Source organism: Erpetoichthys calabaricus, chromosome 1 (genome assembly GCF_900747795.2).
Source record: "Erpetoichthys calabaricus chromosome 1, fErpCal1.3, whole genome shotgun sequence".
Classification (NCBI taxonomy): Eukaryota; Metazoa; Chordata; class Cladistia; order Polypteriformes; family Polypteridae; genus Erpetoichthys; species Erpetoichthys calabaricus.
Genome location: NC_041394.2, coordinates 153,424,527 through 153,496,615, shown reverse-complemented (window position 1 = coordinate 153,496,615; position 72,089 = coordinate 153,424,527). Strand labels below are relative to the sequence as shown.

Genomic DNA, 72,089 nt, shown 5'->3' with positions numbered 1-72,089 from the left:
CGAGCAATTGTCCCCATTATATGAACTGTATTTTTAATAAGGCGCTAGTATACACGTTTCCGAAGTCATTATGAATAGAAGCGGAGCTCACGGTGTTTAAAAACAGATGTATGTGGGCTCCCTTTTTCGTCACGTTTAATTAGGAAAATAACCTTTTAATGGACATGGGCGGCACGGTGGCGCAGTGGGTAGCGCTGCTGCCTCGCAGTTGGGAGACCTGGGGACCCGGGTTCGCTTCCCGGGTCCTCCCTGCGTGGAGTTTGCATGTTCTCCCCGTGTGTGCGTGGGTTTCCTCCGGGCGCTCCGGTTTCCTCCCACAGTCCAAAGACATGCAGGTTAGGTGGATTGGCGATTCTAAATTGGCCCTAGTGTGTGCTTGGTGTGTGGGTGTGTTTGTGTGTGTCCTGCGGTGGGTTGGCACCCTGCCTGGGATTGGTTCCCTGCCTTGTGCCCTGTGTTGGCTGGGATTGGCTCCAGCAGACCCCCGTGACCCTGTGTTCGGATTCAGCGGGTTGGAACATGGATGGATGGATGATATGGACATTCAAAAACTTTCAAAATTGTATTTAACAAAATTGTTTACATTTCTAATTCTACAAACGTCTGTTATGCAGTCTCAAGGGCAAAATAGGTTATATAAGGGGAAAAACGTTTGTAATTATCAAATACAAATTAAAAGTTAATTTTTACTAAAACATGTGGCATTCATTTTTGTCATTAGAATGTTATACAAATCTCACCATTTGCTAGTCAAATTTTATTAGTGGTAAACCTCTTAAGGTGACCTTTATTAAAGGTCATGCAAAAACATTGTGAAAAAAATAGTATATTTCAAATAATCAGTCGGAATATGCATATTTAGAAGTAGGCAGGTGTCATCCTAAACGTAACTGTGCCAAGCCAACTGCCTACTCACATTCTTGAATGTCACTGTGTCCTGTCCATGTGAGAGTGCAGAAGGTCCCCTGACACTGCGAGGTGGAGATCTGCGCACAGGCAGTAAGCTGATTGGTGGAATATAGTTTACTAAACAAAAGAACACATTTCAGGACTGGTGTCATTCTATTCATTTTTTTTTTTTAATGATTAAATATATGAATGTTAGAAAGCATGCAACAGTGAGTCAGTTAAAGCTGTTGACAAATAAGTTGCTTTAGCAGACATTTAGAACTACAAAGGCACAGGTGGAAGACACTGAAAGCCGAAGAATAAAATGCCAAGAAACAAAACACAAATGATTCCGGTCTTATCAGTACCCGGTTATGAAGGTCATATCAATGAGTTTGGTGATTAGGAGTGTGCGATATGTATCAAGAATAACATTTATTTATATAGCACATTTTCATACAAATGTAGTGTAAAGTGCCTTACATGATTAAGAAAGAGAAAAGAAGACAAAATAAGAATTAAAATTAGGAGACACTTGGGTATCATCTGATAATATTTTAATTGTTGTTTTAACGATGTGTGAGCTGAAATTATCAAGTATGTCACTCGCTTTGCAAAAAAACGATGAAAAACACGCCTTGAGAGTCCACGCATTCACGGTCTCATGCAATCTAACAGGATTGACTATTGCGTGCGCACAAAGCGAGCGTATACAGTAGGTGTACACGGTCATTGCATCACAAGTGAAGCCAGCATAGCTGCCTAAAACTGAGTGAGCAAACCGCATCAGTGGATAAAACAACCTCACAATCTACGTTGTTATTTAATTGCAAGATGTACACTACTTGCGTGGAGCTGGTTTGGCTTTGAAAAGACTGATATTGCTTAAAAGACAGCAATCTGCAAACTGTCAGAAATCATTTGCCATTAAACAGAGATCAACAACTAACTTGTTTCACCATCTGCAAAGTAACCACCGTACAGTGTTTCAGAAGTCGGCTGTCCACAACAGATCTAAATCATCTAAGGTACAAGCACAAAAACATTCTCAGCAAACTTTAGCGGAATCATTATGCAAAAAAGTGCCGTACGACAACAAAAGCAGAAGACGGCATGACGTACTAACGCTATTACTAATTACATAGCAAATAATATGCTGCCAGTTCAAGGGATTGAGAGGGATGGTTTCAAACCACTTTTGAACATTTTAAACCCAAGTTACACACTGCTTGACCGCAAATATTTCGGTCAAACAGCTCTGCCTAAATGTGATTCATGTTGCCAAACTCTGACGCATAAACGGCAGAAGGTTTCACATTTTGCCACAACAACAGATTTATGGTCATACTTCTCCTTGACTGTGCATTTCATCGACAAAACTATACGATTGGTATTTTATTTCCTTTTGGATTTATATCTTGTTTATATTAAGGGTATCTGTTTAAAATGCTATCATTATAATTGTTTTGTTGATCATCGTGCAGTTTTTTGTGCATATCCTGTAGGCAGGGCCGGATTTTCCTATAGGCTAACTAGGCTTCAGCCTGGGGCCTACATTCAAATTGTTAGCAAAATTTTATTATCTCTCATGTAATTTACAAACTTAAAAATGGAAGGTGAAAGGGCCTCATAAGTGGAATAGCCTAGGGCCTCTTTTCATATAAATCCGGCCCTGCCTGTAGGGCTCTTTTAAATGGTTCAGTCATACTTGCACTGTTTGACTACTGATTTGAATGTTTTTGTTTCCAGTTTTAAGTGAATAAATAAGACTTGTTTTGATTAATGTCATTAGTAAGCTACAATTAATGCTTTATTAACAAGACCAAGCTAGATTAATAAGACTTTTACAAACATGTTTTACAGGATACAAAATATAATCATTATCTTCCAAGTCCCAGAAAATATCAAGATACATTTTTTTTGCCAATATATATATATTTTTCTCATTTTATCACCTTATTACACGTTTTACTCCATCGCTTAGAAACGAATGTACAGTAACACATACTGACATTTTTTTCCTTCATATTCAACATCCAGCAGTTCTTTTGGTGGGTCTTGTTACTGTGATCACCAGCTCCTATACCACCTGCCAAAGAATACTAAGCTAAGAAAACATCATCCTATATCTGTGGCATATATCGCTTGTAAATTTCTTTGCCGAGGATTTGTTAGCTCTCCTTCATACATTTTATGGGATTGAAAACTTGAAATAAGCAAGTCAAGTTACTTTTAACCAATAAGTAGAGCAAAATACATACAGAAAAGCTGCAACCGAAAAAAGTTAGGATACATAAAATTAAATATTTTACTTCAGGATTCTTCTTTTCACCTGCAGTTTTACTTGTGGTGCTCAAGTCACTGAACTCTTCACTGGTTGTCCTAGTAGGTGGTGAACTGCGGGATGAAAGCCACAAAGGTGATCCTAGAAACCCAGTGCCCACAATGGACGACAGTCTTTGGTATCCACATTGAAATGACAATCTCTAGTAAATCTAGAAAAATAACGACATTTTAAAATGACAGTAGTCAACAACTCTGTTGCACTGCAGTAACAAAAACGTGGTGAAGCTGTGCCTCATGCAACACCAGGTTATATTAATTACAATATGGGGATTACACTTTATTATTATACATTGTTCCACAGCAGCTATCCTGATACATTTCTACTTTCATTTGTTGTCAACACATCTCTTAATTTAGTTTGCCATATTACTTTTGTTCGTTTTAGAGACTGGAATACTTAAAGCCTGCAAACCCAACTGAACATACTGTAAGATAAAAAAGCAAAGTACACATGTCCAAATTCTGTATCTTTTAATGTTTGAATGAAATCTTTTTGAGATTCCAATTTCTTTGTTTCAGTCTGTGTATTTCCGATTGTTGGAGAACACTGGAAACATTCCAAACAGACTCTCCTCAGTACTGCAGCCACATCTCAGCCGATTTGTTTAGCATATGGCCTGAGGAAATTTGCCCGGGTACAGCCCAAGTGAATTTTACTGGCTGGCTAGACAGGCAAGGTCTGTTCTAATGTGGATTCAGCGTAGATGCGACATGCTGACTGAACCACTAACCGGTCTGCCAGTGTGCTTATATTAAGATTTGGCTCAAATGTGATATACAGAACTTGCGCTGAAAACTATGAACTGCCTATTCTGGAACAAACGTGGGCCGAATGCGACGTGCTATAACTGCACTAGAGTTGGCACACTGTGCTTATTTTGGACTCTGTACAGATGTAAGATGACGTGGTTGTGTTGCAAGTTAGCCAGCTATTTGTAACCGGGAAGCAGTTCAGCAGATGTGCACCGAGCTGGATCATTGCCAATAGTACCATAGCACAACCAGAACTGGGCCAAATGTAGTGTGATAACTGGTTTTGTACTCTAGGTTTAACCTTGAGCAGATGTGCAGAGTGGTTTTTATTTATTATTTTTGTATTGCTCAATAGCTTGTGTTCAGCGATTTGCAAAGTTTTGTTGTTCAGCATCTAAAGGTGTATTTTAAGTTTGAAGTTTTTTAAAACTTTATTGTCTCTTGTAAGAGTAAAAACTGGAAAAAGAACATTTATTCATTATATTAAATTTTGGATTAAATTCTTAATCGTGTATCAATAAAGAATATATCCTCTTTCAGTACCAATCAGATGTATTTCAAATATAATTTAAGTCCATAAAAGGTATGAAAAATGAAGAATTTTTGAAGTATGAATAAAAATTTTACTTAGTTACACAAATTTTTAGTTTGTTGCCCTGGATGTAAAGTTTTGTTAAATTCTCTACAAATAATAAATATAATTTTAAAGTATAAGCCATCAATATTTTCTGTTTAATTTTGTAATTTAACAACCAGTATTCTGTAGGCCAGCACTTCCACCAGGTCTAAACTTAGAAGAACAGATAGAGAAGAAACATAGAAGAGTAATTTATTATATCAGTTGCCCTAATTTTCAGAGGATTCTGTCCTACCCCAAAATTGACCTTTCTGGGGTCCGGTAAGCCTTACCAGTGCACCAGAGTCCAGCTTCCAAGACTCAGCTGATTTTTTTTTTTACAAGCCGACCCAGGAACTGGACATGACAGGCCCATTTGGAGATTCATGCATGAGAAGACCCAAAGTGAAACTCATCCAGCATAGCAGCCCACTCTCTCAGCACCAATGTAGGAGAAGGAGGAGGTTGGGAGCATGCACTGAAAAAGCGTATTGACACACCCACCGATCCCTCAAAAATGAGCAGCTTCAAACAATATTCAGCGTATGCACATATTGTCATGGAAATTGTTGACATTTTCAGCATATTTAAACTGGCAAATAGTAGATCATAGTTCAAACAGCGTCAAAAGGTAAAGGTGATATACTTCAATAAAAACACAACAAACATTAGCTTTTTCAATCATTTATTTGACAAAAAATATCAATAGAAGTAATAGTCTGCTGGAGAACAATTAAGTACACCCTAAGCCTCAGAAGCTGGTATTGCCCCCTTCAGCAGAAATGTCGTCTTGTAGACTGCCCACAAGTCTCTTGACATTATCTATCCATCCATCTATCCATCCATCCATCCATCCATCATCTTCCGCTTATCCGAGATCGGGTCGCGGGGGAAGCAGCTTGAGCAGAGATGCCCAGACTTCCCTCTCCCCGGCCACTTCTTCTAGCTCTTCCAGGGGAATCCCAAGGCATTCCCAGGCCAGCCGAGAGACAGTCCCTCCAGCGTGTCCTGGGTCTTCCCCGGGACCTCCTCCCGGTTAGACGTGCCCGGAACACCTCACCAGGGAGGTATCCAGATCAGATGCCTGAGCCACCTCATCTGACTCCTCTCGATGCGGAGGAGCAGCGGCTCTACTCTGAGCCCCTCCCGGAAGACTGAGCTTCTCGCCCTATCTTTAAGGGCAAGTCCAGACACCCTGCCGAGGAAACTCATTTCAGCCGCTTGTATTCGCAATCTCATTTCGGTCACTACCCATAGCTCATGACCATAGGTGAGGGTAGGAACATAGATCGACTGGTAAATTGAGAGCTTTGCCTTTCAGCTCAGCTCCTTTTTCACCATGACAGACCAATGGGCTCACCACCTATGGGAGGGGCCAAGGAGGTCGGGTGCAGTGTGAGTTGGGTGGTGGCTGAAGGCGGGGATTTTGGCAGTCCGATCCTCGGCTACAGAAGCTGGCTCTTGGGACGTGGAATGTCGCCTCTCTTGACATTAATTCAGTGAAATTGTTGCCATGCAAAATTCCTTCAGTTGCAAGAGGTTTGTGAGTTTTCTTACATGTACCACAACATTTCAGTGGGATTAGAATTGGGGCTTTGACTAAAGAGTCATACCACATGCACATTAGCAGAGTTCCTCCACCTGAAGATAATCATATTAGGGCCTGGCCAGTACTTGGATGGGAGACCACATAGGAAAGGCTTTGGTTGCTGCTTGAAGAGGTGTTGGTGAGGCCAGCAGGGAGTGCTTACTCGGTGGTCTGAATGTGGATCCATATGCCCCAGTGTAGCGATGTAAAAATGGTGTGGTACGTCGGAGGAGTCGTAAAGCTTTGGTACTGACTCTCTGTGGTTGTGAGAGATCCTTGGGCATCCTTCATAAAGAGCGGGGTGTTGCCTGATGTCCAGGCTAAATTGACCTCCATGGCCTTGTCATTCTGGAACCCTAGTCATCCCTAATTGGCTAGCTCTCTCACCCCTTCACCTAACAGCTAATGTGTGGTAAGCGTGCTGGCACAAAATGGCTGCCGTCACAACATCCAGGTGAATGCTGTGCATTAGTGGTGGTTAAAGTGGCTAACCACTCACTTTCTAAACCATTTTGTGTACCTTGAAAATTGCTATATACATGTAAATTATTCTATCATTTTAAAAGGTCCAATTTTATGTCATTTCTTCAAGTATATCACCTTTATCTGTATTCACGGTTTGCATGAAGATGTAATATTTGCCTGTTCAAATACATTTACTTTTTCACATGATTATATATGCATGTGTATATAATGCCACACATGCATGCATGTGAGTTAATTTCAGGGCTTGTCGACTAGTAATTCCTCCCTACGTCAAGGGTAGGTGCTGCCTTATAACACTTTTCCTCTTCTTCTTCCCTCTGCAGATCCAGAACCCAGCATCTTGAGCACATTTTATCACTTACCATTCTGGGGCTCTGGAATCCGCTTCTTCTGTCTCAATGACTTCACCAACTTTCTGCAGTCTACTATTAGACTTGAATCTGGAAAGATGTTCTGGTGTTGAATGTTAATTTGCTTTGTTATTTTGTCACTGGTTGCAGGTTTTTATTCAAACCAGCTTCTGTGTTTAATTTGACTGTATAAGCAAGCTGTTGTTTTCTGGTTTCTGTTTTAGAGTCTGTGTAGAAATTATTATAAAGCTAAATTTGGCAATTTTTTTCATTAGATTGTCAAGTATTTATATGTTACATGGGGATAATTTAGTGTATTTTGACTTTGTTGTCGTCATCATCATCCTGATATTCAGTCTGCTTTTCCAGGTGTTCTGCTTTTCAATTCATTATTTACTAATGAGCACACTAGTGGGTCCGATACGGAGATAGTTTTGCTTTGCATCATTCAGTGCCCTTAGGTGTCTTCTCTGCTCATTGGTAATTGTCATTATTAGGATACAATTTAAGGACTCAAACTACGCCAAAAAAAGTCATGAATAGGAAAACAACAAAAGAGAGTTAAGCATTTAAAACATGAGCAACAATACACATTTCTAAATGTCTTATAAATGTAAAAATCACACACCTTTCCTGAATGCAGGTTAAGAGAAGAAAGACCAGCTGAATAAATGAGATTAGTCAGAGGTAAAATGACTTGCTTATTGTGAAACTAAATAAAAATAAATAAAACATAATAAAAGAAATGAAACATGCAGTCACAAAGGATCCTCTGTTTGGATCCTAAAAACTATCTGACTAAATTACCAACATGAAAACACCTAATGCTGCTTTTTCTTTTAGTTTTTGTGGTAAATGTAAAAGTAATACCTGTATCTTAAAATAGTGAAAAGGAAACTAGTTGTTTTTGGATGTGCTATTAAAGGTTTTGTTAACAGACAACAAATAACCCCCTTACTTAACTTTAATTGTAGTTCCGACTTAATTCCTTTTAACTGGTATTTATGTTGAGTACCTAGTGTGATGAACACCCCGTCCAGTGTTCATTTCTGTTACACTCTGACCCAACTGAACTGAATAAAGCTTGTTTGAAAGACAGACAGGTATTTGTAAAATCCTCAAGTTGATAAAGGTAATGACCATATTTATGAAGCATAAAGGCAAGATAAGTTTAATAGCAAATAATCACCCCTATTTAGGCCCAGTTACTCACTGATGGACTGAAAATGGCTAATATACAACGGGTTAATAAACATGCATATCACTTTGCTAAACCTGCTTTTTCAAAGTTGCCGGAAAATCTTCAGTTTTAATTCAAAAATAAAGCCAGGAACATGTTAAAAATACTTATAAACTTAAGAACTTTTAGTGCACAGAAATTTTTAATAAGTAGTATACTTTTGTATATGATAGGTAAGCAGTAAAATTTTGTAAATTTCCCCTTGGGATTAATAAAGTATCTATCTAACCATAATGCTACAATATATTGTTACACTTATTGTGTCAATTATTGTCCCGTGATCAGAGTACAGTGAAATTCTTACTTTCTTGTGAGACACAAATTGGTGCAGTGCTGACTCACAACGAGGAGACTGCGGTTCACATCCCTATGTGGAGATTCCATGTTCTCCCTGTGTCTGCGTGAGTTTCCTCCCACAGTCCAAAGCCATTCAAGTTAAGTGATTTGGCTTTGTTCATATTGGCCTAAATGTGTCTGTGTGTTCATCCTGTGATGGACTGGTGGCCCTATCCGGTATTGTTGCTGCCTTGCTCCCTGTGAATACTGGGTTGGGTCCAGCAACCCTCCTCTCAATAAGTGGGCTAAGAAGATGGATTTTGCCGAATGACATACAACATTCCACTCTTTGAGTGGAAATGAACTGTCAAGCTACCTCCTCAATTTAGTCTAGACGATACTTGTTGCCTTTTGCACATTATTGGAACAATAATGTCCAATGTGCCACTGACCTCCTTTCCCTCAGTGTGGACGAGGAAGCATTCTACTGCATGAATTAGACCTTTCTTTGTCATGAGTGGAAAGAATTGGGGTTTCAGGCTGGGTTCCTCGTTATGGTGATGGACTGTTCCCCCCGAAGAACATGTCACATTACTCAACTTTCCAGTGCTTTTTAGTTGTAGAATTAATTTAAATAGTCTTAGCGAGTCAGAAGTAGTCACAACGCCTTCCCTGACCACCAGTTGCATAGTCAGACATGCCCAGCAACTTACTTCAAGGAGTCCGTGACTCACCCCGACAAAATTAAGGACTCGAGTCATAAGGGTAGGCTGTATAAGCATGAGAGCTGACAACCAATGATCACCCACCCAGAAGTACAATGCATAATTCAGTATACGAATTAGGAATGGAGGACCTTGCATCTCATCTGTCTGTCTCGTGTTTTATATACCACAACAGAACAGAAACAAATTAGAAAATGTACGCAGCACATAACATTCAGGTGTGTTCGGGGACTAGCTTAACCGATATGAAAGTTTGAGCACTTCCTATTTTTTACTTATTTCCTCCAAGAGTCAGTTATCACATTTTTGTCATTTAGTATTTTTGTAAGAATGAGCCATATTCAAAAATAACACTGATAATAAATGACTACATTAAATACATATGCTTTTTAAAAGCACTTTACAAAGTCATGTATTTAAAAATGTAAGCTAAATAGGCTAATGTTGGGTCAATAGCTTCCAGAAACAGTAGATTCTAATTAAGTGGTGTAAAAATACCATTGATTAACGTGTACTTGTGGTGGAGGGTCTGTGGCTAAAAATCACGATCAGTATTACACTATGAAATGAGAAAAGCAACTGAAATAAGTCCTCCATCTAGATATTAATATCACAGGTAGTTAAAACCCAGTGATTCATTAAAAGTTTATATAACTATGAACTTGGAAAGGAACTGATTTATCGTATAACAGGAATATCAAAGGTGATGATTATTGTAAAGATTTTGCTTTTCAGTTTAAAGATACACTGAGGCACAAGCAGCTCCTCAGGTACATATAAACCGTAATGCACGTTCATTGTGCTGTACATGATAAATCTAATATAAAAGCCACGATATGGGCAGCCTCTTTGTGCACCATAGAACCTGCTTTAACATGATGCAGTCCTTGTTGCATGCCCAATCGTCTGCGTACATATTAGTTGCAGCTCACCTTCTTGTCCAATGCTATGTTTATATCACTTAGGGGGAGCTGCTCCTTTCTCATGTAATTGATTTGTTCAAATAGCATTGAACTAATTGCTGGATGATGACACCAGTTCCTTACGATAATAATTTGTCTAATATTGGTCTATTTAGAGTTACAAAAGCTTACAGAACTAAAATACTACGTAACCTGATAAAGATAGGAAATGAAAAAACAACAACAAAATCTATCAGAAAATCAAGTAAGTTACAGCAGAGGAAAAGGAATAACGAATGCAGTTTTTCAAATAAGCATGCTCCGCAATAGAGCTTAAGAAAGAAGTAAAACCTTATATTTATGCTATATCAATAACTATAATAAAACATACTAAGATGCTATATCAATAACTATAATAAAACATACTAAGATATACCAAAACTTGAAAGAAAATTAACCAAAGCCATATATTGGAATGAGGAGGCTTGTGTTAGAGCTGCAAATGGAAACTCAATGCAATAAGACAGAGATGTATTTTATCACCTATATTGTTCAGATTACATAGTGAACAATTAATACCAGCTACACCAGAAGAGGATGAAAGAATAAACATTGGGAGACACATGCTAAACAATATAATATATGCAAATGACACAGCATTGATTACATAGAGTGAATTACACCTACAGAAGCAAATCATTCAAAAGGAGGGGAATATGGAATGGAATTAAATGTAAACAAGGACAAAATAACGATAACCTCCGAGATTGCAGGTAAAACATGTGAGATATTGGCTACATGAAAGAAACTGGAGCAGGTTAAACTTGGGCAGCTGGATAAAAAAATCTGGAAAATGCACAAAAGAAGTGAAAACACCTATCGGAATGGCCAAAGATGCTTTTTTGGAAAAAAAACAACTAATGAAAGGAGGTTTAAATTTAATCTGAAAAAAGAACTTGCTAAAATGTTATATTTCTATTTTTTGAACTTTGGGTGTGAAATATGGACACTGAGTAAAGATATGGAAAGGAATATAGATGCTTTCGAACAATGGTGCGACCGAAGAATTCTACAAATTATCTGGAAAAACAAGTAACTGATGAAGAGGCATTACTCAGAACAAAAATAAACATCAACAAGTGGACATGTGATGAGGGAGTCAGCTGGAAAGCAGGCTTTAGACATCTTGGAGGGAAGGACAGTTTAAAAAAAAAAAGCAGTGGAAGGCCAAAGAGAGCCTGGTTAGATATAATCAGAGAAAGATAAGGAGTAAAACAGTATGGAGAAATAAAAGGACCAGCTGAAAATCAAGTAAAAAGAGAACCATGATATGCTTACATAATTTCTTTCTTCTTATATTCATTTCCAGAGCAGTGATTTTTTTTTTTTACTTTTATGGTTAACTTACTGAAAGCAGCAACAGAAGGGTACTGCTGTATGTGCTGATTGCACATGCACTCCTTTGTGTGTTGTTGAATTGGGAATCTAAGCGGCTGGTGGACGAGTAAACGAGGAAAATATACAAGCTGGTGTAACCTTTCTCGAGATAAAATAAACGGTAAAATAATTGGGAGTTGAAGTTGCACAGAATGTTTCTCTGTTTTAAGTTTGTAGGTCTGACAAAACTCTTAAAATGGGAAAATTTGAGATACAGAATTCAAAATTTTGTACAGCATGAACTATACCAGATGGTTTCAACAAAAATTGAACTGTCATAACAAATCTCAGTCAAATCTATCGACACCGGGCCAAGTTGCTTCATGTGAACAGACCGACAGACAGGTCTTTCGCAGTAAGTGGTCCTTGCATTATATGCAAACCCACCTCAAAAAGGGAAGAAGAAAAAGATGGCAGCAGTCATGTGCGACCAGTTCCATCAGGCAATACGTTACTGGCTGTCAGAAAAAGGGGTGAGGACACGATTCTTTGAAAGTGTGTGCTCGAATGTCATCATGCAGTCACATAGTTTGAGATGCCCAGCAATTTCTAGTCATGTACACTGATACACTCCAGCAACTGCAATCATCAAGGACAACATCCTCTCTATCAGTCATGTAATGTAACATCAGCTTTAGACATATTACGTGCTAGCTTGTACATCTCCCAGGCACTACACATTTATAAGGGTGCCAAACAGTGCTGTCCCCTTTGCTCTTTCATTTCTCCCTATACCTTGAACCTCTTGCCACTGCCATTTGCAAAATTCCTCTGAGGCCTTGTCTGGCTATACTATCAATTAGGCCAAACCTGGCCTTCTCCCCTAAAACTCCTTTACCCACATGCTTGTCTTCCATCCATCCCAATAGCAACCTCTTTTAGATATAAAGACATTGAGGTTTTATCCTTATTCATAATATTGTGATCTCTGGTTACCAGTTTGTTGCTAGGGGATTAAATATTCCATCAGTTCCTGGTCTACTCTTTGTCTATCCTGTCCTTTTTTGATTTTATATTTATTAAAATTACTGTTGTTTCACACATTGATAGTGCTCTGCTCCTTCTTCCATCAAATTTTGGACAAATGTTTGAACTCTCCCCTTTCAGAGGCTGCAAAAGACTATGTGGAAAGATCAGCCTTGACACAGACAGACTCACAATGTCCAAAACCACACGTTTACGTTCAATTCTGCACAGCACAGTGCACCAATAACTCACAGTCCTTTCTTTAACTCTCTTTTCCTGTACTTCACTGCCATCCTCTTCCACCCGACTGCGGCTCTCCGAGTGGAGTGAGGCAGCCTCCTTTATACTGCACACGGAAGTGATCCAGGTGATTCCTGATTAACATCTGGCAGGCACTTCTATGTGTGGCTTAACTGCTACATGCCAAGGCTCCTGATCTGTCTTTGCACCCCCTGGCAATGGCCACAGATACGGAGCTGAGAAGCTCAACCCTTTGGGGGTCCTGATGCAATCCAGGGGTGCTGCCCTCTTGCACCTGTAAAAACATACATTTTGTTCAATTACATCATTTTATGTGTGTAAGTACAGAAAATAGGACAGAATGATCAAACTTGTTTGTGTTTTGCGTACGTGACAAAAAGCATATATACTTTCTGTAAGTTTTCTTTCAATGATGTGTGTGACAAGAAAATGTACCTTTAGGGTAAAGACTTTACCAATTGGAATAATACAAAATGAGTCAGGACGCTATTTTTATTGCTTACGTGGTCTATGATCAGGAGACTAGAAAAGCTATAAAAGAGCAAGGACATCTGCGCTCGAGGCAGATGAAGTGCGGTGTCCTAGGACTGTATTTCTCTGTCATTTTACCCTTGCCTGGTATGTATCAATAAAAGGTTTTTACTAATTTTAATTTTCTTCTCTGTCTTCAGTCACAAAAAGTGTCCACAGTTTTTTGGCGCCCAGACGTGGGGCAGGAGACGGCCGGTCGACTCCTCCAGCGAGACCATTTCAGTGATCCGTCTTACCAGCGGACTGCCGTCAACTTGAGCTCCGGCAGCAGAGCATGCAGCTCCGGCAAAAGTTAGGACTGCCCTGTCCTGAAAGAGTTCTTGCGTGAGGAGCCCCTGGTCTCCTCTTTGCTACATCCACGGTGACTGAACGGATTTCCAGACAGAGTTTGCACACTTCCAGGCTGGGGTAAGCACCGGGGAATTTCCGAACATTTTTTTTATTTTCTAAATTACGGGAGGGCAAGTTTCCTGTTGACCGTCTAGTCATATTCATATCTCAACAGGTTGCTTAAGGTGATGGAGACTTGACCCAAGCAGTTTGACGCATACGAAAGGTCTGACGAAAGGATACTGGCCTCACCCATATCCTAGACTCGGCTGGACGTATTGATGTAGTATTCTGCTGAACCGAATCGGACACGAAGTCACCTGAGCTGGAATCCGGGGATGTGAGCGGACAGGCTAACGGGACGAGTAACGGGGTGGTATATATATATATATGGAAACATAAACAGAAAAAGAGCACAGATTGCAGGTTTGCTGTTAGGACGGAATAAATAAATCTACATACTAATAGGAATACCATGTTCTCCTGGGAACTGGGACAGGACAGATAGTTGGGTGTCTCCCCTTGGGACTAAAGAAGGGAACAGTAAGGGAACAGTGAGTGGCACACTTAATACCTCGCTAATTCATACGTACAAGGGATTAGACGAATCAGTATATAGTTGGAAAATTAAATACAGGACTCGGGAAGAGCAAGGGGACATAATGGGAACTTATAACAGTAAGCCTGTTAATCGCCGCACAGGGGGATCAAAATCATTAATGCTGGAAGAATTATTTTCGGAGGATCAACAGACGCCCCGTAAAAATGGGTCTCCTAGGAAATTTGTAGAAAAGAAGACAGGTTTAGATTTCAAGAAGGCATGTAGGAAATGGAATAGAGAGTGGTGGGCGTTGGCCGATAGAGGGGACAGGAGATGCAAGTGAAATACAGGAAACTAGGAAGATCCTGTGTAGGAATAAGCAGGGTTGTTATAATAGTGGACCGTATCGAATGGATATGTTCGATAGATGGGAATTAGTAATAAAAGACAGAAATTTAGAAGCAGTACAGAAACAGAATGAATTGTTGCGGGCAAATGAGGGAAAGGCTAAAAAGGAGAAAGAGGAATTACTAATTACATTACAGAAAGTCCAGACAGGCACGGAACCACAGGCAGACGGGAGGAAAAGGAAGAATAATCCAAATAAAGACCCCCTTTATCCTATTATTTGTTCCTCTCCTCAGTACCAACCTCAGGCACCTCCATTATCCCCTCCTCTATCCCCCATTCCGACTGCCCCCCCCCTGCACTACAACTGGCAGAAGTTTCCCCCGATGATCCCCCAGGCACAGATCACTATGACCCCTCTACCCATCGTGATGACCCACCCCGTACTAGACAAACCCCCGTCTCCCAACGCACTCGAAGTCAAACCTCTACTCACAAACCAGCTCCAACTTTTTTCTCTCCAACCTCTTCTGATCCTTCACCTTTACATACTTGCCCTTTAATAGAAGTTCCCAATCCCCATTATAACCCTGCCCATCCAGCCGGACCCCAAAATCCCACAACAGTTATGATAAATTGGAACTGGGACATCCAAGAACTAAAGGATGTCGTGAATGCACTTCCAGATCCAAAGGAAGTAGGAGGACTAAAATTTGTTGAACAACTTGATCAGTTAGATAGCATGTATAAGCCTAACGCTGCTGAATGGACCCAGGTACTTCGTCGAAAGCTTGGGACCACATGGGCCACTGTTTGCAAGGGTGTCCGCAATGACGTTCAATGGGTATGGAACCCAGCTTTAACTCGAGGACAGGGGATTGGTGGAGAAGGCGAATTTAACCCACAATGGGAGGCGTTGAGACAAAATATTGCAGAAAAATATAAAAAAGGAATGGACTGGTCCCTTATTTCTGCTGCAAAACAAAAGAGAGACGAGACGGTTGATGAATGGGCACATAGGATTCAAGACCTTATGGCTAATCACTCGGGCTTGGAAAATGTTGATGACCGCACCCGAGCTGCAGTTCCACCTTTTGTTTCTGGTTTGCGCCTTGATATACAAAACAAGGTCCGCACTTCCTGTATTGGGTGGGAAAGTGCCGCGTTTGATGAAGTCAAACGACATGCTGAACATGCTGAAAAACAAACTAAGCAGAAGGAATCGGACTCTCATGCCAAATTATTGGCAGCACAGATGAACTATTATACCAGGAATACTCCTGACCTAGGCCGAGGATATGGCCTTAGAGGAAGGGGACAAGGACGAGGAAGAGGACGAGGTGGTTTTGGAGCTCCTCCTGCTGACCACAATAAGAATCCTTTTATTCCCTCTCCCTTTAATCCCAATGTTAATTCCTACTCTTGCTACGCCTGTGGTGAAACTGGACATTTTCGTCGGGAGTGCCCTCACAGACAGCAACAGCCCCCGCCTCCCCCTATTCCACCTGTTTTTTCTGACACCCCTGACCAACAATACTGGCCATAGGAAAATGCAGGGACCTCCAGCCACTCTTTTCAACTACCTTTTCTCACCCATAATTCAGAGACTGATCCTTTACTGACATTGTTCGTTGATGGCACTGAGACTATTTTCTTAATCGACACTGGTGCCACTCGATCTACCCTCTCGCTGGCAAAGGTCCCTGCCTCGAACGAGACTGTTACTGTGCTTATTGCTTCTGGACAACCTCACCTTCTCCAAGTATCAAAACCTCTTCAACTCCAGTCACGTCCTGGCGGACATACCTTACTGCATCGTTTTCTTTTAAATCAGCTCTGTCCAGTTAACCTTTTAGGAAGAGATCTCATGACAAAACTTTCTCTTTCTATTTCTATGACTGACAAAGGTTTTTTCTGTTCTACCCCCAAGTTGTTGTGTCAAATTGCCCCTTACCCCAAACCCTCTTTTGCAGCTTGGACTTTAAATATTTCCCCACACACCATTCTCCTCAAAGCCCTACACTCTTTTTCCCCCTGTCTCTTTCCCAATTTACAGGCCCCTGACATTTTACACTGTACTGCCCAATACTTCCCTATAGAAGTAGACACCCCTGGCTAGAATCTTTCCTTACTTCTGGTACTCGCCCCGAAACCCTTCACATCTCCTGTGTTTTTATTTCATCCACAAAGGCAGCTGCTTCTGTTCATCTTACATGCTCACAACATATATTTTATCTTGGCGGCTCAGTGCCTCATATTTCCTTAGCTAAATCACGCACTGTTAAATGGGGGGAAATAGGACCATGGGTAGAACAATGCCTTAGAAGAACAGACTGGTTACAAGTTGCTCCAGGTATTTTTGATACTCCTGACCGTTTAATAACTAAAGTGGTGCTTCAAACTGATTTTTTAGTACATCGCGCTTTGTGCCGTCCTTCCTCTTTTGCTTGTTCATTGCAAACCACTTTCCCTTCTTGGCTCTCTATGCTCCCTGATTCACTATGGTCCCAGGGAAAGAATGATTATGGAAGGATAGCCCATTATGAGCCTCTGGTGATCCACCCGAAATCCTCCTTCCGCCCGCACCATGCCCAATATCCTCTGTCTCCCGAAGCAGAGGCTGGCATCTCCGCCGTACATTCCGATCTCGTCAAACGCGGTGCCATTATTCCAATTGAATACTCTCCAGTCAATTCCCCCATTCTACCTGTAAAAAAAGGCTGACGGTTCATGGCGTTTCGTACAAGACTTGCGACAAGTAAATTCTGCCATCTTCCCTAGGGCCCCTATCGTCCCTAATCCTTCCACTATCCTCTCTACTATCCCTCCTTCTGCTCGGTACTTCTCCGTTATTGACCTAGCTAATGCTTTCTTTTCTATCCCTGTACACCCTGATTCTCAATTTTGGTTTGCTTTTACTTTCCAAAACCGCCGTTGGACATGGACCGTCATGCCTCAGGGATACACTGAAGCCCCTTGTGTATATGGACAAGCTCTTGCCCAAAATTTAGAAGGCTTTTGGCCGGACAGAGGTAGTACATTGACACAGTATGTAGATGACATAATGCTATGTAGCGCTACGGAAGAAGATTGTGCAAAAGATACCCAGAAATTGTTGCTGTTTTTGGGGGACAATGGCCATAAAGTTTCTAAAGTTAAGCTGCAGCTAATCAAAACAACTGTAAAATATCTAGGTCATGACATTACGTGTGGAACAAGAGCTCTCTCTAGCGATCGCATTACAGCCATCCAAAATCTTCCTAGACCGGTCACAAAACAACAGGTTATGTCTGTTTTAGGTATTCTGGGCTACTGCAGACAGTGGGTTCTAAATTTTACTGAAAGAGCACAGCCGTTGCAACAATTGGCTAATACTCCTGGCATCCCCCTCTCTGGCCAGGTCCAATGGAATGAACAGGCTGAGAAGGCTGTGACTTAAAAACTGCTCTTCTATCTGCGCCCGCGCTTGGTTTGCCTGATCATTCTCGTCCATTCACTTTGTTCGTGGACGAAAAGCAGGGATTTATGAATGCAGTACTGACGCAACAACACGGAGATAAACAGAGACCGGTGGCTTATTTTTCTAAAAAACTGGATCCAGTGGCCGCAGCACTTCCTCCGTGTCTTCGTGCTGTGGCTGCAACAACAGAAGCTGTATAATATGAGGGGCCAAACAGGCCATAAATCATATATTTCTGTGTGTAATCTATTGGTTTACGTATCAACACTATTGGTTTATGAATATTTACTATCGGTTTGCGTGCATACTTAATTGGTTTGCGTGCGTATAATACTGGTTTCATTCATATGAACTATATTGGTTCGTGTCCGTATATTATCGGTTTGTGCGTGAACTATATCCGTTTGTATATGCATAGCACTGGTTTGCATATGAACTATATTGATTCGCGTGTGTATATTAGTGGTTCCAGTACGTTTGTTATTGGTTTGTGAGTGAACTGCATTGGTTTTCGGTTGTATGTTATCGGTTTGCGTATGAACTATATTGGCTTCCGTTCTGTGCCGGTCTAACGATGATTTTGTGTATGCACTATATTGGTTTCATGCACGTCTTATACTGGTTTCATGTGGGTAACATATCGGTTTTGCGCTTGAACTCTATTGGTTGTATGTGTGTGCCATGTCGGTTTCTCGTACGAAACATACTGGTTTGCGAACGAACACTATTGCAACTCTGTGTATGAACTATAACGGTCCTGCGTACGAACTATATTGGTTGTTCACGTGATCTTCAGTGAAAATGGGCGGGGCAAGAAACAGGAACTCAGGGGCCGGTAGTGTCATGGAGCATGTAGAGAAGCTGACAGGAGACAGATCTGGGCTTACTTTAAACAGCGGCGTATTTTTTTTCCACACAATAGGTTTGGGAAAGGACTTGGTGGTAATTATTACTATTTAATAGAATCTGCCATTGAGTGTGTAATGAACACAAAGCTGAAGTTAAGTACGTATTTGGTCGTCTTTTTATTCGCTTCCAGCTACATGCTCGCTTGCAACCCGCGACTGTACTTTTTCACACAGCTTTTGCAAGCTAGTTACTTATTCTACAGGCAAAATATTCTACATTTACTACTGACGCCTTTATCCAGTATAACATTTAGTTACTACTGGTTACATTTCTTATGCCCAGCGATCCCGCACCGTGCCGCCTATTCAGGTGAAGTGACATGCTCATGGTCACACAGTGTCACTATCAGGACTTTAACCGAGAAATGTAGGATTTAGAGGGCAAAGCCCTTACCACAATGCCCCAATGCTTGCACATCTGCAATGTGTATATTATTTGACATAATATAATCTTGTCCAGGACAGATTCCTTTGTTAAAGTTGAGTGTAACATTTTCAACCCGTTCAAGAGCTAAATCTGGGATATTTATTCTTTCAAATAATGTATCAGTTTGCAGATTAATGTACACGCTGTATAATATTTTACCATGCACTTAACATTGAAGAAGAAGCTGGTTTGTGAATAAGTAGCTGACTACAAGCATATGTGTAGCTAGGAGTGAATAAAAAGCCACCTGAATGTGTACCTAACTTAAGTCCCGTGATCATTTCAAATGTTAAACGTTAATCATCACCAAGCCCTTTCACAAACATTAAGTGGCATACAAAAGTATTCAATCCCCTTGAAAGTCATAATTTTCTGCAAGACAAAAGATGTATACACATTTATTCATTCAGTATTTTTCTTATGCTGTGACAAAACATTTCCAAAGACAAAATAAACCATTTTCTGTAGACGTTTAACTGAAGAAGAAAAACTCCAAAGTTAATGTTTGCATAGGTATTTAAACCTCTGTGCTTTGGAAGCTCCATCATTACACCAATGACAAATTAATTACAAAGGTGACAGTCGTTTAACAGTCATAATTAAACATGATGAGGTGCTACTTGTGAGTCCTTTCTGTCTCTCTGGATATAAACAGCCCCCTTTGTAAGGGCCGTAATCTTTGGTGGACAGTCACTGCAAAAATGAAAACAAAGAAGCATTCTACTGATGTGAGAAACAAAGTTATTGAAATGCACAAGACTGGGAATGACTATAAAAATATCAAAAGAGTTTGAATGTCCCATTGCGCACTGTTGCATTCATCACCAGAAAGTGGAAGGTTCATCAAAGTACACAGACTCTGACTAGAACAGGCTGTCCCTCAAAACTCAACATCAGAGTGAGACATCAACTGGTGGGAGAGGCGACTAGAAATCCAACTGTCACTCTCAGATGTCTGTGACGATCTTTAGCTGGAGTAAAGGTGCTGGGGTCCACAATTTCAAGAGTTCTCCATAAAACAGGCTTCTATGGGAGGGTAGCATGAAAGAAGCCATTCCTTAAGAAGGTCCACATAAAACAATGTATGGCGTTTGCCACAAAGCATTAAAAAGACCCAGTTAAAATGTGGGAGAAGGTTTTATGGTCATATGAGACCAAAATAGAAGTTTTTGGACAGACGCAAGAGGTATGTGAAGTGTAACACTAACATTGCCCAGGCCTCAAGAAACAACATTCCTACAGTGGAATATGGTGGTGGCAGTCTCATGCTATGGGGATGTTTTTCATGTGCTGGGTCTGAGAATCTTGTCAGAGTTGAAGGGACAATGGATGGACACATATACTGCACAATTTTGCAAGAGAACTTGTTCCAGTCTGCTATGAAAGCTCAGGAGAAGCTTCATCTTTCAACATGATAATGACCTTAAGCATTAGGACAATGTGACACTTTAATAGCTCAAAAACAGAAAGGTGAATGTTTTGGAGTGGCCAAGTCAAAGCCCTAAGCTTAACCCTGTTGAGAATCTGTGGCACTGTTTGAAAACTGCTGTTCAGAGGTGCCATCTCACCGACATAGAGGGTCTCTAGAAATCCTGCCAAGAAGAAAGGGGCAGAATCACTCCTGAGCAATGTGCAGAACTGGGGCCTACTTACAAAAGAACGAAAGCTGTTACGGCAGCAAAAGGGTTCTTGACAAAGTATGAATGTGTTGGGCTTGAATACTTAATGCAAACATCAACTTTGGAGTTTTTCTTCTTCAGTTAAATATCTACAGAAAATGGTTTATTTAGAAATGTATTGTTACAGCACAAGAGTTCACATTAAAAAGAATGAATAAATAAACGTGGAAAAATCTTTTGTCATACAGAAAATTAGGATGACTTTTAAAGTGAATGAATACTTTTGCATGTCACTGTTTGTTTCTGAAAGGGCTTGGTGGTTATTATTTTTAACAGTATTTTCCCGTATTTCTGAAATATTCACGGGGCTGACGTGAGGTGCACATTCTGCTGGCTTTTTATTCAATCCTAGCTACATCCAGTATATGCTTGCAGTCAGCTACTTATTCATACAGCTTTTGCACACCAGCTTCTTATTCTAACAGCATGGCAAAATATTCTACAGCATGTACATTAATCAGAATCATTACAAACTGATCAATTATTTGAAAAAATAAATATTCCACATTTTGGTTCTGCACAGGTCAAAAATGTTAAACACAACTTTAATATAACAAAGGAATCTGTCTTGTCACAAAACTGTGAAAATTAAAGTGGCTGAACGTGATTTAACACTTTACAGTGCCCATGATAGCACAGTAAATCCTATTTATCAGATATTGGAGTGGAAATACGCAGGTACTCGTATCTGGCAGGGCAAAAATCGGCTGCATCTTAAAAAAAGCATATGCCTTGTCACAAAACTGTGAAAGGTAAGGTGGCCCAATATGATGTAACTCACATATACTGGTCCTAAATATGGAACATCTAGCTTTTCAAAGAATGGACACGATCATATCATGTCAAATAATATGCACGTTGCAGATGTGCAAGCAGTGGGGCATTGTGGTTAGGGCTTTGTCCTCTAAACCCTACATTTGTCGGTTCAAGTCCTGATAGTGACACTGTGTGACCATGAGCATGTCACTTCACCTGTCTAGGCGGCACGGTGCGAGATCGCTGGGCATCAGAAATGTAACCAGTAGTAACTAAATGTTATACTGGATAAAGGCGTCAGTCGTAAATGTAGAATATTTTGCCTTTAGAATAAGTAACTAGTTTGCAAAAGCTGTGTGAAAAAGTACAGTCGCGGGTTGCAAGCGAGTATGTAGCTGGAAGCGAATAAAAAGAGGACCAAATACGTACTTAACTTCAGCTTTGTGTTCATTACACACTCAATGGCTGATTCTAGTAAATAGTAATAATTACCACCAAGTCCTTTCCCAAACCTATCGTGTGGAAAAAAAATACGCCGCTGTTTAAAGTAAGCCCAGATCTGTCTCCTGTCAGCTTCTCTACACGCTCCATGACACTACCGGCCCCTGAGTTCCTGTTTCTTGCCCCGCCCATTTCCACTGAAGATCACGTGAACAACCAATATAGTTCATACACAACATTCCGATAGTGTGCGTTCGCAAACCAGTATGTTTCATACGCAAAACCGATATAGTACACACATAAATCCAGCATGTTACTTTCACAAAGCTGACATAGTACGCACACATAAAACCGGTAGAAGACTGACAAGGACTCAATGTAGTGCATACACAAAACCAATAGCGTTCATATGCGAAACCGATATATTACCCACGTGAAACCAGTATATTGCATATGAAAAACCAGTGCTATACGTAAGCAAACCAGTAGTATACGAACACAAACCAATATAGTTGATACGCAAACCGATTGCATACGCACGCAAACCAATGCAATTCCCTCACAAACCGATAGCAAACGCACGTGAACCAGTAATAAAGTTCAATTCAATATAGTTCATATGCAAACCAGTGCTATGCATATACAAACGGATATAGTTCACGCACAAACCGATAATATACGGACACGAACCAATATGGTTCATATGAATGAAACCAGTATTGTTCGCACGCAAACCAATTAAGTATGCACGCAAACCGATAGTAATCATCCATAAACCAATAATGTTCATGCGTAAACCAATACTTTACGTACAAAAATATATGATTTTTGGCCTGTTTGGCCCCTCATAGTATTAGCAAGCACGGATGTAGTTCTCATGAGCCCCGTAACAGTTAAAGTGCCTCACGCTGTACATTCTATCCTAGTACAAGCCAAAACTTCACATCTCACTACTGCTAGGGCAATACACTATCAGAATGTACTCTGTACTTTGTCAAATGTTACAATTGAAAGATGCTCCACTTTAAATCCAGCCACTCTTCTCCCAATTAACAACGAAGGAGAACCACGTAATTGCCATGATGAAATAGCAAAGGTTGTAAAACCTAGAGTAGATCTACAGGAAAAACCTTTAGAAACTGGAGAAACGATTTTTGTGGATGGATGTTCCTTGCGATTAAAAAATGGAGCACCCTCAACCAGTTATGCAGTGGTCCAAGGAGACCGCCTGCTGGAAGCAAATCGAATTTCATCAAGTTTGAGTGCACAAGCAGCTGAACTCGGAGCACTCACTCGAGCGTGTCAGCTGTCCGAAGGGAAGATCGTAACAATTTATACGGATTCCAGGTATGCTTTTGGAGTCTGCCATGATCATGGAGCACTATGGAAACTAAGGGGATTTAAGAGCAGTACTGGCAAACCCATCCAACATCAGAAATTGATCGAATCCCTTTTAGAAGCTATAACCAAACAATCGAAGCTAGCGATTGTTAAATGTCAAGCTCACACAGGAAAACAGGATCCTGTTAGCAAAGGAAATGAATTAGCTGACCACTTTGCTAAAGAGGCAGCATATAATAACACACCAATTTCTTTATTCCAACAGAGAAATGACCAGGACCCTGATAATCAAATTATTCCTTTACAGACTGCAGCCACGGATATCGAAAGGAGAAAATGGTCCAAAGAAGGGTCCCTCTCTGATGGAGTCTGGACTCAAAAACACACTAACAAACCTTTTCTCCCAAAAGCCCCTTTCCCAGGAATGGCAAAAATCGCCCATGGCCTCGATCACGCAGGTAGAGATGCCATGGTTCGAGATGTTGAAAAACATTGGGAAGCTGTAGGTTTCTCTACATATGCAGAGCAATTTTGCAGACGCTGTGCAATATGTCAAAAGTTTAATGTGGGAAAAGGTACCCAGGTAAGTCCCGCCGTTACCCCTAATCCAATGGGTCCGTTTGAACACCTCCAAATGGATTTCATTGAACTAACTCCGTCTAAAGGGTACCGATATTGCCTTGTGATTGTCGATGTGTTCTCCCGATGGGTAGAGGCTTTCCCTTCAAAACACAACGATGCCAAAACAGTAGCTAAAGCACTAATTAAAGAGATTATTCCAAGATGGGGTATCCCTCAAAAGTTACAAACAGATAATGGCACTCATTTTGTGAACTCCGTTATAAATGAATTAACAACCTGGCTCCAAATTAATGTGCACCATTATTGTAAATACCATCCCAAAGCGGAGGGCATCGTAGAACGATGCAATGGCACTTTAAAAGCTAAACTCGCAAAAAATTTGTGAACAAACTAATTTATCATGGCCGGATGCACTACCCTTAGCTTTAATGGGACGGACACACCGACAACTGGGACTATCGCCGTTTGAGATTCTGACCGGACGTCCCATGCCCATTGGCATGGTTGTAGGAAATGTGAATTTGCATACTGTGGACAATGATCTTCTCTCTAGTCTTGCAGGTCTCCGAACCTCGTTGAAGGAAGTCCACCAGCAGGTTAATCAAGCCTGGAGGACCAGCCCACCTTCTAAGGATTTACCAATTCCCTTGGGCACCTGGATCCTGGTTCGAGATACTCGGAGGAAACACTGGCATCAGCCTAGGTGGAGAGGACCATTCCAAATTCTTCTATCCACACCACATGCCGTGAAAGTTGAAGGACTGCCTGCCTGGATCCACGCATCACATTGCAAGAAATGGCTATCTTAAGGTAAAACAGAACCAGAATCAGAGATACCCGAATATCACAGTCACACAGGGACTCACCACTTCAGTGCAAATTGATTTCTGCTCAATTGTGGACTGTGGAGTCGGACGACAAGAACAATGGACCTGGTCTGATAAATAAGTTTGTGTTTCAGCTTCTACGGATTACGAAGACTGGTGCAGTCGGTGGGGTTTAGTCTTTGCAAATACAGGGTCAGATGACTGGGGACAATGGATAAGATGTTTTTATTTCTTTGGTTGTGGCATTTTGCCTCCTCCTCTTGGTTGGTTGTTGTATTATCCCTTTGTTTCGCTACATAATATCTAAGTACTTTACCGCCTCTATGGAAAGGGCATATATGCTACATGAGGAGCATATGTCTCGTATAGCTTCTTCCATTTTCTCCTCCCCATCCCCTTTTCCTCCCCCTTCATCAACCATTTCAATTTAATTCTACTGCCCACATCATTTTGTTCAAAAAGGGAACAGTGTAAAAACATAAAATGATGTAATTGAACAAAATGTATGTGTGTAAGTACAGAAAATAGGACAGAATGATCAAACTTGTTTGTGTTTTGCGTACGTGACAAAAAGCATATATACTTTCTGTAAGTTTTCTTTCAATGATGTGTGTGACAAGAAAAAGTACCTTTAGGGTAAAGACTTTACCAATTGGAATAATACAAAATGAGTCAGGATGCTATTTTTATTGCTTACGTGGTCTATGATCAGGAGACTAGAAAAGCTATAAAAGAGCAAGGACATCTGCGCTCGAGGCAGATGAAGTGCGGTGTCCTAGGACTGTATTTCTCTGTCATTTTACCCTTGCCTGGTATGTATCAATAAAAGGTTTTTACTAATTTTAATTTTCTTCTCTGTCTTCAGTCACAAAAAGTGTCCACACACCCCAGGGAAGATATTCTCTGGCCCTTCCCTTTTCCAGGCATCCCGGTGGGGCAAGGTCCCTGGTTGTCTGCTACAACTATTAAACCCTCTAGTATGAAATCGGGCCTGAAACACAAGTGTTTTTGCTTCATTTAGTGTTATACCCCTGGTTTGAATCCTATAGATGCCAGAAGTGACTCTACTCCATTGGGCCCTTGAGCAAGGCCTATAACCTGCAATTGTCCTGGGTATGACATTAATCTGCATCCAGCCCTGCAAACAGGTCCTCCAATTTACAGGGAAAACTTGGTGGGGTGGCGGGATTGGCACTCTAGTCACTGTAAAAAAACTCACAATGTTTCAGTGTGGTGCTGAGGTGTCAGACACTGCACTTGGGTCCCAATCCAGGTGGTCTGTCGTGTGGTGGGTGCAGCAACACACCGTAATCATCGCATACTCCCAGCCTCCTCCTCCTTCTCCAGTGGGCTTTTCCTTTTTATGCGATATGTAGCTTACTTGACCCTCCCTCTAATTTCTACTGAATTTAAAATAGGCTCTGCTTGCCTTCTATCAACTCTTTCATTCCATACATAACAATTGAGTCTTGTCTTCATAGGTTCAGCTATGTTATTTCATACACACTTTTGACAGGGCATTGTGTTGAAAAACACCTAGGTTCTTGTCAGGTTGGGCATTCCTATTTTCACAATGAGGCTTTTGGAATTGGTATACTTTTTATGGCAGTTTAAGTAAAGTTTCTTACGAGCCGCCTTCCTTTGTTTTCTATTTGGGCCCATGACCTTCCTTCTGCCAAGGTCAAGTGCAGTCCATCACTTTAAGCAGCAGCAACCAGAAAAGTATCCCTACTTACATAAACCATACCTCTGAATCACAGTTACATTACCAGCACACAGAGCTGAGATTAATCAAGGAAATCAAACTGAGGACTCATTTCCAGGATATATATTATATACAGAAAGTTACTGAAAATGTGAGATTCAAACTGCAGTATCTTGAGCTTTCTTTCCTCCATTGGTGTATGCAAACAACAGTCAACTCAACCTCTTCAGTCACCAAATTATAATTATTCATTAATGTATCTCTCTCCACTTATCTTGTAGACTTCTGTTGGAGTTTTCACCTAGATCAAACAAAGTTGGAAACTGAAAGAGAGAAATCTAAGTACATTTACAATCCTCTGTGAGTAACTCCTGTTTTTCCAAGACTACTGTACATTAAATGTCTTTTGTTCCATAGTCTCTCCCTTTATTGTCTAACATATCAGAAGAGGCTTCCTTAACCTTCTGTTGGAGTCGCTGTATCACAAATTCTGCTGTTTGAGTAAGGCTGTACTGTGGAAAAAAATTGACAATTAGATGAATATGCTATGACAAAAATTGAAAAAGCAAAAGGAAGGAGAAAAACAAAAAAAAACATGCTTAATCAGATCTATCGGTTGTGACAGAAGTCAAATCTTTCCACATAATGTGTTAAGGCATTATTGATCCCTGGCCAAGGCGCCTGCCCCTACTGCATGGCCCACTCACATACGCATGCAAGCTTTGGACATTTCAAACGTGTATTACTTTCAATGGCAACAGGAGTGTTGGTATAACTGTGCACCCTTCAGTAGATTGGTTCCCAGTCTTGTTTTTTCCTACTTTGATTCCAGTACAACCACGACAGGATGCATGACCTTGAATCAAAGTACATTGGTTCATAAAAGGTTTTTAAACTTAACACACATACTATGGCATTTACAAATTGCTAGAAAAGCATCTGTGGTATGTTTTGCAGTACATTATATTGCGCCAAATCTCAAAAGCAAACAGGAACTAAAAGACTACATCTGTATCTCAGAATTACTTACACTTCAGGTGTTTTGAAGTTCTTTCTTAACTTGACATTGCAAAATAGCTAATTTACTAAGTGTAAGTGTGTCATAAACAAAAACAGAGCTAAAGAAAGCAGCAGAGAAATGGACGAGCTATAAGGAAAGACGAACCAGTAGCTAAAACACTAGCGTTTAGGGCAAAGGGAAGGACAACAGACAAATACAAACAGAAGAGAGATGCAATGCCACTTTGTCTTACACAAGTGAAAATTTTACTTCAGCCATCAAGCCTGAGGGCTGAGATCTGTAACTATATATTTGATTCCCTAGGCAACCAAATGATGAGCTTCTCTGTGGAACTGCTAGGAAAAGGCTTTATTGTTATAAAACATCCGTGTCTCTCTGTATCTGATAAGGCAGTATAAATCACAATTAAATAAGATTTAATGGGAGCATCTCCCAGATCCTAAGGTACCTGCTCTTGGCATGTTTTGGTCAGAAAAGACACTGACCAGAGCTCACCTTTGAAGGTCTACATGGATAAACCTATCTACCAATTATGTTCAGAAAAGGCTGGGATTATGCACATCCAAGAAGCCAAAGGAACATTATCTCCCTCTTCCGTTATAATTGTGAGTATCCACTTTCTGTTACACCCAAAGGTTTGAGCATGTTAACTCTACTGCTTGGGCTGTAATGTGGGCCACAATGAGTTCCACCTCAAAAGGAAAGCAAGATCGACAATCAACAAAGATCTACGCAAGCATATTTTATGCTACCATGAAGGGATCACCATGTGAAATCTTGAAAGATCATAAATGCTGTACCCCGAAACTTCTCAAAGACTTGAAGGTATGACTGAACAGAGATATCTTGCCAACTGAACACAAAAAATATTATCCCTCGTGCATACCCCAGTGAAAACCCTCCTCAAACCCCAGAGGAAGTTGCATTAAGCATCTCCTTCAACACTTAAAATGAAGAATCAAGACCAAGACTAAGCATTGCTGCTTTCTTCTTGTGTTTAAAAGGCTAAGGCTGCTTTTAACTTTGTAGTTAGGATTAAGGCCAATAATTATGTTAGAATATGTATTGTTCATTATGGGTGTTAGGTCAAGAACAACAATCAGGCTGTCTGTGACATCACAAGGAATGAGATACTGAAAATTCTTATAAAAGGCTAAGATTCTGCCCATTTAACTGGTTAACAAAATAGAAATCTTGCAACAGTGCTTAAAAGCCAGTCCCATATTTATAATTCTTCTTAGGACAGTTCTTTAGAAAAGAACTGAAAAAATAAAAATAAACTCATAAAATTGTGCCCACCTATAAGAGAAAGAAAGCCATCTTAAATGTATCTTTTGTTTCTATACATACTTGCATACCTCTGTTTTCTATAATCTTTGTGCTATGAATGAATAACATTATTTTGATTATTAAAAAATACTTTTTTGGGTTATTTGCTGAAACAAATGTTACACCTCTATAGCCCACAGCATTAACAAGTATAGATGGTTTATATGATGCTTTATGAATTTAAATAAAAATTCATCTCTCTTGCCACAGATAGAAGGGGAAAATCAGGGAGAAGGAAAAGAGAGGAGGAAATACAAGAAAAAAAGATACACAAGGTGTTAATGACAATATATAGTTCTTTAAGAGTATTAAAAGAAAAAATCCCTCCAATACCTGCAAAACATGTAGCCCTTTGAGTGATAAAACTGCAAGCTCACATAGTCCATCACTTGTCAAATCTAAGTAGGCAAGTGACAGCAAAGGACTCTGGAATGATCTATTCCATGCCAGCTTAAAATGCCCATCCAGATTCTCCAGGTCACCTGCATCAGTTGAGTATTTGTAACAAAGGAGCTCCTGTTCAGCAAAGACACAAAAGAGAGGTCTACAATTTAACCATTTTTTCAAGTAGTAGTTCAAATTCAGGTCAGTAATTGTTGCAAAATGCTAAAGCAATAGCAATTAATGTTAGTATTAGTTTCTAGCACTCCCAGTACCAAAAAAAAACTACAGTTGTGCTTGAAAGTTTGTGAACCCTTTAGAATTTTCTATATTTCTGCATAAATATGACCTAAAACATCATCAGATTTTCACTCAAGTCCTAAATGTAGATAAAGAGAAACCAGTTAAACAAATGAGACAAAAATATTATACTTGGTGATTTATTTATTGAGGAAAATGATCGAATATTACATATTTGTGAGTGGTTTCTCTTTATCTACTTTTAGGACTTGAGTGAAAATCTGATGATGTTTTAGGTCATATTTATGCAGAAATATAGAAAATTCTAAAGGGCTCACAAACTTTCAAGCACAACTGTAGATACCGAGTTGTAATCAGAAAAATACTTCCTGAACTAAATTTCTTTTACTGCATATATATTTCTATAACTGAATATTAGGAACAGCATTCTTTCATTGCTTTCATCAAGGGTTACTTCTACATTTTATAATAATGAATGATTAATTGGGAAAGAGGAAACTGCATTGGAAAACATTCCAATAAAAAAAGCAATTATAAATGCATTACTGCGATAGTATTAGTTTACAATTGGAACTCCCTTATCGATTTAACCATGCAGATTTTATTACACATTTGTAAAAAAAATTTCATTGTTAAATATCCCAACTAACAGTTGCAGCACAGGTGGCCATCAAGAAATTTAGACGTCCATGCCACACTAACAGCATAAACGTCAAAAAAGATTTTGACATTTCAGCAACTTATGAAGCTAGATTATTACCAATAAAATCTCCATCTATTTTCTATGTGAATTTGAAGTGACTATTCATCCACATTGTAACAGACCTGACCATACGTCCCCAACAAAATCTCCTCAGTGCCATCGAAATCTACATCTGTGACAAGTGAGCAAAGAACAGCATCATATTGGTCACTATCTGGAAGAACAACTTGATCATTCAGACCTGTGGTCAGTACATCTCTGGAATAAAAAGAACCTCTTTTAAGCAAACAGCAGAGAACTACACTTCCACCTCTATAATGCCAGGATGAAAGCTTTTCTCACCTATACACCACAGCTAATTCAATAGCACTGGTCACCAGCAAGTTGAACCTCTCCTTTGATCTCTTCCCATCATCAACTAGGAAGATACAGTATATTTTTAAAACATTTGTTCATATTTAATTTTATTTAACAGACCAAACCCACTGCTCACCAGTACTTTGTGAAGTTGTTTTCCTTGTCTCTGTATTCCAGCTTAAACTGAACAGGAGAACATTGGAAATTGGGCCATCTTGCTGAAGTTGCCAGCTCTGCAAAACAACTATTTAAGTGAAGAAAACAATTAGATGAATCTACTCAATTGTTTTCTGCACATAAATTAATAAACAAGACGTTTGATTTGTTTCTCATGTATGTATATATATATATATATATATATATATATATATATATATATATATATATATATATAATATATATATATATATATATATATATATAGGTAGCACACAGAATTTCATCTTTTATTTCAGTGGGTTTTAGCACATAAAGCTTAGCCTTTCATACCAATTCATTACATATATTGGGAGAGTTGTTGTCACTTGTATTATTACATTAATTGTGAACATGTGATAGGAAAATTAAATGTTTACTGTTAAATGTTTAAGTAAATGTAACTTGTTCTTTTTCAGTTTTTATGTTTGACTTGGTAATCAGAAGGTTTAAACATAATAAAATAAGAATGTTGGCAAACAGATGGAGAGTGTTAATTCCTGCTTTTCTCTCTCTCTCTCTCATATATATATATATATATATATATATATATATAATTAAAAAAAAAGAAAAAATCTTGTGAGGGAGACGAGACATGATCTTCTCGGAAGACACTTTGATGTCACGTGAGACAAAAGGACAGCTGCTGTACAGGCTTTTAAATGATCGACAAGCAGCATGACAAGCAGAATACGCAGCTCACCAGCAGCAGCAGCAAGACAGCAGCTGATCCAACTGCATCTTCTTAGCATGTGTTGAGACCCCACCCCCCCTTTCACAAAGCGAGCAGCGCCATACGTCCCGCAAGAAAGAGATTTAACCACACCCAGGGATGGAAATAAAGGACAAAGAGTGGATGACAAAGTAGAATGTCGTAAAGAATTAAAAAATGTTGGAGCGGTACACATGCACAGCAGGTTAGAGATAATGGAAGTACGAAAATTCCAAAGTGCCTTGAGCATGGGAAAGGTGCTATATAAATAAAATGTATTATTATTATTAAAGTCTCAAAAAAGGATAGGAAAGATCGCATTAGCGCAAACAAACAGAAATTATTACTTGGTGAATTAACGGAACAGAAAAAATAAATTTAATATATTGTTCGGATTTAAACTTTAAGTCGGATACTTGTAGATCGTCTAATTCGTGTTGCCAGCGAGAATTAAAAGATTCCAAAAACGTTTTTGAGGTATGAAGTCCCGTGAGACGGAGAATTTTAACATGAGATTCTTTCAAGGCACGCCCTACTTACAACTATTTTCAAACAAGGCCATGGTCATCAAACCTCAGTTGTGTGAATGCATTTGTCAGACACACTTCCTGCGCTCTCAGCTCTTATAAATTTTATCAGGACAAAAATTTTGTATGTTCTAGATGACACGTCAATGACAAAGCGAAGAAGAAAGAGCATGGACAAACATTCGAGAAAGTTGTTTTATTTATTAGAGAGAAAGAAACGATATTCACTCACAGGCACATATACATTGCGTTGTCACGATGCAAGTTCAAACACTGAATCAAAATTCAATGCAATCTTGAAAAAAAGTTCATTCCAAATATTGTTTTTACAAAAGTTTTAAAGTAAAAGTGAAAATAATGCATATGTATCAATGCCCATGAAAATAATCTTTTTAAATTGTAAATCTGGTAAACCAAACCCGGGGGTGGGTGAGTGTGGTTAAATCTCTTTCTTGCGGGACGTATAATGCAGCTTGCTTTGTGAAGGGGGGGGGGGGGAGGGGTGTCTGAACGCATGCTAAGAAGATGCAGTCGGATCAACTGCTGTCTTGCTGCTGCTGCTGGCAAGCTGCGTGTTCTGCTTGTCGCGCTGCGCGCCGATCATTTAAAAGCCTGTACAGCAGCTGTCCTTTTGTCTCACTGCCTTGTCTCGCATGACATCAAAGTGTCTTCCGAGAAGATCATGTCTCGTCTCCCTCACAAGATTTTTTTTTTTTTATTTTCTATGAGAGAGAGAGAGAGAGAGAGAGAAAAGCAGGAATTAACACTCTCCATCTGTTTACCAATATTCTTATTTTATTATGTTTAAACCTACTGATTACCAAGTCAAACACAAAAACTGAAAGAATAAGTTACAACCAGCAGTAAACATTTAATTTTCCTAATCACATGTTCACAATTAAAGCAATAATACAAGTGACAACAACTCTCCCAATATATGTAATGAATTGATATGAAAGGCTCAATAACATGAAGCAGTATTGTCTTAAATGTTAAGCTTTATGTGCTAAAACCCATTGAAATAAAAGATGAAATTCTGTGTGCTACCTATTCATCCTTACATCTCTACTTCAAATTTCTTTCATATCTATGCACAAATTGCATTTTTGATTTTACTGTACTACAATGTACAAGAAGGCACTATACAAAGTAATCTCCATAACCTACAACTGCAAGTTTAAGTACATTTTAAGATTAATTCATTAACGCATACTGGTGAAATTTAATAATCTTAGCCTGAACATTTTTATTATTCAAAGGGAAGCTCCAACAAAATGATTATAACATTATGATTAAACACAGTTTTAATAACAAATACTGCAAGTACCCGGAGGAAAATATTCAATAAAATCAAATAGCAATTATTTTACCTTAGCAATTGGTTCACAATAATGTTTGTGTAATAACATAAAATGTGACGAATACACAATAAAATAAATTCTGACTGAAAAACTTATCACCCTAAAAGTAAAAGTACCTATTTTCTTCAAAATAACAAAAAAGGAAAAACTTGTTGAAAGGTGTAACAGTAACTTTTGGGAAATAAGGAGCTGAAAATGAGGTTACTTCACCAGTTAGTGCTATAGTACATTTTAAATTTAAAATAACACATTACTCATGTCAGCATTTCACATTTTTATTTTGTAAAATAAATGACATGCACATTTTCTTGATGATACATCCAACCATCCCATAATTAAACTAACCGAAGAACTGTACAATTCCAGCAACCTCTTCATTTGCTGCAATGATAAAATGTTTACAGATGGCAAGTGAGTGTAGATAAGCACTTTCAGCAAGACTGCTAAACCAGTAATGGGAATTGTAAAATCTGCATGGCAGCATGAAGATTTGTTTCAGTATCAAGAGAAGTGTTTCAATTTCCTGGCCTAGAATACAACATCCATCTCCTCCGTCCTTTAAATAACATTAGTTGCTATCTCCTTTAACAATACATTAAGAAAACAAAGTTGGCAGGTGTTCTATGCTTTATCAAACCAATCTAGTCAAACTGTGACCCTGAATTAAAATGAAGAGAACCTGAATGTGGCTTGTGATCCTGTCAATGGTGATACCCTACAAGATAAATAAGCCACAACTCAAACTTCTCCACTGGCATTGGAATACTTTGTCTGGCAAATGGACAAAATGGCATAACAATGTAAGTTTATATCGTGTCTGACAAAATGCAATTGCAAATTATACCACCAATCCATACTGAACTCATCAGCGACTATCATAAGTGCTGCTGGCTATATACAGTGCATCCAAAAAGTATTCACAGCGCATCACTTTTTCCACCATTTGTTATGTTACAGCCTTATTCCAAAATGGATTAAATTCATTTTTTTCCTCAGAATTCTGCACACAACACCCCATAATGACAACGTGAAAAAAGTTTACTTGAGGTTTTTGCAAATTTATTAAAAACTAGCCATGTGCGCCCAACTACGTTGCGCGTGTTAAAGTTGTCTGTGAAGGGCTTCCTGTTTAAATGCGGCTGCCAGTCGTGAACTGGGCCCTTCGTCGCACGGCATTATGATTTTTTTATAAGAGAAACAAAATTACAAAACAAAACCCTTGGACATTGATTCAATAGGAACGGCCTACTCGGAATCACTGTCTGAATAGTAATTATGTGGTGGTGGAGGAGCATTTCTGCTTCTCTCCGTTCACAGTCCGTCTCGTTTTCATGACGCTGTCGTTTCCTCTCACAATCTCTTCTCAACCTTTCTCCAATCTCGCAGGTTGCTTTATGGCAATCCAAAGAGTAAGGGAGAACCAATGCTTCTTTCTTGAACTCCAAACGCCGACTGACGGAAAAATCACAGAAGTGTGTCCGACTTATATACTCTGACTGCCGACTCCAAGAAGTGGGTGAACATTCGATTTGGACAAAGTGCTGCCAACGACGGTCGATAGAAACACAAAAAAACCACAGTCTGGACAACGAAGCAGGTGTCAACGCCAGATCTAAACACAAAGCACGGTGTCGACGCCAGATCTAAACACAAAGAGTGGTATTGACAGTGTTTGTAAACAAAATTAACAACCAAGGTGTTGTGTATTCAGCCAGTACAAACAGTACGTAGTCTCCTTTAGTTCAATCCTCTTTATTCACCACACTCCAACCTCATCCAACGATCCTCCCCCTCATTTCCTCTCCCATCACTACTGCCCTCTACTGAACACAGCAGGAACACCACACAAGGTAGTGAATTCGCGGACAAACAAAGATCAAGATCCAAATGAAGATTATATATAAAGATAAAAAAAACTGAGAAATCACATGTACATAAGTATTCACAGCCTTTGCTCAATACTTTGTCGATGCACCTTTGGCAGCAATTACAGCCTCAAGTCTTGTTGAATATGATGCCACAAGCTTGACACACCTATCCTTGGCCAGTTTCGCCCATTCCTCTTTGCAGCACCACTCAAGCTCCATCAGGTTGGATAGGAAGTGTCGGTGCACAGCCATTTTAAGATCTCTCCAGAGATGTTCAATCGGATTCAAGTCTGGGCCACTCAAGGACATTCACAGAGTTGTCTTGAAGCCACTCCTTTGATATCTTGGCTGTGTGCTTAGGGTCGTTGTCCTGCTGAAAGATGAACCGTTGCCCCAGTCTGAGGTCAAGAGCGCTCTGGAGCAGGTTTTCATCAGGATGTCTCTGTACATTGCTGCAGTCATCTTTCCCTTTATCCTGACAAGTCTCCCAGTTCCTGCCGCTGAAAAACATCCCCACAGCATGAAGCTGCCACCACCATGCTTCACTGTAGGAATGGTGCCAGGTTTCCTCCCAAACGTGACGCCTGGCATTCACACCAAAGAGTTTAATCTTTGTCTCATCAGACCAGAGAATTTTCTCTTTCTCATGATCTGAGAGTCCTTCAGGTGCCTTTTGGCAAACTCCAGGCGGGCTGCCATGTGCCCTTTTACTAAGGAGTGGCTTCCGCCTGGCGACTCTACCATACAGGCCTGATTGGTGGATTGCTGCAGAGATGGTTGTCCTTCTGGAAGTTTCTCCTCTCTCCACAGAGGACCTCTGGAGCTCTGACAGAGTGACCATGGGGTTCTTGGTCACCTCCCTGACTAAGGCCCTTCTCCCCCGATTGCTCAATTTAGATGGCCGGCCAGCTCTAGGAAGAGTCCTGGGGCCTCATGTATAAACGGTGCGTACGCACAGAAATGTTGCGTACGAACCTTTCCACGCTCAAATCGCGATGTATAAAACCTAAACTTGGCGTAAAGCCACGCACATTTCCACGGTAACTCATACCTTGGCGTACTCAATTTCTCCGCTCGGTTTTGCAGACTGGCGGCACCCAGCGTCAAAGCAGTGCTACTGTTCCTGTGTGGTTACTCTTTCTTAGATCCACATCCACGGCGGCGGCTTTATCAAATACACTGAAATTAACTGCATATCGTTCATAAATTTAATGCATCTGATTGTAATTAACCTGTAACAATATAATGGTCCACAGAATGTTCAAACTACTGTTCCTGTGTGCTCATCCTTTCTTTCTTAGCTCCACATTCCTGACGCGGCTTTATAAATACACTGAAATTAACTGCATATTGTTTATTAGTGTAATGCATCTGATTGTAAGTAACCTGTAACAATATAATGGTTCAGGGAATAGCCATAGTATTCCAAATACCATAACTGCTTTAGCGTTGTTACGCTCACTGTATCTTGTTCTTCTTTTTGCTGCTCCCGTTAAGGGTTGCCACAAGGGATCATCTTTTTCCATATTACTCTCACTGCACCACGCGGAGTATTTATATCACTGTATCTGAGTGTGAATCACAGCAGCAGATGATCGGAAAGAGAATTATCGGTATACAGTTTCAAGTACACACTACCTCAACCACGGCAAAAAGCGTCAAAGCCTTTCCTGTACGGACCTCGCGTTTCAGAAACAGTTTCATCCCAAGACCTATAAACGCACTCAATCAGTCCATCAAGTGCTACATGTAGAACTGTTTGTACTTATAAGTACAATCACCTCACTGTAAACTTACACTACAGTTATAATATTGCACAACCTGCGCCACTTTATAAAGCGCGTATGATGACAATATCATTTTTAAGATGAAATGCAGCAAAATATGTTGCTTATAGTATACAGATAAACTAACTTCATTTAAATAATCTGTATTGTTAATAATTAAACATGTGAGGACACGGTGCCGCAGCGTATAGCTAGTTCAAGGATAGCTCCTGCCTTGCGATGTATTCTTGCTGGTGCTGACGCGACACTGGAAGGATAGACGAATAGAATAATTAAACATGTACTACGAATATATTTCAATGTTCCTTAAAAGTTTTGAAGAATCGGCGTTCTAAGCTTACAAATAGCTTAACGTCTATTACAGAGCTGATTGTGTGGCGATTGGAGAAAAGAAAAGTATGGACAGGAATTGGAGGTTAGTACGTTTGAAAGAGACAGTACTTCTGTAATAAATTATTTCATCAAAGGTCGCACATGGTGCAGCAAGCCTCTTGCGTGAGATATGAACAATCACTGCGCAACCGTGTTCCCATGTTTAATAACATGCTTTTCATTCCTATCATCATGAAAATGATATCACGTATACATCTCAATATTTAATTATTCAGAGAGCTGTAATATCTCGAATGTAATGCATTCTGTGTCCTGTCGGAGAAAGAGAAAGAACGGAAGCACGTAGTGATTCACACACATAGAGCACATAGAAGATCAAACACAGAACAAAGCATTTACATGCTACTTGAGAAACTAGTAAAATAAACGATTTTAAGATGAAGTTTATGATGTTCTACTTTAATGGCAAAATAAACTACGTGATTAAAGTGGAAAATTTCGAGATTAAAGTTGACATTTCGTGCTTTTTTCCCCACTGTGTGCCTATTTGTTTTGTCTGTACCCTAATAAGCTTTCATATGACACTCAGACGGTGGGCTACGACTTGCCTTTTCACGGCGACTTTGATATGTGATTTCTTTTTTATTTCGGGTACTGTGCCACTTTGTGAATTTGATCTTTCGAGCTTTTTCCGACACTCTGTCACTCGATCAACTTTCTTTTGTTGATTATACCACTGTTTAAACCAACAAATAGTACGTTTTTTCCTTTGCCTCCACTTCGTATTCGCTGAAATTCTTATATTTTTCCCCTGTGCTTTTCCCATTGTCTTTTCACAGAAGGCTATTTATATTGTATTTGCATATTCAAAGAGGCGTAATTCTGGGAGAGTTGGGGCGGGACAGAAGGCGCGTTCACATGCGTTACTTTTCACGCTTATCGGGATTTATGTAGTGAAGAACGTGAAAGTATGCGTGCGCACAGATTCCTGCATCTGGATTTTTACTGTGCGTACGCACAATCCCGCTTTTGTGCTTACGCCATATTATAGTGTGAGTTCTACGCACGGCGTTATACATGAGGCCCCTGGTGGTTTCAAACTTCTTCCACTTACGGATGATGGAGGCCACTGTGCTCATTGGGATCCTTCAAAGCAGCAGAAATTTTTTCTGTAACCTTCCCCAGATATGTGCCTCGAGACAAGCCTCGAGGTCTACAGACAATTCCTTTGACTTCATGCTTGGTTTGTGCTCTGACATTAACTGTCAACTGTGGGACCTTATATAGTAAGGTGTGTGCCTTTCCAAATCATGTCCAGTCAACTGAATTTACCACAGGTGGACTCCAATTAAGCTGCAGAAACATCTCAAGGATGATCAGGGGAAACAGGATGCACCTGAGCTCAGTTTCGAGCTTCACGGCAAAGGCTGTGAATACTTATGTACATGTGCTTTCTCAATTTTTTTATTTTTAATAAATTTGCAAAATCCTCAAGCAAACTTTTTTCATGTTGTTATTATGGGGTGTTGAGTGTAGAATTCTGAGGAAAAAAATGAATTTAATCCATTTTGAAATAAGGCTGTAACATAACAAAATGTGGAAAAAATGATGTGCTATGAATACTTTCCGGATGCACTGTAGCTGACTGACTACTACAGTGGTGTTTGCCAGTTATTTTTTTGGGGTGGGTGCAGTAACTAGCAGCTTAATATACTGTAACACGTGGTTTACTTATCCAAAGCAACTGGCCACCTATGTTTTCTCAAGCACCTTCTGGCCAATCAAAACGTGTACATTTTACAGCACTCTCTCAACTATGGTTCCCATGAAAACAGACACAATTGCAATAAGATGACTTTTGGATAGGAATTTCATTAGACTAATGTTTCATGTTCTTGCAAAAATAAACTCATGTTCTTTTGGTAGTTAGGATTAGAACCTCTTTTTATGTTTATAATAAAGAGGTAATAAGTTTACAATGTTTATAATTTGCTTAGTGTTACCTAAATCAGAGGATGACAGAGTAAAGGGAAGGAAAGTCTATTGAAGCACAGTTGGATTTATGACATTGAAATGGCATTTTCAGAGGATGTAGCTAACCAGAATGCAAAGTTGCTGAAAATTGCTAGAAGTGATTATACTGATTTTAATGTCACCGAAATGGCAGCCTAACCCATACATAGGTAGACAGACAGACAGCACTATATACCCAAGGGAATATTTTGCTTTTTTAATAAGGATAAATGATGAATCAATAAATTATCATAACAAACAACAACCCATACACACACACACACACACACACACACACAAAACACACCAGAACTAAAAAGAGGAAGAAAAAATTCTGTCTTGCCTAAAGGTAAAATGAACAGCCTTTGTCACAGTATAAAGTCATATAAAGTCAATTTACTTGTTGATTCGGTGGGCCTTTCCTAAAAGTGATGTTCTCAGCCCGGCACATCACAGTGTAGAAAACTACATAAGCCATCAGAGTAATGATGAAGCCTCGTGTAATTTGACAAGTTGAAGAAAAACAAAAATATGAAAATAGCAATTTCTTAATAATGCACTGAAAAATGTATTTCCTGAACCTCCCCTCCTGGCATACAGACAACCACCAAACCTTCAACAATTAATTGTCCGAGGCTCCCTAAGTGAACCAACAGAAAATGGCACATCTCCATGCCTACAGAAAAGATGCAAAACATGTGCCCACATCTATGATACAGACCGTATAGTTATGCCACACTGCCGACTCGAACATCACATCAAGGGATCATTTTCCTGCAGATCATCTAATGTAGTCTACCTAATTTTCTGCATGAAATGTCCTGACACTGCACTCTATGTGGGAGAAACTGGACAAACACTCCGCCAGAGAATGAACTTACACAGGTTCCACATTAAACATGGCAACACAGATGTTCCTGTGGCGGCCCACTTCAACAGCCATGGACACTGTGAGAAGGACTTTAAGGTCACAGTGCTTATGGGCAACTTCAAAACACAGCAAGAGAGGAAAAGAATGGGAAGTTAAACTCATGCTAAAATTTAATACTTTACAACATGGATTGAATAAAGACAAGAGTTTTATGGCCAGATATGAGGATTGTTTACATCTCTCAGAATGACAGACAACCTGTCTACAGACCCACATTGTTTTGAAAAACTCATTACAAACTTCAAAAGACTTTGTTGGACAGTTATCTTATCCAGAGATCTTGACAATACATTGTTCTTTTCTCTCTTGCTAAATTAACCCTAGCCTGAATGAATCTATTAATTTTTTACATACAAAATCTCTCATTTAAAGATTTACCAATGTTGTTTCTTGTCCTAGAGTGTGTATATAAACATAGGAAACTTCAGTTTCTGTATTACATCTTGCCTGAAGAAGGGGCCTGAGTTGCCTCGAAAGCTTGCATATTGTAATCTTTCTAGTTAGCCAATAAAAGGTGTCATTTTGCTTGGCTTTTCTCTACATTAATAATGCACCAAAACTATGGTGGATTTCAATTGGCGCTATAGAGAAAAACCATGGACAACTCTTCCAAACTCTGACCCTTGTCTAACTACTTTTCTGATGTAGCTGAATACTTAAAAACTTGAGGAACTTCTGAGTCATGATATGCTTTGGAGTACGGAGAGTGTAAAGGTGTTTTTACATACAAGATCATGGAGGAATATAAAGACAAAAAGACTTTGTTGTCTGACTGGACCCTTGCTCATACCTGTAGTCTGATACTCTACAAGCTGTACAAAACAACACATGACAAACATCGTTTTCCAGACAAGATTAAAAAGAGGAATTTCTTGACACTCCACACTGTCTAGCAGGCATTACCTTTGTTCCTTTGACACCCAAGTCCTGTATGTTTTTCCTTGCTTCTATCATCTCTTAAACTCTCCATATTTGGCATCATGTGGAGAACCATACTAGTGCAGCATACAATGGCACACTCATACCCCTATTGTTCATAACAATGCCCTTAACATCGGAAGCCATCCATTTGTTTTCCCTGTTTGGTAGAATGCATGAACTAGTAAACTTGATGACCTACTTAAACATACCAGGCTCCTGTCATTCCAATCTCTCCAGTCTTTTCTTTTTTCGTTTATTTATAGATTCGTTCATTGTTAGGAACATGTGGCATCTCTCTTTCCCCTGTTCTGCCTGAGTCCCAATCTCACTCTTTCTGCACCAAATAAGCATCCAGTCTCCAGCCTCTATCTAGTATTAGGTAACTCTACTTAATTTCAGTTTGTGGCTCAGAGACCTCTCCCCTCCCTCTACTCCTTCTGCCTGGGTTACCATATTTCATAATGTAAAATGCTGTTCCCAAAATTCTAATTATCAACAAACACAATTAAAATTTGTTCATAGTCTACATATTATAAATTTAAATACAATTGTTTCATTTACTCTATTGGAAATATTCAATTAATAATAGCTCATGAAAAAAAAATCAGGAATTTTGAAAATTGCTTCTGGAGCCACAGATAAAGAAAGGAGTTATCACTGGTGTACTACTTCAATAATACTTTCTACATGTACATGTTGGTAGACATGGCGAAAGAACAGACAAGAGGCTAACCAGTTATCTTGTATAGGTGTTCCAATTGTGTCAACACCATTTGCTAGGAAAGCAGGGAGATCCTAGTGCTTGGAAATCCTCATGAGCCAAGAGCAAGTTTCGTCATAAAGACACTGCAAACCTCAGCTTCTAGAAGGCAGCATCCATTCAGGAAGCCAGCTAAGATAAGGATACTTTTAGGGAGTGAACCATTAAAGGATGATCCCTCAATATCTGTGTGGTAGAATACGCTTTGGCTTCCCCACAACAGGGTAAATAATGAGTTTTTGATTGTTTCCCAGACAGAAGACTTTCTGCAGTTCACAGAATTTAGCAAACCTCACATATTCCATGGTGGCATTCAAGTAATAACTGGGCCTTTTTTTGTGACTAGAATGAAAAATTGTCAGTATGCTCCTTCTGCCAAAAGAAAGTCTTCTGGAACACATGCTTTGTGGTTAAACAAATAAAGCAGAAATGTCATCCATAGCAGAAATGATTCAAATGGCCTCCTGTTAATGATGCAGAAGTGGCAGCTAATTATTGACTTTTGAAAGAGCAGATGAAAAAATGATAATACGAGGAAAAGGTCAAAGTCAAGGATCTTGTGAATCAGTGCTGCTAGAAAGTCAGCCAAGACCATCAAGAGTAAGTTCCTGAGAAGGACATATAATTTTTCCTGGATAGATGCAAAAGAAGGTCATCAAGACTATCATGGAGGAGGAGGAGGTTAGGAGCACACTCCGCTAAAGCGCATTGCCACACCCACCACATGACAAACCAACTCAGGATCCATATTAGGACCCAAGTGCAGCCATGCAACGAGTGACACCTCAGCACCACACTACTTCTGATGGAGTGGAACTAGTGTGAGAATTGTTACGGTGGCCGGAGTGCCAATTCTGCCACCAACCCCCAGGTTTTCCCTGCAGGTTGGAGGGCCTACATGCAGGGCTGGATGCAGATTAACGTCATACCCAGGACAGAGTAATTGCAGGTTAAGGGCCTTGCGCAAGGGCCCCTTCCGATTGCCAGTGCAGATCCCTAACCTCAGAGCCACCACTTCAACTATCATGGAAGCTACAGAAAAAAACCTTGCTTATGGCTGACTGATCTGTATTTAACAGTGCTAAACCAGACATAAGGCACTGCTTGACTGACACTTGTAGGGGGGTTGCCTGGCCATGGGGTTCTACAGCTTAAAAAGCCAAAACGTCAAAAGATCATAGGATGGATAGACGAGTATCACTACTGTACTAACACAAGTAATATACAGTGAAAGGACAGGCTCAGATAAGCACCAAATAAGAATATTTCTATGCGCTATTCATAAGTAGTGGTGACTGGCGAAATTCGCCAAAGCACTTTTCACAGCAAATACGTAGTTTTCTTTGGTGACCTTGTTCGTTGAATATTTTCCTGGAAATTTACCATGAGACAAATTTTCTCCCCCAGCTCCCAATGATGTTGTAGCAGTCAATGTTAGATAACGGAAAACTTGCAGATACATTTAAAAACAAAATTCACAAGCAGAAAGAAAATGGAAATGTTATTTTTGCATTTGTGTCTTAAAGATAATGTCTCTGTGTGGACTTATACTGTATGTGATCTGTGTATAATACGTAAGCCTACCCCTTTAATAGTATTACCCAGAGTGCTGTGCTTTAGTGTTGTGTTTATTTGGTAGCAACAGCAGTAAACAAGCTAAAGTGCAAGAAACAAAAACAAAAAAAAAACTTTTCAGATTGCTCTCTAATCTGTGGGGGACGAGTATTAGTAAATTCATGGTTCATGTTTGCCAATGTCTGCAAAAAAAAATGTACTGCTCTGATAGTTCTATTAACTTTTATCTTTTGGGCACAGAGGCACAGTGGTTAGAACTACAGCTCATGTCACATTTTTGGCCAGAATAATAGGTCCAACATAATTGGCAGGCATTTCACTAGCTATCAGGGACAGTTAAGATTCTTGCACCATTATAATCCACTCAAAACTCGTTCAGTTTCTACTTCTCCATTGACTTCAATTTATTTCATGGAGTCTGGCAAAATTTCAGAATACTTATACAATTTTGTAGAACTCCAGGAAAAACTGAATTTGGCAATGCTCGCGCTCATCACTATTCATCATATGCCCTTCGAATTACTACCATAAAACAGGGAGGATAACTAGTAATAAAATCTATGGATCATAACAAAAATCTTCATCTTTTTATTACAACACTTTTATAAACAAATATCGCATAAAACACATGCAATCCTTGAAAATCTAAATCAAAGTACATAATTTCCAGTATTTATGTTAACAGAAAAAAATAGATTTTCACATCTTAATGTATTATCACAACTGCAAACTTAAAAGGACATGTATTAGGAATTGCCTAATATGAATTCTATTATTATTTGCATGGCTTGGTTCTTTCTTACTTCTCAGATTTTCATGGTTATTGGATTCTCCTACTCCTAGAGGTACAATTTCTTCTTTTTCTATGTAGATAAATACAGTATAACCATTATCGAGAAAAATCTAACAATAATACCTGAGCTGCTTTGATCCACATGGGCCACACCTACACATCCATTTTGGCACCCAAATGCCGTGAGACGCCTCAGTGATCCAGAAATATTCACCATGTGCAGCCTGAGAACACTGGAGAAAAGGAAATGCAATTCTAAGAGGTCTACAGTGAAAAAGAGATCAAGCATTAAAGCCCACAAAAACAGAAGCAGCAGAAGTTACATTGGCATTACCCCTGTACAATATTTAAATCAGCGGATATGTCAGTCTGAACCAGTATCACCAACCCAAAAATCAACAAATAGTTTTCTGTCATGGTATTGTTTAAAATATGTGCTGTATAATGCATGCCTAAAACACACACTTAATTTGCTCATCATGGAATAAATCATCACTGTAAACCATATAACGGGCAATTACAGCATAACACATATAACTAACTGTGCCCATCATTTCCTACCCTAATTTAATTATTTAAAGTCCAAATAATCTTTGTTACTTTGTACTAAGTACTTACTTTTACATCTGAAATGCTGAAATGAACTCTCCACTAAACTAACAAAAGATTTCCAATAAAAATTCTTGAAAAAATTAAATACAAACTAAATGTTTGTATTCTTTTCTGAAACTGCAGTTCTTATTAAGGTAGGCTATCCATGTCAAGACCATTTATGAAAATATGTCTAAAAGCACTTAACACTACACCACATGTACAAGGCATTCACTGTACATACTTTGCATCTTTCTGTACAGCACAAACATTTTCTGAAGAAATGTTTCCTTATCTGTATCTCTTAGATCTGAAAATGTATTCTGGCTGGCATTTAAATATCATTAATGAATGAATATTGCAAACTTAAACAAAAAAAATCAAAACAGGTAAGAAGTGTTTTTAGGTTAAGGGAGAGTGACCCAAACCAACACCCACACTTTGGGGAAGTTATGGAAAATGTACATAGAAAGAAAGGTACATGATCAATAAATGCAAAAAGTAAATACATATTGCATATCAGATAAGTAAATGAAGCAGTTAAAATAAGCTGGGCTAGGAGAATCCATATATTTGATAAATAATATAAAATATTTAATGGGCAGCATGATTGCACTGTACTAGCATTGCTACCTTGCTGTAAGAAGGCCAGTGTTTGCAAACTCCCTGTGTGGAGTTTGCATGTTCTCCCTGTCTTTGTTTGTTCCAGCTTCTTCCTATGGTCCAAAGACACATAGCTTGGTAATAGGCACTACTAAATTAACCCGTGTGTGTGGGTGGGTGTGTTCAGCATGTGATGGACTGGCACCAAGCCCAGGTGTTGTTCATGCCTTGTGTCCTATGACTGCTGAAATAGGCTTTATCTTCCCTGCAGCCTGGCTTTAGATAAGTGAGTTAGGAAAGTGGATGAATGGATATAAAAGATTGTTTATGTGCAGTGGACATAAACATTTCAGCATGCTTACGGATGTTTTATCACCGCCTAATGCATTTATTATGAAATTAATGCAACAAAAGTAAGAATCCTTATGCTAAAAGAATTCATTATAACAATCTGTATTTTGTCAGTATAAAGGGTCCTTTTCTTTGATGTCGTCATGATTATTTCTTATCTTGAATATCAAATTTCCCACTGTACAGACTTGTGTTCCTAACTCTTAAATTATTTTAAATTTCATCTTGTTATTTTGAATCATTATATATGCAATAATTATATATATATATATATATATATATATATATATATATATATGCGCATATATTACACACATACATATACATACAGACCTCCACACGCGCACATTCTACCCAATTATTCAAACCTCACTTGCTGGGAAGGTCCTGTAGTTCAGGGAAGAGGCTCTCTATAGGCTGTTCTTCAAACTGGTGTAAAGAGGCATTCTACAAATAGAACAATAGGGAAGTCTCAGATTCTGTTTTCTAATACCAGAAATTCATCATTAATCAATGATGTCACACACCTCCTTATATAGATGAATGCGTTGGTCATGACCACTCAAGAGGAAGACAGTCTCTTTCTCATTCCCATTCCCACAGTACACCCTGGAATTTTATATCCAATAATATTAACATCTTTAGTGCTACATCTTGAGAACAAATTAAACAGGCAAAGTGCAACTGCCAAAATAATATGCATATGATATACTCATATACTGTACATCTCATTTAGAAACTGAAGACCTTGCTTACTCTGTGTGATACAGCTGGAATGGAGTGAATTGCAGTTCCAGATTCAAACAGCTCTCTGTCCAAATGGCCAGACAAAACAGAAAACAATAAGAGAAGTCATAAAGGCCCAAAACAAATCCCAGCAGACCAGTAATGTAAAGTACATTATACACTTAATTTAGAATTACTTTCTAAAGCAGCCTAAATGCAAAATACAGAAGTAACATTTTCTGCTATCCTTTGCCAAAAACAAACATGTCTTTGACAACATGCCCACCCCTTCACACTTTAACCAAGCCCAAAACTCTCAAGAACAGTACGTTATGTTATTATCCAGTTCAAAGGAGTTTTGTCAAACATTATATATGTTAGTAACAAGCAGACAAAACATATGTGCCCCAGCCCCCCCCATTTGTCTCTAATATGTTGATACATTTGCTAAATGGCTTGTAGATTTTAAACTTGGTATGAATAATTACATACCTTGTTTTGTTTTAGCTAATGGCTACAATCTAAGATAACTCTTGTAGAATTTTAAAATTGTCTGCCTACTAGTAAACTTAGATAACAAATGTGAATGATGAAGTGAATTCATCTTTAAATATTTTCTTGAATTTAACCATCAACTATAAGTATACACCTCATTACATGTTTATAAAATAGAACCACTAATTATTTTCTGATTCTAGCCAGGATTACAGCAGGAGACCTGATGAAGAAAGATGTTTTTCAGTACTCAAATTAGTAAATGTGTTGTATCATGCAATTCATATGCCTATATATGATATATATCTATATATATATTATATATTATATTGGGGCAGCACGGTGGTGCAGTGGGTAGCGCTGCTTCCTCGCAGTTGGAAGACCTGGGGACCTGGGTTCACTTCCCGGGTCCTCCCCTGCGTGGAGTTTGCATGTTCTCCCCGTGTCTGCATGGGTTTCTCCGGGCGCTCCGGTGTCCTCCCACAGTCCCAAAGACATGCAGGTTAGGTGGATTGGCGATTCTAAATTGGCCCTAGTGTGTGCTTGGTGTGTGGGTGTGTTTGTGTGTGGTCCTGCGGTGGGTTGGCACCCTGCCCAGGCTTGGTTCCTGCCTTGTGTCCTGTGTTGGCTGGGATTGGCTCCAGCAGACCCCCATAACCCTGAGTTCGGATTCAGCGGGTTGGAAAATGGATGGATATATTATATTGATTTATATGGGAATTCTAGTAAAGCTTTCGTGTTTAAAATTCCATTGTTAAATAAAAAGACATAAAAATGTAGATCTTTACCAAACCCTCTCGATGTACTTTCCCTCACTGTTTTGCTGCTTAAATTAAGAGCTGAATGATGACATTTTAAAAGTACCATAATTGGTGAAGAAATCGATCCATTTCTCACTGCTATTTTAACTACCCCCAAAGTCTCATTTTTTGTACCTACCGTGGTTATCTCATACCTGCCTCTATAAAAATGAGAGATCTTGTTATCTTTTTTTAAAGTCCCAAAAACACACCACTAAGAAAAACAAACTGAATCTGTGCTCTTACCCGTCACACAGATCCCTTCATCTAAGTCTCTGTTATATTTTAATTAAACTTTTACATTATAATGCCGTTCTGCATGCTGTCTGGTCTCAGACACTTCACAGGCCACAGTATGTGCAGATCTCAGCTACCAGAATTCCAACCCATACCAGATCTAGTTAATAGATCACTCCTATGTTGCAGCTTTGACTTCTAGTAAAATATCCAATACATAATAATCTTCTTCAACTCATTTTTAAATTCTAATGTGTAAACACATTTTATCTAACTAGCCTTATCAATTCATGCATACTTATCTGAATTCCACCTTCTCTTTGACCCTCACTCCATATTTTACTTCATATGTGACCAAGCATTTAGTACGTTTGCGCACATATACTACTCTAATATCTACAAGGGGCAAATCTAGATTCACCGTTTGAAGTTAGTTACTTCTTTTTGTTTACCTTCATTGGTATCTTTGTCACGATTTAATTTTTTTTTGTATCGTTTGATGTATTTGTTTTCCACTGCAAGTGCATTTTTTAATTTTTTAACCCCAGTCCCAAAAGTATCATGTCCTAGTGAGCTGAACGACTTCTGGCCTGTCGCTCTGACGTCACATGTGATGAAGACCATGGAGCGGCTGCTGCTTCACCACCTAAGGCCACAGGTCCGCCATGCCCTCGACCCTCTGCAGTTCGGATACCAGGAGAAGGTGTGAGCGGAGGATGCCATCATCTATTATGCTACACCGATCCCTCTCCCACTTGGACAGAGCGCAAGTGGTGCTGTAAGAATTATGTTTCTGGACTCTCTAGCGCCTTCAAACACCATCCAACCTCTGCTCCTTAGGGACAAGCTGACAGAGATGGGAGTAGATTCATACCTAGTAGCATGGATCATGGACTATCTTAAAGACAGACCTCAGTATGTGCGTCTTGGGAACTGCAGGTCTGACATTGTGGTCAGCAACACAGGAGCGCCGCTGGGGACTGTACTTTCTCCAGGCCTGTTCAGCCTATATACATCGGACTTCCAATACAACTCGGAGTCCTGCCATGTGCAAAAGTTCGCTGACGACACTGCTATCGTGGGCTGCATCAGGAGTGGGCAGGAGGAGTATAGGATCCTAATCAAGGACTTTGTTAAATGGTGCGACTCAAACCACCTACACCTGAACACCAGCAAAACCAAGGAGCTGGTGGTGGATTTTAGGAGGTCCAGGCCCCTCATGGACCCGGTGATTATCAGAGGTGACTGTGTGCAGAGGGTGCAGACCTATAAATACCTGGGAGTGCAGCTGGATGATAAATTGGACTGGACTGCCAATACTGATGCTCTGTGTAAGAAAGGATAGAGCCGACTATACTTCCTTAGAAATCTGGCATCCTTCAACATCTGCAATAAGATGCTGCAGAAGTTCTATCAGACGGTTGTGGCGAGCACCCTCTTCTACACGGTGGTGTGTTGGGGAGGCAGCATAAAGAAGAGGGACGCCTCATGTCTGGACAAACTGGTAAGGAAGGCAGGCTATATTGTAGGCATGGAGTGGGACAATTTGACATCCGTGGCAGAGCGACGGGCACGGAGCAGGGTCCTGTCAATCATGGAGAATCCACTGCATCCACTGAACAGTATCATCTCAAGACAGAGGAGCAACTTCAGCGACAGACTGCTGTCACTGTCCTGCTCCACTGACAGACTGAGGAGATCATTCCTCCCCCACACTATGTGACTCTTCAATACCACCCGGGGGGGGTTGGGGTAAATGTTAAAATTATACAAAGTTATTGTCTTCTTATACATGCATTGTTATCACTCTTTAATTTAATATTGTTCTTTATCAGTATGCTGCTTCTGGAGTATGTGAATTTCCCCTTGGGATCAATAAAGTATCTATCTATCTCTCTATCTATCTAATCTTTATTTTATGATGTTATTTGTATTTCTTAATTAAATGACAGTCTCTTATCAGTATCATTAAAACCATACCATGAATTATTTTTTAAGATTATTAATACCTGTCTAGATTTACTAATACCCGCCTACTTAGATACCCAACCAGGCAACAGTTTGAGAAGTACAGTATGCTGAACAACAGCATTTACTTACGTGCAATAGAGTCTAAGTTGTACTCAGAACCAGGCTCATAGTCACAATAAATGTTCAGAAATGGGCTGGCTTTGTCTCCAGAGTCCTACTCAATAATAATGAAAAAACAACTTAGAAACAGTTTCCAATAGATAAAAAAATAACATCTGGATACAATCAAAATATTTTAAAAAAGGATAAATGTTTTCCATATTTGTTATATCTTGTTTCACAGCAAGTGAAAATGTGTCAGAGTTCTTTCTAAATTCTAGTTCTTTAAGTCAGTACATAAATAATGCATTATACAAGTGTAACATGAAATGAAAAAATTATGAACCATCTGTTTTGGGAAACTGAAAAACACTGTAGACTAATATTTTTTGAAAAATACTCAAAAGGTATTTTCTTGTCTTATATCCTGTCAGGAAGACAAAAAAGTATGAACACATTAAGCAGACTTAAGTCTTAAGTCACTTACAAAACTCTCGTAAACAGAAAGCAATTTCTATACAATGAACCCTACTTAATAACCTTAAATAATCAGGAAACCCACTGTAAGCATTTTGGATTGTTCTAAATCTTCAAGACAAATCGCCCAGCTAATGAATACTGTCTTCCCACAAGCTATATCTCATGTTAGCTTCTAGTGGTATCTTGAGAATGCATTTTTTCCCAATTTGTGAACAAATACTACTCAATAAATCAGAGATTAGTCAGCAGGCATAACAAGAATCCTTACCTTGATGAAGGTGATTCCAACAACCAGACCTTGTTTAGGGGGCGACTTATGAAAAGCATCTATAGATACAATTTCTGCATCCACTTTACATATATATATGTATATATATATATATAAATGAAAAAGAAAAATACATCAGAAACAGTTTAGGGAAGTATTTCATTCATTAATAAAATTAAATAACAGAACAGAGAAGCAACAAAAAAGCAAAATATGAGAATGTCTTTAATGAACTGGTTTAAGAAATAAAGCTTTTCAAATGTTATACTTGAAACTACTCCAGTGTTTATTTCCTAAATGTCACGTGTCTTCTATAAGATTACCCTAACAGGACATAACTTAATTAAGCAAACTCCAAAAATATGAAGATAAATATGAACATAAAAATAGTACAGCTATTCCTGTACTTGGCTTACACTTAATGAAAATTAAAGGAACTAAATCTTTTCTGTCTCATCAGTGACAGCACTGACTCATTACCTATTTGTGTCTCAAACAATAGAGATTAATTGTTGTCAGCTGGCATATAAAACAAAATATTTATTGATGGTGAGACATAACTAAATGCTGCTTATTCAGAAATGATCACAAATATGTCTTCATTGAAAATTCCTGTTGTACTGTTATGTGGTTGTGTTAGAAGGGAAGAGTTAACAAGAGATTACCCAACAATACTTAGTAGTATAAAAAAGCACAGAAAATGCTAGAAGTTACAAAAATAAAAGGCATTAACGCTAAACAGACTTAACCAAGTATATTTTATTATATTCATGTACTCGAATTAAAGATAAACTTTAAAACATTAATATAGTCTATACATTTTATTTTTTGTGAAAAATGTAATTAGTATTTTTCCATAATCAGGCCAAACGTTTAGTAACAACATTATTTACCATACTTTTTCCTTTCTTGTAACTTACAAACCACACGCACTACAGCATGACTTTTTATAGACGTAAACATTTAAGGAGGATGTTTATGTTTATTTGTATGTTAAAAAAAGAACTCCTGGACAACAGGTGGCAGTATAATATCCCAACCTGGGTTTATAAAGGCATAAGGCAAGCACAATCTCACCTAACTACCATTAGACAGCAGACATTGTTGAAAGAAATGGAAAATTGATAAGATAGAGACAATTAAGGGCTATTGAAGGCTCAGTAATGCAGGGACACCTCACGCTGCCATGAGAAATGTGGCCTGGTGATCCTGATGCTAAAATGTGATTGTCACAAATCCTGAATGAGACTCCATAAATCATTTAATCACAGAGGCAGAAGTCAAGCAAAATGACACCTTTTATTGGCTAACTAAAAAGATTAAGGTTTTAATCAAAGGTAAAATGGGATAAGGTGACCAAACTAATGTAAAGCATTAGCACCTGACAATGAAGTGGAACAGAAAATATATAACGAATCACATTAATTGCCACACCAGCAACACTTACAGAATTATACTATACTGCTAGGTTCTCGGCCTGGATTTGAATGCTAAACTAATACATTTTTATGCTGTCGGGGAGAAACCATTGCACACATTGTACTTTCTATTTCTTACTGTGTTCATGGAAGCAATATTCTAATTTAGTTGTGCTACATTAATAAATTTGAGCATCCAAAGAATACAATTTTGCAGTTCTCATTTTTGTTTGACGCAGACCATCTACGGTTTCTTCTTGCCTTGCTTACATGAATGTCATTCTCCAAAGTTAATAGTATTTCTGGGTTATATCACTGTTTCACGTACACACAACTCATATCCACACAATTTTTTTTCTTCACAATGATCTGTCAATTCTTCAGGCTGATGTTCAGCAACAGGAAAACCACAATCCTTTTACAACAAATACTGCAATAAAGTTAAAACCACATTTAAGTAACAGGGCAGCTCGGTAGCACCGAGGTTAGTACCGCTTGTTCACGTGTTAAAATCCTGGCCTAAACACTCTCCCTATGTTCATTTGAGTCTACTACTGTAACATTCCTAAGACTCCAGGATAAATTGTTTCGCGACTTCAAATTGATCCAATATATGGTGTTGTGGCTATGATTTAATGTTGCTCCATCTGGTTCTTAGCTTGCGCTCTGTGCTGCATCCTCAAACAATGGACTTAAATGGGTTATGTAAATGCCCCACAATTCTACGCTGGAAAATGGATTCATGTGTTTTGTAAATTAGTGAATTAATATGTATGTGGCTATTACACCGCTTCATCCTAAGGGAGTAATATTCTCAAAATGATTTTAAAGTCTGCGCTGCGAGTTTGGGATGAGAATGAATAAAACTGTCAGCACGTACGGAGGGGCTGTGTCTGCGAAGGTTTCTAATCAATTCAAACAACAATGCAAACCTTCTGATAAATACATATTGATATAATACGACAGTGCTGTATTGGTTAGTTTTAGGGTTATTACTACAATACTCCACCTTATGTTCAAGCGACTCGGGTGTTTTATATTGCATTATATAACAATTCCCCCCCGGGGGTACCTGGGATGTAGGTAAACTGGAGTTCTTTGGCTACAGGACGGATCTTCTGTCTTAAATCCTGGTACTTAAAATTCACCACCTTTCCTTTGAGCGTGGCAGCTAGAAGGTCCTGCTCACCCGCCTTGCACAAACCATACACGTTGCTTTGAGAAGAGAAGCGACTAAAACTATCCTCCACAAAGGGACAGCCACTGGCGGTTAAGCCATCCATTTGCAGACCCTACCCAAACACTATTTCATTCCTAGTTGCACATTACCCCTCTGAGCGGATGGTACTCTCAAATGACATAGGAACCGCTGGTCCAATCGCCTGCGTTGTTAAAACGAGTGAGACCCTATCGCAATGCTTTGAAGGCTGGACAAGATGACGTCACCGGACGGAAGCCCGCAGACGACCGTATTATTCCTGTTTGCCGATGCCGAAACCACACATCCAATCGGCTTAGTTGTTTTCAAGTGTGATAGCCTATCGTGATGCTTTGACGTTCAAGGGACGGAAACTAAATAGGCGACTGTATCGTTTGAGACACAAATCGGTAATGAGTTAGTGCTGTCACTTGCTAGGTCACGGGGTATCCTCGATGGGGGGCTCAAACATAAAACATGGGGTTTAAAGTAATCTTTTTTTTCCATGTGAATTACCTTCCTATTGAAAATGTCTTCCATTCTTCCACATTTTTAAACACCCACGCGACGGAAGCATCATCCAGTATTAACCAACATGGCGAATATTGCAAAAGGCACCAAATTACTCACTGCTCCGTCCACTCATCGTTAAAGCGCAAGTGTAACTGGGGTCGGAGTGGTTTGGAACTAATGGACCAATAGACATTGACATAATTATTTGTATTCATTCCGTTCATTTTTCTAACTTTATTAACAAAATTCAGAGTTCCAGTAAGCACAAAGGCAAGTTTCGGGCTGGAATTACTTAGCTTGAAGAGTTGTTACCTTTACAAGGTTTGAATCAAATATTTATATTTCAGCGTAACAAGTACAATTTCCAAAGACAGCTCCCAAACCATCAAGCCACAGGCGAAGAATCAGCAGGAAATTTTAATACAGAACCAAATGTTTATAGGGCGTGTCGTTTCATTTAAAAATGAATGCCTTTAATTTTTTTAATTTGTTGGCTGGAAATTAAACGGATTACATTTTGGAATAAACGCTATCTTCTATTTTATAAATGGACCTTCATATCAGAGAACATAATACAGCCTTCACATGTTTAGAGTGATGTTTCCAGTGAGAGAGTTTGTATGCAGTTAAGTGAATTTATTCTTTAATATTAAGGTCTTGTTCACTACTATGATTGTTTGTCAAGTGAAATATTTTAACCTAGTTTAGATATCAAAAAAGTACCCATCAATTTTATTGGAAAAAAAAACAAAAAAACAAGTCATTCTTTTATAAATGATGTATAGGTACAGTATGCACATTGAAAGTCAAAGGATCTTTCATCAGAATAATTGAAAATATTTTAGTATAACTGTAACCCACAACATAATTTCTGAAGTGACCTTTCTTTACAATAAAACAGTGTTCCTTTTTTGAAGCAGCATGTAAATCACCAAATAATACTTAAGAGAGATTTTGGGGGAAATTGTCTTGGTTTAGGGAATATGGAGACTTTGACTATAGTAACTGGCAATCCTTGTTACAATCGTGACAATGTTATCTATTGGATAACTGTAGTGTTTTTCCTTGTAAACAATCTGTCATTGTTGTTAAACTGTATTTTCTATTGTTGTAAATATTTTATAATTAACGTAATGCTTTTTTATATACATATTTGACATTATACATACTGTACATTCTTAAATAATGGTTATTCAGTGGCACTTTATGGTTTTTTACTGGATTGTATGGTTCCTCATAGAACTACTGCTTGACAAAGCACCATTGCATTCTGAAAAGGATTATTTGCATAAACAGCTCGTTTTTTTCTTACATATGAGGAAGTTTTTCAAAGTAAAAAGAACCAAATTGCTAACGTATGGTTGGCTACCTAGCAGGATTAACAAAATCTGAAAATAGCATGTGTTACTTTACATATGTAGCAAGAGTCCTTTTAAAAATCATGAGCCAGTGGTATTTTACAAATCTGTTACCATCTGTTCATGGTTATTTACTGTATGTAGCCTGTTACAGATCTAAATAAAGGTTCTTTCTAGAACTTTCATGAGAATGGGTTGTTTGGGAACCAAAAATGGTTCTTCTGTGACATCATTCTGCAGAACCACTCTGGCCCCTTTATTTTTAAGAGTGTATACAGAACACAAGTAATAAATTTAAAGTAGTACAGCAGAATATATTTTTTATTTTGATATATATGAAACAAAAATAAAAGGAAAAGACAATATTAATATTCTCACATAGCAAGAAATCATTAAGCAACAGGTCTGAAGATGAATTTAAGAGCTTTGCAACTCTTTAGTGTATATAATAAGTCTCTTGCGTTAATAAAGTCAGAAAGGAAAAGGTTAAATAATGGGCTACATCTGATCCATTTATTTTTATGAAGGAAATATTTCCCAAATATTAGAATGTTGATCAGGAAAAATTAACAGATATACACTCATAAAATTCTTTAATAAAAAAGGTGCAATCCAAGTGTACTCCTCTTTTCATAGAGGTCTGGAGATGGCCAATTCAAAACAAAAAGGTGTTCAAGTTCTTCTAGAAGTGAACTGCACAATTTGCAATTCATTTCTATATCTGAAACCATTTGTATTAACTGGATATACTGTATCTTATGAAGAACTGTACAGTATATTGGATTTCAAAAAATCTCTGGTAACAAAGGATAATGCCTAGCAATTAAGGAAGCTTTGATAATTAACTTTATTAATTGCACTCCATGATCATATGTACCCTTATATAAATATGTATTTAATAAAGAATTATATATCCTGATAAAACTATTATATTTTTGGTCCAAAATATTTAAGTTACCTATATACAGCTTAGGAAGGCTTGGATAATACAGCAAGTTCACTGGAATGGCATTTAAAAGTAAAATAAATTCTAAATAAAGGTGCAGAAGCCACATATTTGCTTATGAATTTGGGGTATTAAGGGTAATTTAAAATACTGCCATCAATATCAAAGAATATTTATAAAGCTGCAGACAGGAGGAGCACAATGGTTGCGGAACTAGCCAATTGTCAATCATTTTCAACCTCAGCCAGTAATTTTTTAATTTAGGAAATCAACAACCAGTTACTTAATTTTCTACTTCAGTGAACTACTTTAATAATTTCTAAAAAAGCAGGCAGAAGTGGGTTGTAGGCAGGCATGCGATGGTGCGGGTTGGCTGCACAATACCATTTCCTTCTGCAAGCCTCTTGAACACACTACCATCGATAAAGTTACAGATGAGGTGGGCAAATGAGGACACACATAGCAAGGGGTAGGTGTAAAAGTGCTACAGTGCTTTTAATTTGGGGGGGGGGGGGGGGGAGTGTCCAAAAGTGTAGTGCTCAAACCTTCAATAAATAAATATAAAATCCATTAAAACAGTGATAATCCATCCATCCATCCATTATCCAACCCGCTGAATCCGAACACAGGGTCACGGGGGTCTGCTGGAGCCAGTCCCACCCAACACAGGGCACAAGGCAGGAAACAATCCCGGGCAGGGTGCCAACCCACCACAGCAGTGATAATCCACAAGTTTAAAATCCAGAGTTTAAAACAAGAATAAAACCATCACAGTTGTTTGGTCATCTCCCCGGCTCACTCATTGCCCGCTCAGTTGGTGGAGACACCAGCAGCCGTGGTCCTTACCAACCCAAAACCTGTCTTGGCTGCTTGGAGCGGTGTCAGCCAGACCGTTCGGGGTCGATTGTTCTCTTATCATCCAGTGCAGCTGGTGGCTCAGGTCCGTGCCATGGTCCTACACTGCACTAAAAACAATTTAAAAAAAAGCCAACCCTTTTGTAAAAGAAACCCAAGCTTTCCTTATAAAACCTGGACATTCAAAAAAATAAGAACTTTAAAATGACAAAATTAATACATAAAGTCCATTAAAAAGTTTAAATTTTAAAATGTCCTCCAGCTTGAGTCAGTGAGTTCTTTAAAACAGTCAGGTACCAAAATCACTTGCTGACTCCTTCTGTTTTCTGCTCTTTGTACCTCACCACCTCATGTCATCCTACCACTACCACCAAATGTGATGGTGGCAGGTTCAAGAGGCTCCTGGAAGGAACCGGTAGCATGGAGTTGACCCACACCATCACAAAGCAATGATTCACAATGTTATTTGAAACAAACAATACCTGAGACAAGTTTAGTCCTAATGTTCACTGGAATCCCGTGTTAGGATGTGATAATTGTGTAGTGGGTTCTCCTATCGATGTGTATTGTATAACAACGGTTCATAGTCTATTTTTTTAAAAAAGGGGAAAAAGTGGTATAAATGTGAATAACTTAATTACCAGTGCACCTATACATATTGTGGGATATAGCCGGCCATTCATCCCGGCCAATACCCCCAGGCCGCCAGGTGGAGCCCTCCCTGTAGCATGGAAGTGCCCCGAATGCCAGTAGGGAATTATGGACAATGGAGTGTTTATTCACAACCCTGCTGGATACCATGGGGGCCGTCAGAGGACGCTGCAGGGAGGAGTAAGGATTATTTTCCCTACACCCCAGAAGTACGTCCCAGTCACATGGACAGAAGAAATGACGTGTTTCCGGGATGAAAAAGAAGAGTTTTGATCTGACCCGGAAGTGCTAGGAAGTCACATGGACTGAGGGTTCAGAAGCACTTCCGGGTCAAGGACTATAAAGGAATCTGGGAAACCCCAGCAAAGGGAGCCGAGTTGGGAGGAAGGGTGACTGAGCTGCTGGGAGTGGAGGATTATTGTGTATTGTAATTGATTAGTTATTGAGTATAGTGGAGGTGCTTTGTGCACTTATTATAATAAAATTAATATTGGACTTTTTATCTGGTGTCTGACCTATTGTACGAGGGTTCAGGGGAGCGATAGCACCCCTTATCTGTCAATATAATGTATTAGAACTATAACAGACCATACTTTAAATAAACAAACAAACAAAAAGGCATAAACTTCAATAACTTACATTACCAAGTCAAGCTGCCCTAACTCTCTGAATCAGTTGTGCTCTCCTAAGACCTTTAACTCTGCTTTACTAAATATTACAGCATTAACCAGTAAAACTTTTTACATCAACACTCTCGTCAGTGATCGGAAAACAGACTCTTACATTGAGTGAAATGTGGTTCAGTTCCAATGGTGCAGCAGTGTTAAAGGGCTGCAGCTGACATATTGTCCTCTGAAAAATTAATTAATAAATACTCCAGCACTAAGATACTTTGGAAGATGCAAAGAGTGTCTGATCTAAATATAAAATGGCAGAAAACCCAGCATACATATTTTAGTTTTTCTCCAAAAGTCCACTATGAAATACCAAGGGCACGAATAACAGTCTAACAAAGCAGTCCATCTTGAGAGGAAGTCCTATTTTGCTAAAATAATAAATTATAATGCTGAAAATTCAAGAGTTTTATTCTCAATTATTGATCATCTTCTAAACCCAGCTCATTCAATAGAAAGGAATTCAGTAGCACTGAACTACTCGGCAAGGTTATTATAGTTAACGAAAACTAAAATCAAAACTGAAACTATTATTAAAAAAACATTTTCGTAAACTGAAAAAAAATAATTAACAAAACCAAAATGAAAAACTAAAACTAAACTATTAAAGTAGCTGGAAAGACTAACTGAAATAAAATAATAATTTACTAAAATATTTTTAGTTTTCGTTTTTGAATGAATATTCTTGCCGTTAGTCTTTAACCCTTGTAAGTTTTAATTTTAAAACAGAAAGTCATCCACCACGAGCTGTCCGCATATATTCATCCAGTGAACGGCAGCTGGTGACTGAGGGTGGGTGTTCACACAGCATTTGCGGTGACAGAGAAAGCCGAGTGCAGGTGCGTAAAGCGTGAGAAATAGAAAGCGATTTACGCACCACCTTTATTTTGCTTGTTGTATATCAAGATGTAATTTAAGCGGCTGAAATCAGAATATGCTGGTCAACAAAACGTTTACCATATGGACAGAAAAAATCACAAGTGAGTAACGTTTCAGTTTATTTCTCAGGTGCCTGCTTTTTGTTGACAGTAATTCACCTGCCACTTTGCACTCGAAGTATAAAAAGTATAGAGAAAGTACAGTAATCATGAAGAAATTCGACCTCGATATTTTGATGAATCTTGATGTTATAGACTAACCAGTGTCTAACAATACTGTTTTTTGGAATTGTGTGTGTGCGAGTCTGTGTACAAACACGATAACTCAAAAACACAAGACAGATGGATGGAATTTGGCATGTGGTTGTTACACCACAATTGTAGATCTGTATTAACTTTTGGACCAAATCCATCATCCGGAACTGGCACTTTATCTGAACACATACTCGATTTTTTTTTTTTATTTATACAGCTGCAGAGTCTGATTTATTCAACTTTAATTTTATAAGAATTGTTCAATATATTATTCATTTGATTTGTTGTTGAGGGTTCCTTAATGTACATAATATAAAAATATAATCATTGGCTTGCGGTTTACTCCTCAAATATCAATCCCCATACCTGAGTATACAAGAAAGTCGAGGGGAGACCAATCCCGGTTTTTGAAAATAAAACGGCACTGATCGAGAGACTGACTAGATTATCATACAAGATCAGCGTATTGTTGCTGACCAATCACTTTTGCTTTAAAAACATCGTTTAACAACGAAGCGATACAAAGGTAGAGAGTCTGACAAGTGATGAAAAACTATGAATGGGTTTTTGTATTTATTCCATATTTATTAAATTTCTTTTTTAGTTCATATTCACAACTAAAAATACCTGATATTGTGAAAGTAATCCACTAGCAGAATTATATTTTAAAATATTTGTCTCCTTTTTTTAATGTTTTTCTCTCTCTCTCTCAAAATAGATAGTTGAAATATATTCTTTTTGTTCTTAACATCAGCCTTATCATACATATTGCATATCAGGGATTTTTCCTGCCTTGCATCCAAACCTGCTGCGGTAGGATCCAGGTTTCCTGTGATCCTGCTCTGGATAAACAGGTTTAGATAATGTATTTGTTGTTCTTAATCTCAGACGCCGTCTCTGTTGTTTTGTGCCTGTCCGTACTCTTCTGGTCATTGTGGGTTTACTGGTCTTATGGTGGGCTATTCAAGTCTCACCACCCCTAACCTTGACACTACATGCTTGATGTTCTTTGTTTCCCTTAATACAGCTAGGTGGGGTCTGCACACTGCTTCAAATCTAAGAGCCCTGTTCTTCCTAAGCCCCTGTGATTTTCATTAAAAATTATTTTTAAAATTATAAAATAATAAAGTAAACCAGGCAGTATGGTAAGCTTCCACTTAAACTTGTATCCAAATTTGTTAAGTGTACAGATCTGTCTGATTGTGACACAAAACTAACTCCTTAGGCGCTCCATGCCATAATTACTAAAACTAAAACTGAAACTAATATATATAAAAATAAAATAGAAATGTCTTTGTGAAATAAAAACTAAACTAAAACTAAAAATACACGATGAAGAAAAACTAATACTAAACTGAATTTCCAAGTAAGGTCAGAAAAAATAGTTTTTATTTCTATAATATAAAAAGGCAAAACTATAATAACCTTGCTACTCAGATATAATCTGGAAAAAATGAGTAATAACTTAAGTACATTTATGTTGCTTAGAATGCCCAGTTGGGGCTTGGCAGCCTTTTGTCCTTGAAAGCCCTGCAGATTTTTTTTTTCTTTTTCCAGCTTAACTGGAGTTTTTTTTTCGGTCCTCCCTGACATCCGACCTTATCACTGGACTCATCTTTAGACACTTACAATATGATATTGTATACAAGGACGCTACTCTTTTACTAATTTGATATCTATGTTTTATAACATGACAAGGGGGCTCCGCCCCCTGCTCGCTTCGCTCGCATACCCCCGGCGTTGGGTATCGTAAAATACATTAGTCGAGCTCGTTCGTTTTGGAGCCGTGCCCACTTTGCCCGCGGCATTTCAGACGCGCTTTTTAGGCGCCCGCGTTCATTGATTTTATCCAGACGGGCTCGTGTTTGTATATCCGTCAGTCGAGCTCGTTCGTTTTGAACCCGTGCCTGCTTTGCTTCCGCAGTTTCAGACGCGCGTTTACTTCACTCCGCAGTAGTGCCACTCACAATATGGTGATGACGCCTGTGCCGTCACTCCGCAGTAGTGCCACTCACAATATGGCGGTGAAGCCTGCGCCTTCCGTACTTTATGGACCCGTGGGGCCTCCGTAGCCTCTTCCGTTTGAATCTGGGCTGCAGCGCAGAGTCCTCTTATTTGTGTGGCAGTGTTGGTAGTCGTTAGCTATGGGCGCGTTGTTGCTTCATTACTCATTCACGTCAGTTGAGCTCTTTCGTGCGCGTGGATACGACTTCGCGTGCGGTTTATGAGACGCGCGCTGTACGCGCCTGCGCAGTACGTCTCATGGTCCCATTGCCGTGTACCTGCGTCCCTGCCATCCGGTTTACCATTCTCCGTTAGTAATATGGATATGGATATGCATTTTTTTATTTTTTGTTATCCATTATTATTCTTACCTAATCTTAGTTTTTTTTTCCTTTTCTTGAAGCTTTTTTTTGGCATCTTATAAAGCACTTTGAGCTACACTCTTTGTATGAAAATGTGCTATATAAATAAATGTTGTTCTTCAGAGTGCTGGCATAAGATTGTAGAATGTTCTGCAGAAATGCATATTTATTCCAAATACCATTTGTGTTGGGTTTGTTGGCAGTGGATCTATACTTAAGTTTGAGTTGCATTGTGATTACAGATAAGAAAGTTGGCAATAAGAATTGGTGATGACATCATTTGATGTTCTCCACACATAAACAGCATGGATGTAGCAAATATGGTTACCTTGGCATTAACCTTGAGTCTGTGTCTGGCTTGAAATTGTGTGCAAGAACTGTTAACACCACATGACTGTTAAGCCAGAATAATGCTTGGGACAGTATTCTGCTGCCATCTCATAATGCTGCCAAAAATCACTAATATTTCTATGCATTCTGCCATTCTATGTTAACTCAATATGCATGAGTAAGGTGAAGCCTTCAATCAAAAAAACACAATGGCATGAGAACAAAAAGCTATAAAGGCAGTTATAGAAAAAACTGAAACTGAACCATCAAGCAATAGTCATGAAAATTTGAATTGGACATTTGATGTTCACACGGATAGTTAAACTGATGCATACGACACTGAATAACCAGACCGCCTTGATAGGCCTGGTGACTTCAGTCATGTGAAGCTTCATGGTGGTGCTAGTAGCTGCATGCCAAAAAAAAAAAACTGATTGTTAATAGTGCTCGGGGGGCTACTGCCACTGTTCACATCAGGGAAAATGTGGAAGTCACTAAACTGTGTGCTGCATAACCAACAATAATACAATTGGCAGCATAAATCTTTTACATCATGCACAGACATTCTACCCTATCATGTGCAAGCAACAGAAAAAATAAAGTTCATAAAGTTACCCATTTCTACTGCATTACGTTGACAGTTTGGTATTCACATATTTGTTATATAGGGAATTTAAATATATGGATCAATGTGCACTCAATCATTAGCTTTAGAATTATTAAATAAGCATAAGCTTTATTTTCATTTTGAAGTAGCTTAAAAGCCACGATTTGTCAACATAAAGGATGCTGGATTTTTCTTACAAGTGGCCTAAATTTTTTTTTGCTTGCCAAGCTTAAAACTTAAGCAAGACAATGAAACGTCAAGAACACTGTGTACTCAGAGAGCTGAACAGTCCGTTGTTTTAGAAATACAGCTGCTGACATTTTAACTTTGAGACACCTAAACAGGCCAATGTTTTAGAAAATATATAAAGTTTAAATCTATGTATAGATGCTTTTTAAACAAGTAAAATGTGTTATATTATCTGGCTTCAGGTACAGAAACATAGCCAAACTCCGTCCCTACCTCTCCCTCTGTGATGCGGAAAAGCTGGTTCATGCCTTTGTCTCTTCCAGACTAGGCTATTGTAATGCACTCCTCATTGGGATACCCAGCAAGAGCCTTCAAAAGATCAGGGTGGGAAATATGAACACATTTCACAAATCCTTCGATCACTTTATTGGCTCCCTATCAAATACAAACTCTTGTTTGTTTACTCACCAGTGAAATCATGGAAATGCTCCACAATATCTTAAACTCCTTCTTATACTACAATCCACTACAAGAAACCTCCGTTTTACAAATACCTACCGCCTTCACCCCCCTGTGACCAAACTACATACAATGGGAGACCGAACCTTTGCAGCCGCTGCTCCACGGCTCTGGAATGCCCTACCAGAAAGCCCAAGAACACAGCAGATTGTGGGCTGTTTTAAAAAACATCTAAAGATTTTTCTATTTAGGAAAGCTTATTAACAAGAATGCTACTGTATAATTATTGCTATTTTATCTCTGTTTTTATCTTGCTTTGCCTTTTTTTAAACTTTTTATGTTGCACTTTTGAGATTTACTGCTAATGTAAAGTGCCCCTATAAATAAAATTCATTATTATTATTATTATACGAATTAATAAGAGCTTGTGTCTGTATTTTTATTTATTTATTTTTTAAACAGCTTGAAAGCTGTCTGTGCTTATCAGCTCAAGGCCACTTGCCTTCACTTATAGCGGCCAGGCCTCTGCTAGCTAGCCTGCCAGCTCAGAATGTAGCATGAGGTGATGACAAGCCAAGGATAGTGTGAACTATAAAAAAAAAAACAGCACCACTATCTTAGACATGTAGCTGCTTAAAATAAAAAAATAAATAAATAAGCGCCTTGAGCACCCAGTATCTTGTGTGGGTCCTCTTGATTGTAACTTAATGGTGGGAAGTGATCAATAAAAAAGTCTCAGACACTTACACGGGGTAAGGAGTAATGGTGGCAAGTTTCAGTCAGATGTTGGACTCTAGATGATGGACATTAGTGGGCTTGGACATTAGGTAGAACTAGGAGGAGGAGATAATTTTGCATAGACGATAAGAAATGTAATATAAACTGATGCACTTCCTCTGGTTCCACTTCCACCATGGTCAAGTCTCTTTGTTATACTGATGTGTAATAAAGAGGTTTTTCTGCATTCTCATCTGGGTTCCAAGACTGCCTTCTTTAAAAGAGAGAGAGAGAGAGAGAGACAGTTACACATACATGAATTTTCTTTCCCCAACAAGAAAAATGAACGTTTTTGGTTGTTTTGCCATGGGTAAATATTAACACAAAGGAGGTTAAAAGTCACCTTTGAACCCTTAATTGTGTTGTATATGGCAGCTATTCTGTGAAATATTCATGTATACAGTACATGTGAGCGAGCTTCGCTTTGGCATATCTGTTCCATTTTCTTGTTGCAGATATCCTACTTTTCATAATGATACATTAAGTTCAGTTTGTGTGGCAGTAAACCCTTTAATCAGACTGTCCACACATTTTGCCTACTTGGACCTTTATTAGTTGTGGGATTTTATAATGCGGTGGGTATAGAAAAGAATCACCCCCTTCAAAATTCCCATTTTTTTTTTGCTTTACAGCCTTAAATGAAAACACACAAACCAATATTTTTCCAGCTTTACTTACTCAATGCAATCTATAATATCCAAGTGAAAGATATCACCGCTACGGTTCAGAAGAATTTTAAAAAATAAACAAGAAATACTGAGATTATACCCATTGTATCTTTATATTCTTTTAGCCTCTGAAATAAATGTTCACAATAACCATCTCACTATATCCATCAACTTTCATAACCCTCTTATCCAGAGAGGGCTCACAGGGCAACTTTAGACAGAGGTTTCTTTGCAGTTCATGTCTCGTTTTAGCCTACATTAGGGTCCATCAGGTCCTAGTATGCTTAACACATTGACCTATCTTTAGCATCTACATGCTTGTGTGGGAGTTGGGTCATATACTCATCTGTGACTTGTGTCAACCATAAGGCCTCCTAATTCATACAAATATGATTCTGTTCTGCATAACCACCTCTACTAACAATAACAGATTAAGGTCCTCTTTACATTCTACCATACACTATGCAACCACCATGTACTCGTAATGAGACTAGAACAACTAGAACAGGTGGACATTTACTCTGGCAATGATATTTCTGTGGAATTTTTTTTGATTCCAGTGCTTCAGCTATTAATGTTACAAAAATAATTTACATCAATGCTGCTGTTTTTTTACACAATTCATTTTTATCTGATGAGCTTATAAGGTTCTGACAATTTCATGCTTTAAGATGTTGAGCTTTTAAAGTTTTCACCTTCCATTCATCAGACTTATGCAACCTTCTCCTTTGTAAAGTGTTTCAGACTCAACTATTTTTGCCATGTTCAGGTCTTATAAATAAACATTTATAACTAATTTCTTTCAAAAATGTCGGTTAGAACCTTATAATGTTAAGGTCATGAACTATTGACCGATTGATACTCATTGCAGTTAGTTTAATGGGCTGACTTGCTTCAATTCATCATCATCATTAATGATGGAATAACACATTTATGTTTTGTGTAAGTGGATAGCACAATTTTGATCAGAACACTAAGCTTCCACTCTGTATTTGAACTTTTCAAATCAAAACTGTACAGTATACCATCTGTGGGTCATGTTACAAGTAAGAGTTGGTGATAAAATCTATATAGTATTGTTAACCTATGTGACAACTGATTGAGTCAGCACTATGAAAATAATAGTAAAAACTTACATTTTGTGACTACTGAAAACAAAACCTTGATTATCCATAATGGATAATATCAAATATATACAGTTAACATTAGAAATTGATGAATCTGTTAAATTCAAGAACTGCAAATTTAAAGGAAAGGAAAAAAACACACTGAAGAGTGAACAGACTACACAAGTTTTGTTGAAATTGCATTATGTATACTCCAATAATTATAAAGATATATAAAAAAAAAATAAATGTAGCTGGTAATGTAAGCATTTTTTAACATGGAGGTGCATACACAATACAGTTATTTATAAAATTTTAAGATACAAAAAATAAGCAGTTAAGAGATCTTACATTTATAGCTCATGGATGTTAACTTCAATTATTAGTGTACTGAAGGATTTTATATAATCACAGAAAAAAGTATTGCTTTTAGTACTTGCATCAAGACTTAATCAAATGTACAAGCAGTGTGCTTTTAACACTCAAAAGTAACAACCTTAAAAGGTAAAAGAGAAACAAGATAAAACTGGAACTGTATACAATTCTATCTTGCTACTATATAACACACATACACAAAACCCACCCCTACAAATGAACACTCAATCCTGAAACCATACTTTATATAACATTAGAACAATCTAGATGAGCATAGGCTATTCAGCCCAACAAAGCTTGCCAGTCCTATTTACTTAATTCTTACTAGTTTTGAAAGTCCCTAAAGTCTTACTTTCTACCACATTTTTTGGTAGCTTATTCCAAGTGTGTCTATGGTTCTCTGTGGAATGAAAAACTTCCTAAAGTTTGTGCAAACTTTGCCCTTAACAAGTTTCCAACTGTGTCCCTGTATTCTTGATGAACTCATTTTCAAATAACAGTCTCGATCCACTGTACTAATTCCTTCATAATTTTACAAACTTCAATCATGTCTCCTCTTATTCTTCTTTTGCATAAACTGAAAATGCTCAGATCTTTTCTCATAATTCAAACCCTATAGCCCTAATCACTCTTTTCTGGACCTTTTTTTAGCCCTGCTATGTCCTTTTTGTAGCCTGGAGACCAAAACTGCACACAGTACTCCAGATGAGGCCTCACCAGTGCATTACAAAGCTTATAACCATATTTAACAAAAAGACTTCTTCATTAATCACTTGAAAGCATAACGCCTGGCTTTATAATATTTAGAATAAACTCATGGAACTTCTGGCACACTTCTATCTAAATGGACTTATTTTTAAAACACTCATTAATTTACTACTTTTTTAAATTCACAACAACAAAAGTTACTCTGTTGGACAGGATAACTGTACTGTATTAAATAAAAAAAATAAAGAATTTGTTTGTTTTAAATTACTTGACTCCGAGTCTATATAGGACATTCAGTAAACAGCTTCTTTGACTCTGTTAGAAAAGTCAATACTTTTTACATTTGCCTGTGGCATAAAGGTGCTTAGGAATTCTTGGTGTGTTGCTTCTCTCAAATGCTTGTATCCAGAAGTTGGGATCTTTTTTGGGAAAAATGTGCATCATTCTCTTCAGAGCAATACTTTGGTGGGCACATCTTTACTGGATTGAGACACTCTTCCTCCACAACATATTGCTCCCCAGTCCTGTGTGTACACAGCACGGTCCTGAAAAGGTGTCCTACTTGTAGGATATAAATACTGTTTGGAGATATTATGAAAAACATGACATTGTTACACTTGCACATGGACAGTGGCATGCGTTTTGTTTGTCATCATTTGTGACCTGCATTCTTACAACTTTACTGAAATCTTCACTGTCAACCATGACTGCAAGAAGTGCTTGCTTAACAATGGCTTTTTTTTATTTGAAGAAAATAACATTGCATAAAATCAAGTCGAACTTATACAACTAATGAATTCAAGGTCGAACTAGAAATGCAAAATTCAAGCAATAAAAACAGAAACAAAGACATAAAACAGAATTCAACCCCAACCTAAGACAATGGCTTTCTGCTAAGATTTGCGTAATATCCAATAAACACATGTGGACCCACTTAAATACCACAAGCCCATTTTTGTAACTGCTATTTCGTAGTTCACTGTATATTCCTCAAGATCAGAGTGTCAAAGGAATTATATCTTTTGCAACAGACATAAGACTTACATAAAGGTGGCAAATAAGATTTGTAATAAGAGTTTGAACATTGCACTATAGCTTTTTTTTTTCTTCAGATGAACCTGTCTGGTCAAAAATACACCAGTTGAGAAGGAATTAAATTGGGGTTACAGTGAGCATTGAATCCTGCGGTGATGAGGTAGGAGGCTGACTTACAGCAAGCAATGACTCTTCCAGGGAAGAGGTAAACATTTGCTGGCTTGTTGTTAATTTTTGTACAGGTGAGGAAGTCATTATTTTTTTCATGGTTAAATCAAGTGGTAGTTCCTGCAACCATGATACATGTTGTGGTACTTGCTGAACTGTGGAAATCCATGACTCATGTGGGAGTGACACAGGTTTTGGAGTTTGCTCTGTTTTTACTACCACTGAATCCTGCTCTGTTTTTACTACCACTGAATCCTGCTCTGTTTCAACTACCATTGAATCCCGCACAGTCCAGACAAAGGTTTTTACTTGCTGAATTGAAGAGGACACTGAAGAAGTGGAAGAGGGCAGTCCTTTCCTTGAAACACATCTTCGTAAATGTGCAAGAAATCCAGTTTTTTGGAGTACTGTGACACTACAGTTAAAGCAATGGTAGTGCTTTCTGTCTTTGCATCCCAGGTTACAACGATAAATGAGCTTGTCTAGAGCAGAATAAAATTACACACAAAAACAAATACATGTCAACACAATTTCACTTGTTCGTTTCCTTTCAAGAACTAAAAGAAAAGCAAATGAGCAAAAACAAAAGTCCAACAAAACCTATAATGTACAATTTAAGACATATGTTTATGAAGAGAAAATTATGATTTTTTTTTTTACAACTTTATGTAATCGTTTTTGATGCAAAACACTATTTTAGTATGTGAAAATATAGGTATGAGCTGAATTAGCACCAAAATAAACCATATTGTAAAAGTGTAATATATTAGTGTTATAACATGGGTTAACCATGAAAATGCCATTAACTGAAACAACAATTAATAGTTGAGGTTTAAAATAAATAAAATAATAATATTAAAGCTTTTTTTTGTTTTTTAATTCTCAACCATCCTCTAAAAATGAATGAACACATTTAATCCCTGATCTCTCCAAGCTACTTTGAAAAAGCAAACAGGATTCAGACAATATCCTTTTGGCAAAGTCAGCAGTGTTCTAACATGTATAGATGTGAACTGTAAACTTTGCATTATTTGGTCATGTTGTGTCTGAAAATTAAAATAATGGTCTATATTAAGAAGATGGTAGGATGCATATCTGCTACAATGCTTTGTCAATAGTAACACAGTAAAATGGCCAGTACATCAAAACGGAGATATTTGCATATAGCATAACATTTCAGCAAAGCATGGGTGTTTAACCCATATCCTGGAGGGGTTGGGGGTTTTAGATGGAGATTTTCATTCCAGTCCCCTTTTCCACTAAGTGCGACTAATGCTAAAGGGGCAATCTATATTGCCTTAATTTCAGCTGCTTCATTTTTTCCTTAATTTGAAAGCAAACATACTATAGTAGAATATGCTCAATCAAACAAATAAGATTATCATAGCAAACACAACAGTAAGCTTTAAAAAAAAAAAAAAAAAATAAATCCTTAACCAGCACACAAACAATGACAGATTAAGCAAGCCAACTGATGACCAGGCTATCTTGGAGCCGATTTAAAGCCTACAACCCCAATCTGCTCTGTTCTACATAGCATATACCCCAAGGCAAGCTGCGCTGACAGTCGAGTTAGTCGGCTTTTATCAAATATCCCTCTTACATTGAGCCACATACAGTAAAAGGCTCATTACCATTGGACAGATGAAGTTCAGAGCATTCTAATGTTGTAGCACAAATTATCAGACACAGACAACTATATTATATATATCTATATATATGTCACAGCTGTGCGTAAACAGCAGTAACTATGTTGCCTATGTAACCGGTCATCTTTACACACTGCTACTCATTGTTACACACACAGCCCAAGCCAGAATCTGTGCAAAGTTTTGATGAAGGACTCTAGGCTATGCTTGACTTGTAACTACTGCTTAGTATGACTTTGAACCGTCACATTGTGCAGTTTTACAGGTCAGGCATCATGGGTTCAATTACCATGCCCGGCTGCTGTCTGCTGCACGTTCTCCCTACCATTGTTTACACAGCACTGCTCTTTCAAATCCAACACTGAGTACAGACAACATTTCATAACTTAGCAATGAGCAATTGTTATACTTTATTTGTGCTTCCTGAACTGTATCACTATGTCATGATGATATGAACAGAAAAAAAAAAGGTTCAAGGTATAATCTTTGTGGATGAGTACATAGTTCTATAGTTACAAATTGTTTAAATCTTGCTTCAGAGTGATATAAAGTGTGTATATATTAATAAATAAATAACTGCATTTGCAATACTTGTTTTGAGAGATTGTTTAGGTGCAAATGACTAAATGTTTCCAAAAAGGGGGACACCATGTGCCAAACTGTATAACTTTACCATGCTATGGGACAGGACACCCAAGCTTGACACAATGATAGCTGGCAGACTGGGGCACAAAAGAAACTTGATTCCAGGGATACACATTATAAAATGTCTTGGTTGTGTACTATAAAATCCAGTTTTTTTGGAGAGAAACCGCTAAAGCAGCAAATTTGTTCAGATTTTTATTCAGTTGATATTGGTATAAACAAAGTCTTTAAATCATATAAATACTTTCTTTTAAAAAAAATTTAAAGTGTTGTACTCGCTAGTTATTATTACAATAAACGATTAATTTATTTGTGGATATGCAATTTAGGCGCAATAATGCCAAAAAGAGTAAAAGTGGTAATCCTACAAGATTGTTTGAAACCCCCGAGTTAGCTGGTCATCTGTTGGCTTGCTTTGCAGCTTCTTATTTTTTCGTTAAGGAAAAGAACTGAAAGGCTATCAAAAGTGTGGCAGAAGAAGCATGTTAAATTAACCGCAGTAACTGGTTACCGATACCCAAACTTAAAAGGCGCTCGTTGCCAAAGTTAACGGAGAATACAATTGAATATACACACACCTCCAAAGGAAACTGCAGTTTTTCGGTGCTCGCGCAAATGTTCATATGTTCGAATAGAGGATCGTGAAGAAAACAGTCGTGGATCACAGAACGGGCACAGGAACACCTTTGAAGACAGTACTACGGACGGAATGTCCGCAGTGTTTCTGATAGTAATGTGATCCTGTTTAAAAGTGACAATGTGGATTAACGTTGCAGGCTTCTTGATAAACAAATTTCACAAATGTAAATATGTATCAGTTATTACAGGAAATTAAAATAAACGTAAAATGTCCGCAGCAAAGTTTCCATGCACTAAGTCAAACTTTAATATGCTGAGAAAGTAATTTATTAGTTAGCGATAGCATAGTTAGCCTTCTATCATCAAGCCACAAACACAATCCAGCATTACAAAATCCGAAAACGCACGTACTGCGACAATTAATTTTCAAATCTATACGAACTTACCTGCATTGTTAAAGTTGGCGAAAATGTACTCTTGACACGAGAGTACTAGCTGTATATCAGTTGCTTAACCTTATCCA

The 72,089-nt window shown here is 38.5% G+C and overlaps 2 protein-coding genes across 4 annotated transcripts in view; both read right to left on the bottom strand.

The window, feature by feature from the left end:
* Nucleotides 1-26,406: 26,406 nt before the first annotated feature.
* On the bottom strand, nucleotides 26,407-53,936 carry kptn (kaptin (actin binding protein)). 3 transcript variants are annotated; one of them, XM_051920493.1, is made up of 12 exons: nucleotides 53,650-53,936; nucleotides 51,160-51,242; nucleotides 50,442-50,526; nucleotides 46,840-46,894; nucleotides 46,611-46,692; nucleotides 46,457-46,530; nucleotides 44,662-44,771; nucleotides 30,899-31,006; nucleotides 30,748-30,823; nucleotides 30,528-30,663; nucleotides 29,394-29,576; nucleotides 26,407-27,217 (listed from the first exon to the last, which is right to left on the bottom strand). In XM_051920493.1, exons 1-12 carry the CDS (start codon nucleotides 53,858-53,860, stop codon nucleotides 27,167-27,169), a joined length of 1,254 nt encoding a protein of 417 aa, XP_051776453.1. In that variant the 5' UTR covers nucleotides 53,861-53,936; the 3' UTR covers nucleotides 26,407-27,166. The 3 variants fall into 3 exon arrangements, with proteins under 3 accessions (XP_051776453.1, XP_028663549.2, XP_051776458.1); XM_028807716.2 differs by having other exon boundaries at nucleotides 26,407-27,222; nucleotides 53,650-53,934; XM_051920498.1 differs by lacking the exons at nucleotides 46,457-46,530; nucleotides 46,611-46,692 and having other exon boundaries at nucleotides 26,407-27,222.
* A 14,372-nt stretch (nucleotides 53,937-68,308) lies between these two features.
* LOC114656227 (uncharacterized) overlaps nucleotides 68,309-72,089 on the bottom strand; it is a 3,824-nt gene continuing 43 nt past the window's right edge. Inside the window, exons 1-3 of the mRNA XM_028807703.2 lie at nucleotides 72,013-72,089; nucleotides 71,566-71,728; nucleotides 68,309-69,175 (exon numbers count right to left, since the gene is read on the bottom strand). The exon at nucleotides 72,013-72,089 is cut by the window's right edge and continues 43 nt beyond it. Coding sequence (XP_028663536.1) covers nucleotides 68,643-69,175; nucleotides 71,566-71,728; nucleotides 72,013-72,018 — 702 coding nt within the window. The 5' untranslated portion in view covers nucleotides 72,019-72,089 and the 3' untranslated portion in view covers nucleotides 68,309-68,642. The remainder of the gene's footprint in view (nucleotides 69,176-71,565; nucleotides 71,729-72,012) is intronic.

Coding starts and splice junctions, on each gene's coding strand:
- kptn (XM_028807716.2), bottom strand. CDS start 53,860: ATGGATGGCTTAACCGCCAGTGGCTGTCCCTTTGTGGAGGATAGTTTT. Junction 46,693..46,839: donor TTCCAGCTGTATCACACAGA/GTAAGCAAGGTC, acceptor ATAAAATTCCAG/GGTGTACTGTGGGAATGGGA. Junction 44,772..46,456: donor CTACAGGACCTTCCCAGCAA/GTGAGGTTTGAA, acceptor CCTTTTCTCCAG/TGTTCTCAGGCTGCACATGG.